This window comes from Micromesistius poutassou (genome assembly GCF_964030765.1).
Source record: "Micromesistius poutassou genome assembly, chromosome: 24".
NCBI classification, from domain to species: domain Eukaryota; kingdom Metazoa; phylum Chordata; class Actinopteri; order Gadiformes; family Gadidae; genus Micromesistius; species Micromesistius poutassou.
The window spans coordinates 2,995,380-3,058,662 of record NC_140294.1 but is presented as its reverse complement, the minus strand read 5'-3'; the positions used below and the strand labels follow the sequence as shown (position 1 = coordinate 3,058,662).

Below are 63,283 nucleotides of genomic sequence, written 5' to 3'. Positions count from 1 at the left end.
GTCACATGTTTGCATGATGGCTGATGTAACCTGGGTGCCCTGATTCTGCTGGGCTCCACCAGGGAGTGACGCTGCCAGGGAAAAGGGCTGGTGCTGGTTGGCGAATGTTCGTGGACACTGCTGGGCTCCAGTGTGTCTTTGGGCAGTCTTTCTGTGTCCCTTTCAGGATCAAAGAGGCCCCACATTGGGTGCCGGTGGCCTGTGGCAGTTTACCCTGCCCCACGCCACCCAGATGTCTGCCACACATAACCCAGGGGGCTTGACTGGGCTCCTCACTCGATTCACCAAGACACAGTCAAATGTTAAATTAAGCCATTTATTGGAGGGTTGGCAAGATGTTACAGCCAGAGACAATGGTAAAGGCTCACATGTCCGAGCCCTCTCGCAACCTGAATCTGAACCTGAAGTTTGACCTGAATTTGTGAGGTTGAAAAACAACATGATGAATATGACCTGCCGAATAATGATGATGGATGTGGGAGTGTGTGTGGATGATAGCTGGTTGAAGCAGCCTGGCCTCGCCACGTCTGATGGGACTCAGGGGCTGGGTAAGGCTGCACACCCTGTTGGACATTGAGCAATCAGTTTGCACCAGCCGTCTCCACTCACAATTGGGAGTCATCCTAGACGGCAACATGGAACAGCAGGCCATATATCATCTTCAACAAACCTTTGGATTAAACCGGTCTTTCAACACCACCACCCTGCATCCTTTTGTCTGGAGGAGCCCAATAGAAGTCATCAGGGTGCAGTGGCTGCCCCCTAGGTGATGTGGGACATTGGCTTTGTTACACTGGTGGACTTTGTCACACTGGCGCCCAATGTGGGCACCAGTCATCTCCAGACCGTAAAGGACATGGAAGGGTTGTCAGAGGACGTGACCCAGCCATCACCCAGCCGTCACCCAGCCATCACCCAGCCGTCACCCAGCCATCACCCACCCAGGAGGGGATGGGAAGCCCTGTTCGTATGGCCATTCGTCCAGCGGAGATGGCTTCAGCTGGGACCAACCCCCAGCCCCCCCCGCGGCCCCCTCTCCAGCGGACCCCGGAACCCGGTGGGGGGCCCCGATGGAGATGGTTCCCCCGACCACACCCGCCAGGCTCGGGCTAACCCTGGGCCTCGGCGGAGGCGGGCCTACGTCGCCCGCGGCCAGAGACGGGCGGAGGGACGGTACCTGCCGCCAACCACGCAGCCATCAGCAGCACGCCCAGCGGCCTGCTCGTCGGCGCCGTCCCGTGAACACTCGGGGGAGACCATGTGCTGGGTGTTGGGGTCGTCGGGGACGAGTGGGGGCTGTGCGGGCGATCACGATCGTGGTCGACCATGTCCGGGTGGTGCAAAGGATCCTGGGAGGGTCGGCGGCACCGCCACCGAGTGTGTGTGGGTGGTGGGTGTATGATGTGCGTTTCATGTGTGTGGTGTGTTTTAAATAAAGGCAACTGTTGTGGGTCGTGCGGTGTATTGGGCGCCAGAGTTGCAGCCTCTTTTGAACCTGGGCTCCAGTATGGTCATTCCCCTGCTGCTCGAAAAATGCATTTTATTCTTCGAAGTGATCCTGACTCTCAAGCCCCAAAGCTATAATGCTTAACTAACACTCACACTTATCCCTGTTGCTGCTTCTATTAGGCCTACTACAACAGCAAAAACGATATAGTATTAATATTACAACTGTTCCGACTTACTATGATAACTTACACGATTACTAGTAATCCCAAAAGATTAGAAGCAGCGCCAGGCAGTAAATTGGACAGTTGATCATAAAAACAGATTTACAGCCGACAAAACATAATGAAAAATTAACTAAACACGTCTGCAACAGTTGGGCAGATAAGGAACCCTGCTGAAATGAATGAATATTAAGGTGAGGTGACTCACACTCAACACACAATAAGGAGAGGAAGTAGAGGAAGGTAGAACAAGAGATAAGAAAGGAGGGGGTATTGGTTTCACACACACACACACACACACACACACACACACACACACACACACCACACATGCTTGGTGGTCTGAAGAGAAACTCATAATGTACGTGTATACACTTGATTCTTTCTCTGTAGATAACTTTCTTTCAATGTAATTAAATTATTTTACAACCACCTTTAGGTTGAATCCAATCCTTACATCACAACTAGTACTAACATATAATTTGCTTTCACAAAAAGAAAGTATATTTGTGACTTGTAGTTAACAGTAATTTGTTATTGCCGTCATTACCATGATATTGGTCAGTGTTTCCCACACATAGGCCAATGTGTGGCGCTGCGCCACAGATTGAACAACGAGCGCCACAAACTGATTCCGCCAGCCATTGACAGGTGACTGATTGGTCACCTGTCAATGGCTTCATATCCACTTTACCCCCCTAACCTTATTTATTTTATTATTTAAATATTCATAATGATCCCAAACAGCAATGGGCCTTGTTACAGTGTAACAAGGCCCATTGCTGCCCACCACCTAGCTGACTTTTACCTCCAGACATGGACGCAGGGTAGTGGGGTTGGAAATTTGGTTTATTAAGTTTAGTTTATCATATAATGATACATGGCCTGGCTCCATGTTGCCATGCAGGAGATCTCAGTGACCTGGGCATCAACACCTCCCTCTGCAACTGGATGCTGGACTTACCGACAGACTGCAGTCCATTAGGTTAGATAACCACAACTCCTCAACCCTCACCCTGAACACCAGGGCTTCCACAGGGCTGTGAGCTGAGCCCTGTCCTTAACTCCCTCTTCAGCTAGGACTGCACACTGGTACATGGTACCGGTACAACGGTACATGGTTCCAACACCATTGTTAAGTTTGCAGATGACACAACGGTGACTGGTCTCATCAAACAACAACGATGAGTGGGTTTACAGCGAGGAGGTCCAGCGCCTAGCACCATAGTACGCCGCCCACAGCCTGGAGCTCAACACCAAGAAGACCGCAGAGCTCATCGTGGACTACAGGAAGTCTAAGGCCCTGTCCCAATTCTCCCCCTTCCCCTAGATTTGAGCCCTAACCCTAGATTTTGCGTGTTCCCGCCAAGGAGTAGGGTGTCCCAATACTCAGGGGAGCAAGGGGGAGTGCTATTTTTCCCTTAAAATCAACCCTTGAATGCTAGCCAGCTCTGACTTGCAGCTAAGGGCACTCAAAGCATGTGTTCTTGTTAAGGGGAGAGAAATGGGACTGGGCCCATATGTGGCCCACACACCGTATCAACGGGACAGAGGTTGAGCGCGTCACCAGCTTTGAGTTTCTGGGTGTCCACATCTCTTGAGGACCTCTCGTGGACCCTCAACACCTCAAGAGGGTCTCTTATAGACTAAAGAGACTAAAGAAGGTCCGTCCGTCTCCTCCGATCCCAGTGAACTTCCACCGCTGCACCATCGAGAGCACCCTTACCAACTGTGTGACAGTAGAGTGTAGTGGCGATTTGTCCTCAATAAAACAATAACTGGAATATAAAGAAATCAAACTAAGCAACGTAATCAAAATAGCCACTGAGGCACCAGGGTGACGAATCTTACGCAGTGCGGGCAAAGAGTCAACTGTCCAGTCGGGATTATGGGTCTCTGAAGGTTTATTTTGCCGATGTTACAAGCAAACAAAACAAATGCGCAACCGTGGGAACTTGCCGCCTCATCTCCTTTGTCTCTCTAGTACAGCTGGTTAAAAAAAGCTTACCTATGCCCGCCTACCTCTATATATAGGTTAGGTTAGCTGCCCAATCATAATAATGTATAATACAAACAAAAAAAAAATATAAATAAATAAAATAATCATATTATATTAAGCAAACAAACTGAATAAATGTCTTATAATTAAATCTTACAACTGCATAGCTCCAACACTAGGGTATGGCAACTGCTCCGTCTCTGACCGGAGAGCAACTGCGGAGGGCGGTGAAAACTGCCCCGACGCATCACCGGTTCCTCACTCCCCTCCGTCGAGGCTGGCCAGAGCAAGCGTCGTCAAGGAACCTTCTCACCCCGACCACAGAGTGTTCACTACAGGTCTCTCCCTACCCGGACCAGCAGGTTCAGGGGAAGCTTTTTCCCTGTGGCTGTCACCCTACGGGGTTGAAAACCAACCGGCCAACAAATCAGCCCCACCCCAACACACACTCCCTCCCACAGTGAATGACACCCCCCCCCCCCACCCACCCCCACCCCCACCCCCCCTGGGTATTGCACTACTCTATACTATTTCAAATCTCACCTATAGCACTCTATATAAATATTAACTTGTTAACTGTACATATATACAGGTATATTCATTCCTTACAGCCCATTATGTACATTTCCACATGGATTACAAATGTGGCGCAGTGCAAGAACTTTCTGGTTTCAGCCTTCGTTTACTGCAGTTTCCTGCCAAAGATAAATTCCTCCGTGACAGTAAGAGCCCGTCAGACGGAGATTCATGGGCAGTTGAAGAGTGCCCGAGCAGGCCCAGACAGAGGCAGACATACATGTTGGCCTTCTGCTGAATTCAGAACATCCTCCACTGTATCCTGCACTGTATTGCGTGTTTACCCACTTTGGGTAGAATCATTTGACATATAAGGAAAACCAAATAATAATAATAATAATAATAATTATTATTATTATTATTGCTGAACATGATTGATAATCTTCACGATTCATATTCTTCATGATTCTTCCACTGTGAAGGATTTGAATCCCTAAGCAAGATACAGCCACACCTGTTAGCTGGAGGACGTGTCGAAACAATCTCTTCAAAGTTGTTCATCAAACAAATATGCACAAATAAATGTTGCAAAGAAGAACATATTTGATATTTATTTGCTGGTAATAACTAAATAAAATATAAAAGTGCTTCCAACTCAATGCTAACCAATTCATTGTAAAGTAAAAAAAAAAACATATTGTATTGTGACTTGTTCTTGTTCTTAAGTAGGTCAGCAAATGTTGTCAGATTCTCTTAGAACATACAGTATATAGCAAAGAAATAACACGAAAAGCCAAGGCGAGAACATGCCAACTATAGCAGAAGCCAGTCAAAATCATTCTTCAAGTTTTTCAGAAATGGATGGTGACCCCTAGTGTTCGAGAAGAGGTATTGCCACACATTACCAATAACTTGGAAAAGACCATATAATATAACCACACTTATTTAAACCCAGAAATCCCTCCCCCTTCCTCCTCCTCCCTTCTCCTCGCCCCTCCTCCCTTCTCCTTCTCCCCCCCCCCTCCTCTCCCTCCTCCTCCCCCCTCCTCCTCCTTCCTCCTCCTCCCCCTCCTCTCTCCTCCTCCTCCCTTCTCCTTCTCCTCCGCCCCTCCTCTCCCTCCTCCTCGCCCCTTCTCCTCCTCCTCCTCCTCCTCTCTCCTCTCTCCTCCTCCTCCTCCTCCTCTCTCCTCTGGACCCCATGTGGTCTCCATGAAGCCCAACCAGGCATGCTGGGCCGGGGTCCACTCTACCTCCACCCTCACCCTCACCGTCGTCTGGGCCATGGTGCTGGGGCCGGGTTGCCACAGTGTGTGTGTGTGTGTGTGTGTGTAACATATATAGAGAGATAAGGGGGAGATAATGTGTGTTGTTTAACCAAAGCTAGCTCCCTGAACGTGTAACTGAACAGTTTTTTTTATTTAGTTTGTTAGTCATGTTATTATGTCATGTTTGAGTTTTGTTTCTGTATGTTTTGTTTCTATCACGGGGAACAAGGCGCTGAACGGTGGTCCTCGTTCCTCTACAGTGATTCTATTGGCTCATCTTATCCTGGATCTTTCTGTTAGGCATTCTCCTGACTTGACCTGTTTGATTAAGTTGAATAAAGGCAAAAACATGTCAAATAATAAGGAATGTTGAGTGAATATGTGTCCCAACTTCTTGTGTTTGGATAAAGATGACGGTCATTATAGTGTTGCCAAGTTATGGTTTGACTCATGGGAGGGGGGGGGGGGCTATATTTTATGATCAATAATACACAATGATGATGTTGTGTGTGTGTGTGTGTGTGTGTGTGTGTGTGTGTGTGTGTGTGTGTGTGTGTGTGTGTGTGTGTGTGTGTGTGTAAGACCTACTGATACCAGCAGGGGGTGGACTAGTACTTCAAACCGGGCAAACTTTCAGAAAGAAAAAGGAAATCCCCCACTGACCAGACTGTATCGCTGTTTGCTGCTCTCAGCTCTGCTGCTCGTGTGTGCACATCGGGGAGAATTCCCACAGCGGTGAAGCGCCAATAAACAGCTCTTTGCTCTCTGTCTGCGTTCGTTTAAATCGGATCGGTATAGGGAAGCCGGATAGATCAACACCAATGAATCCCAGATACAGTCGCAAATCACCACTAAATCACCACAATGTCTCTCGTTTTCCACCGGCTCTCTTTTAATTCCAGAAAGAAGAAGAGAACACACATCAACGCATTTGAAGTCCAACACAGTGCATGGATGCAGACTCAGAGCAACTCATGTGCTGTGGGGGCGGAGCCAGGCGTTAGTGGAGGAGCCAGGCGTTAAGGGAGGAGGGGAGAGGACATGGTCATGTTGAGGAAACGAAACCTAAAGCACCCCGACGTGGCAGCAGTTCTCTTTCAGGAGAAAAACAACACGCATTAAATAGTCTGACAGACAGAAACAACAACAAGGTCAGTGAAGCAGCATAACTTTGATAGAAGTTAAAACCGCTTTTGCCCTTATGGAATAACAAAAATAATGGGATTGCTCAATACATAAACCTTGTCGTCTGTGTCTAGGAATGGCCTCTGCTAAGACTTCTTGGTCTGAGGAGAACTTTTCATGTTCCATCTGTCTGGATGTGTTCAGCAGCCCAGTTACCACACCATGTGGACACAACTTCTGCAGAACCTGTATTAGTAAGTACTGGGATGAACAAGTCCGATATAAATGTCCTGTTTGCAACGAGCTTTTCAACACAAGACCTGATTTACGGGTCAATACCCTCTTATCAGAGATGGCAGCTCAGTTTAGAACGTCCGTACGAGTAAAAGAGCAGCCTTGTGTTGAACCAGCAGATGTCCCCTGTGACATCTGTACTGGGACCCAGCTGATGGCCGTGAAGTCCTGCCTAGAGTGTTTCACCTCTTACTGCCAAACCCACCTGGAGCCACATCATAGAGCTGCAGGCCTGAAGAAACATCGGCTGGTCGAGCCTATGGACCGCCTGGAAGACCGGATGTGTAAGAAACACGACCGACTTCTGGAGCTCTTCTGCCAGACTGAACAGGTGTGTGTGTGTCAATTCTGCACAGAGGGTGACCACAGGTCCCATCTTGTTGTACCTCTGAAGGAGGAATATGAAGTGAAGACGGCCCAGCTGGGGACGATAGAGGCTGAAGTTCAGCAGATGATCCAAGAGAGAAAACAAAAGATTAAGAAGATAAAAGACACAGTAGAACGCAGCAAAGCAGATGCAGACAGAGAGATAGCCGATGGTGTGCAGGTCCTCACTGCTCTGAAGCTCTGCGTTGAAAAGTGCCAGGATGATCTCAACCAAATGGTTAAAGAGAGACTGAAAACCACAGAGAAACAAGCTGAAGACCTCATCAAAGAGCTGGAGCAGGAAATAGAAGATCTGACCAATAGAAGCTCAGAGGTGAAACCGCTCTCACACACTACAGACCACCTCCACTTCCTCCAGGCCTTCAGATCCCTGAAGGATCCTCCACCCACCAGGGACTGGACGACGGTGGAGGTCTGTCCTCCGTCATACGTAGGTACCTTGAGGAAATCCCTGGATCAGCTGGAGGAGACACTGAGCATGCAGATGAAGAAGCTGTGTGGTGCTGCTGAACTGAAGATGGTCCAGCAGTATGAAGTAGATGTGACTCTGGATCCTGATACAGCTCATCCCGAGCTCATCCTGTCTGAGGATGGGAAACAAGTACATGATGGAGGTGTGATGAAGAAACTCCCAAACAACCCTAAGAGATTTACACAGAAAATATTTGTTCTCACAAGGCAGAGCTTCTCCTCAGGGAGATTTTACTTTGAGGTCCAGGTTAAAGACAAGACCTCATGGCGTTTAGGAGTGGCCAGAGAGTCCATCAACAGAAAAGGTGCGATCATAGTGACCCCTAAGATGGGTTACCTGACTCTTAACTTCAACAAGGATGGGTTGGTATTTAATGATGACCCTGCTGTCCGTCTCCCTCTGAGAGCTGAGCTCCAGAAGGTGGGGGTGTTTGTTGATTATGATGAGGGTCTGGTCTCCTTCTATGATGTGGAAGCCAGGGTTCATATCTACTCTGCTGCTGGCTGCACCTTTACTGAGCCTCTCTATCCATTCCTCTGTCCAGGTCTCTATAATAACAATGGTATAAACTCTGCCCCCCTGATCATCTGACCTGTCAATCAAACAGACTAGGACTTTTGTTTGATAATAAATAATCAACAACCAAAATAACTAATATGTTTTCTGAATGGGAATTTTTATTTGAGATCTGATAAAACTACATTAATGTTGTACTGCTTTCTTTTAACATGGATGCATTCATTAAGAAAAGAACCCTTACTAAATATAACCCATTGTAAATGATTAGATTCCACTATATTCTTCAATGTGTGTTTTCTCTGTTTTTTTATTTTTGGTTTATTGCTAAACAATTGTAAATAGTAGCTTTTATTACATGTTTGGAGGATACGGTTGTTCATCATAATCTTTACATTACTATAAGTTAACATTTCAAATTCATGACAAGCAATCTATCTATCTGATTTAAATAAAATGTACAAAAAATGTAATCTTTTTTTTTCTTAGATGAATATATGTTTTCTGGAGAAAAGGTATATTAGGTTTGTACACATTACAAAGGTACTATTTTAATTTGTTGAGTCAACTATCATCGTTGAAAAAAGTTCAACTTTACAAAACAAAACCTAAACACTCTGAGGTCTTTGTAAGACCTCAGAGTCTTACAAAGCTGTAGGCTACTCTCTAGTAGTTCACACACACCCTGAATAATGCTCTGAATAATATCCTTCTCCCTCTCATTCTCCTTCTCTGCTCTCTCCTCCATCTCCCTCTCTCACACTCTCTCTTCCTCCCTTTCCATCTCTCTCCCTTTATCTTTCTCTCTCTTACTGTTTTATGAGTGCGTCCCATGCTCTCTCTCTTTACGCCCTCACTGGAGACCTGGAGGCCCATCAATGTGTGAAGACCTCCGTCATCAGAACGGTTTACCAGTGAGTCATATAGCAGACTTTAACAAAAAGTAATTTACAGTGAATTAAGATAAAAACTAATAAAAAGGGTTAAACTGACTCCTTTTCGCTTTTTTTTTGTGTGCTTTTTACATAAGGACTTTAATGTACACTTATGTCTCAAACATGACCTTTTGATAAATGTTGAATGCACATGTGGCTGTTTTATTGTTAACTTCCTTCTCTTTTTTATATTAAATGCACAGACACATCTTTTCAAGTTTTAATTAAAAACTGTTAAAACCCAGTTATAATGCGAGCACTGGTTGTAAACCAGTCATAAAGTATACTCCCCTTAGACAGAGGACTAACCATTAGGACTCCACCACCTGGAGGTGTCCTGCTCCTCCGCAGAGAGAGATGGGCGGATTCAGCCGTACGTTATACCAACATCGGGACACCGCGGAGTGCTTTATTACGCTTATGCCACAGTAAGTTACCAACAGTGTTTAGATAGTTATTTTAATCTATACTGTTATTGGTTTTTACTGACTTTAATCAGTGAGTACATCATTCAGCCATCATACCCCAAAAGTGTTTTCTTGTTTTTTGTTGTTTGTTTGGATGAGAGGTGATGCAGTGGGTTACATAGTAGTGATGTGGATTCATCCTGGTCCAAATGTCAACTTAAATGCATAACATAAAAAAAAACGTATGTAAATATGCACTCACATCACCCTCTATTAAACACATGCTACTGCACGTGTTAACAGTTACTGGCTGTTCTGGGTTATCAGGTTACGTCAATCAAATGTTCTGGCTCCACCCCAGAGACGGTGACTTCAGCCAGGATGCAATTAAAAAAAATATATATATATGTAACCCACCACCTCAATCAATGGAGGACATCTTTTCTTCTTTACCTTTTTTTTTTAAAATCTTTTCCATTCTTCTTTTCCTTCTGAAATCTCTTTTTTGAGACCGTATTTACTGTTTGATCTCAGTTCTGCATTCTGCAATGACAATCATGACCTAGATCAAAATTCACAAATCAATAACAACTTCTGAAAGGAGAAGAATGAAAACGAAATGATTTATACATTTAAAAGAAAAGGAAAATACACAAGTCTTCTCAATCAGTATGTCCTCCCAAACTACTACCCTATGCATTTTTTTTAATTCTGATAGTGGGTTGGGACCAGCTCCAACAGCGTGTTTGGTTTTCCTTTACAACTTGACTTCAAGTTACTTTATTACTGAAACTTTATTGTCTAAAATGTGATTCTTATTCTCTCCTCTTTTCTCCAAAGGCTACATTGGTTCAGAAAGGTATAAAAATGATTCTGCTTGATTAAGTGGTGGGTGGATCAGTTTGGGATGGGTTTCTTTAGACACTCATAATTTTGAACCAAACTAATGGCTGCAGTAAACGAGTAACAAAAGCTACTTTCAGACATGCGTGTAAGTCCTGATATTCTCCTGATGGGCTGTATGTCTAAACAACATATGCTCACATTTGTACCCTGAAATTCTCATGAAAAAATACTACCCCTGAGGTAGTATTTTCTCTGGAGGAAATGTAAATTACCTTATGTGTGAATGAGGCATAGAAAGTCGGTATTTCACGCACCATGTGAGTGGGCGTGTTGATGACACTTCGGTCTGCCTAATCAGCCTGTTGCCTTTTGTTTGCTGAATAGTTAAAAAATATATATCACAGCTGCACGCGTATATAGAAAATGTTTTTTTAATTATTATTATTATTATTTACAGTTAGCTGAACATTATATGGTCCCGGCCTTCCCAGATCCTTCCCTGCCGCGATGCAGGCAAACTCTCTCTTTCTCCGGTAACACAGTCGTTTGCGACGCCTTTTTCTTCGTCGTTTCTTCTATTTGTCTCTGCTCCAATCTTTCATCGATGCTTCAGATTTTGTGGATGCAATGGAATTTATGATGCATCGTTGCAGCAACGTTTAAGCAATGATCGCGATGAGTTCTGCCCGTTCTGCCTCTGCCATGCTGTCTGTGGTCAAACAAAAACAAACTACAGTGACAGCGGCCGCACTTATCCCGCCTCTTGCGAACTTAGACCCTACATATCCCACCCCTTGCCAGCCCACCCCCCTAAACCACCCAGAGATTCTACTGATGTCTGAATCACCCTCAGGTAAGGCTGCATGGGCTTACCTGGGCTGAAACCCCAGGGCCTACGACGATCACTGGCTCATGATAGGCCCCTTGATCTTTGTAGGCCAAAAACAATGTGATTTTTGGCCTATCATGAGCCAGGAAAATAAAAATAAAAATGACATTGATATGAATTTGTGTGGCACCATGACACAACAATCAGAATGTAGAGGAATGCTTATGTTTTGGCTTGTGACATATTCAAATCGATTCAAATGAGAGGCGTCAAAGTTGTGGCTAGCTAGAAGAATGTCTGAAAAAAAAAGTTTGAGAGTGGTGCGCAAAAAAACAAAGATTGCAAAGAGAGATTTCGGATAAGGAATTATTTTTAAAAATCCAGAAGCTGATTTTTTAAACCTGTAAATTAAGAAGGCAAATCAAACTCATCAACGAGTGGCAACGGTGCGGCGCTAACCAGCAGCGATGCCGGTGACGGAGCCCCACTGACCAGCGATGAGGGAGATGTTGGGATAGCTCACTACCGCGGGGCCTCTGAGCCAAGCGCATCTGGCTGTTCTTCAGTGAGCATGACATTCTTTGTGAGTTGGATTTTCAGGACAAAATCAAGGCTTTCTCTTCAAAGACGACCAGACGGAGTGTTTTATACTGTACTGTTCTACGGTGAATGTTAATCAGATCAGATCAGAGTCATCTTCTGATATCTGGCATTTAGGGCATATGTCGCTGTCCATGGTGCCGAATCATGTGTGTGTGTGTGTGTGTGTGTGTGATGGATTCCCATGGCCCGCCGAGGCCAAAGAGGAAGCTCTTACTTGTCAATATGCTGTTAGTAGGTGTGCCGACCAGACCTGGTTTTCTTTTGGTAATATGGAGTTAAATCAAACTTTCATGCATCCTTCATCCTTTTGCTGTAGCAAAAGGATACACACAAAAGGATAGACACACACAGTGTGTGTGTGTGTGTGTGTGTGTGTGTGTGTGTGTGTGTGTGTGTGTGTGTGTGGGCACGTACATGCCCCTGTGTGTGTGTGTGTGTGTGTGTGTGTGTGTGTGTGTGTGTGTGTGTGTGTGTGTGTGTGTGTGTGAGTGAGTTTCAAAGCAGTTCTCCGTGATCTACTCGGTTGCCTCTTGAACTGAACAAATGCTACATCAGACGCACGGACAGGTTTTGCATAGGAGGTAGAACATTTGCGATATATTTGCATGCATTACCAAAACAAATGTGTATTTTTATACGTTTTTGAACGTATCAAACCGAAAAGGTCTGACCCCAAACCAAACAGGTCTGCCTAGTTTTCTGGAAGACTCTGGTCATGTGCATTGAGTGCATGGGCAGAGTGCGTGCAGTTAGTATGTAGATAGACCAACAGGTACGCCATCCATCCTTGTATTTCAACTTAATTTAATTTACTGGCGGGATTTAAAGATACTGTCAACAAATGACAAAAATATGCTTCTAAAGTAAATGTCCAACCCTACCTTTAATATAGCAGGTCTTTTTAAATCTAAATGATGTCCAAGAAATAAAGAGCAAATGCCTCTTTAAAATATTATTAAAATAACTACACTGTACTCCTCTATGGAGAAGCTGGGTAGCAGGTAGACAAATCCTGCTCTCTCCTGCCACATCCATGATTTCAGTACTGAATGACATCTCCAGATTGCAATCATAGGGCAGACAACTAGCCATGTAGTCAGCTACGAGCTACCACAGACTGTAAAGCCTACTGAGTATACTATTGGTTACATTAAAAACAAAGTCCAGCACGTAGGGTTGATGTTTACAACCTTAAAAGGTCATCAGATGCATAAACAGAGCCAGACGTTCCACAACAAAAAAACTCCAAAATCCCAGTAGAGAAAAAGTCTGTGAATATACAAATACGAAGGACTCTGCTAGAGGCGACAGTGAAAGGAAGAGAGGAAAGGGGGATACATAAATGACCATAAGAATAAATAATATAATAATTATTATTGTGTTAATATATAATAACAATAATATAATAATTATTATTATGTTATTGATTAATTAATCATTGTGGTTATAATTAGGGTCCGGGCAGCTAAGCTGCCGGGAACCTATTGTATTCCTAGGAATTCTTTCTTCTTCTTCTTCTTCTTCTTCTTCCAAGGAAGTCATACTTCCCATGGGTGAAAACTCACCAAACTTTGCACAAAGGTCCAGTCCCATGCCAGATTCACTCAACTCCAAGGACATGTGCCCCCCCCTCCTAGGGGGGGCACAATAAGCGTTTAAATTTAAAAACTTAAAAAATTCCTACCAAACCAACGGTAGATGCTACAGTGTTGAAACTTCACCACAATGTAGCCTCAATACTGCTGAAACTTTTGTCCACTTAAACTCATTACAAATTATGAAGTCCATCACTCCGTTTTTTTCAATAACTGTAAAACTTTTAAAATGTATCTCCTCCCACAATTTTTGCTCAATTGTCACCAAACTTGGTACAGAGCATCTCCAGACCGTCCTCAACAAAACTTGTTTCTCGGATTTTTGATTAAGCAAAAATTGATCCTACAGTGCATGAAAACGTATGACTGTAAACAGTACTGTAAACGTATACCATCAAATTCTTGATAAATACATTTTCAATCTTCCTGAAAAAAAATGAGAATATTCTGGAGTCATGGTTGATGAAGTTTGGCAAATATCAGAATTTTATCTCAAAAACTGAATTTTTGAGAACATTTTGAATTCTGCTCTCATGGGAACAACTGCAGCCAATGTGAGAGTGGAATTTTTAAACATCATATTTTCTCTTATGAAGCAAAACACTTATCATTAAAAACAAATCACCAACATTTCCATGCTGTCAAGATGCAATTTATGTATTATCAGATTTTTGTTTAGATGACTGAATTTCTGAAATTTTGACCATTTTTTAAATTTGCCTTTACAACAGCTGTCACTCAATTTGTGAAGCCACTGTTGAAATGCCACTTGCCAATTAGCTCAGTGCGATAGACAATGGTCTTTGGTTCCAGAGGTTGTGGGTTCAATCCTCAACTGGTGCAAATTGAACATTATAAGGTCAACTGTCCTGTCTTCCTATTCTCCTGTTTGTTGCTCAGAATTTGCCAAAATTAGCCCGGACCCGACCCATTGCTGCGCAGCAGCTATAATTTAGTTTGTTCTGTCTGTTTGATACCAACCAAATATGTCATATGTCTCAAATGAGTCATTCAAAATTTATGATATTATGAGTGCGAATTATTGGGCATGACGTTTTAGATATCCAGAAATAGGCCTACGTAATTTCCCCTTGCCGCCATAATCAAAGAAGAAGTGGGTTAATTTCCTTATTTCTATGAATGGAATAAGAAAGGAGCAGTCATGGCTTTGGCTGTAATCGAAAAAACCACCAGAAAATGCCATGAAATTTAACGAGCCCTCACACAGGGGATTTGTGGAGAGAGAGAACGTCGTTCTACTGAAAGCTGTGAAAGAAATCTCGGAAGAATTGACGATTTGCTGCTCTGCTCCCGCCTAAAGTGGGAGGCGGTCCTATAATTTGTCATTACAGGTATCTGAAACGTAATTTCACCCAGTCAAAAATTTAAGATATCTGTAATTAAATTTTGACTAGGCGGAATGAAAGTTACAGATATCTACAATTTTAGATATCTCTAATCAAAATTATTATTAATTAAATTAAAAATGATAGGCCTACACATACATTTTTTGCCTTTTCCTTTTATTAAAATCAAAAGTGTAAGGACATTCGTTTGTTTTGTCATTCACTATTCAGAAGTTAAACCAATAGAAATGTTAATAAACTACAATTATTATTTATACAAATTAATCCTCTAAACATGTTCTACATAACTGCAACCATTTTAAAGCTTTAAATGTGTAAAAAAAAAAAAAAGGGAAATCAGGGGAAAACAGACACAAATGTAGTGTAATGTAACCCCTTGTAAAGGGTTACATTCAACAACTGGGGTTAGATTCTTAAATAACTTCTCCTGGTTAAATGACAGCAGTACGACATTAATGCAGATCTCTCAGATCTCACATAGTAGAGATTCTTATATTCTAATTCAGGAAACCACATTAGTTGTTTTGGTTGTTTGATTGTTTTATTTTCAAACAAAGGTCCTAGTCTGTTTGATTGACAGGTGAGATGATCAGGGGGGCAGAGTTTCTACCTTCTGCATGTGAAAATGGACAGAGGATTGGATAGAGAGGCTCACTAAAGGTGCAGCCAGTAGCAGAGTAGATATGAACCCTGGCTTCTACATCATAGAAGGAGACCAGACCCTCATCATAATCAACAAACACCCCCACCTTCTGGAGCTCAGCTCTCAGAGGGAGACAGACAGAAGGGTTATCACTAAATACCAACCCATTCTTGTTGAATTTAATATTCCAGGAACCCGTCTCAGGGGTCACTATGATCTTTCCTATTCTGTCTATGGACTCTCTGGCCACTCCTAAACGCCATTGAGTCTTGTCTTTAACCTGGACCTCAAAGTAAAATCTCCCAGATGAGAAGCTCTGCCTCGTGAGAACACATATATGCAGTGTAAATCTCTTAGGGTTGTCTGGGAGTTTCTTCACTTCATCTCCATCATGTACTTGTTTCCCATCCTCAGACAGGATGAGCCAGCGATGAGCTGTATCAGGATCCAGAGTCACATCTACTTCATACTGCTGGACCCACTTCAGTTCAGCATCACGCAGCTTCTTCATCTCCATGCTCAGTGTCTCCTCCAGCTGATCCAGGGATCTCCTCAAGGTCCCTACGTATGACGGAGGACGGACCTCCACCGTCGTCCAGTCCCTGGTGGGTGGAGGATCCTTCAGGGATCTGAAGGCCCGGAGGAAGTGGAGGTGGTCTTTAGTGTGTGAGAGCTGCTTCACCTCTGAGCTTCTATTGGTCAGATCTTCTATTTCCTGCTCCAGCTCTTTGATGAGGTCTTCAGCTTGTTTCTCTCTGGATTTCAGTTTTTCTTTAACAGTTTGGTTGAATTCATTCCGGCACTTTTCAACACAGCCTATCAGAGCAGTGAAGACCTGCCCACCATCAGCTATCTCTCTGTCTGCATCTTTGTTGCTAATTTCTACTGTGTCTTTGATCTCCTTAATCTTTAGTTTTCTCTCCCAGATCATCTGTGGAACTTCAGCCTCTATCTTCCCCAGCTGGGCCGTCTTCACTTCATATTCCTCCTTTAGAGGTACAACAGGATGGGACTTGTGGTCTGTCTCTGTGCAGAACTGACACACACACACCTGTTCAGTCTGGCAGAAGAGCTCCAGAAGTCTGACGTGTTTATTACACATCCTGTCTTCCAGACGGTCCATAGGCTCGACCAGCTGATGTTTCTTCAGGCCTGCGACTCTCTGATGTGGCTCCAGGTGGGTTTGGCAGTAAGAGGTAAAACACTCTAGGCAGGACTTCACAGCCTTCAGCTGGGTCCCAGTACAGACATCACAGGGAACTTCTGCTGGTTCAACACAAGGCTGCTCTTTTACTCGTACAGACGTTCTAAACTGATCGGCCATCTCTGATATAGGGTATTGACCTGTAGATCAGGTTTTGTGTCGAAAATCTTGTTGCAAACAGGACATTTGTACTTGACTTGTTCATCCCAGAACTTAGTAATACAGGTTCTGCAGAAGTTGTGTCCACACGCGGTGGTAACTGGACTGTTAAACACATCCAGACAGATGGAACATGAAAAGTTCTCTTCAGACCAGGAAGTGTTAGCAGAGGCCATTCCTAGACACAGATTACACGGTTTATGTATTGAGCAATTATATATTTCTAATTCCATAACGGGAAGAGAGGTTTTAACTTCTGTGGTGTTTTACTCACCTTGTTGTGGTTTCTGTCCGTCAGACTATTTGATTCCAAAATGGGTTTTATTCTCTCCAGAAAGAGAAAACTGCTTCCACGGTTGGCTTTGGTTTCTATGAACCTTAGGTTTCGTTTCCTGAACCAGACGTCCTCTCCTCTCCTACCCTGACAACTGGTTCCGCCCCCACAGACACAGTTCACTGACGTTTCAGCTTTTACACCCTGAATGTGGGCGCAGTCCTGGACTGTGTAGGCTACTTCAATGCGTTGGTGTTTTATCATCTTTGTTGCGTTCACATATGTGTTATTATATTATATTAACCATTAAAAGACGGGACACAGACAGCCCGGGAAAAAACAAGTGTTGATTTAGTAGTGTCTAACTGACAGAGAGCTGTACAAATACATGACTATTTTTTGGCCTGAGGCTAAATCAACCCTCACCATGTGTGCTCAGGTCATTTGTACTAATTGTTATTTCATATTAAGTTAACACTGGTAGTGATATAAGGCTTGTCTCCTAGATTCTAACCATATAAAACCGCCGAGTCATGTGACTCGGGGTTGGGCAGACGAACCAGACCGACGAGTTCACCCTCAGTCAGAGACAACAAGCACTTGCAGCCATGCGGCAGTTAATTCCACTGAATTAAAAATAGGTTCATCTAGAAAATTCTAAATGTGTTACCTGGCCCAGTCTGATTGGACTCTGGGGCTGGGTGAGGCTGCACACCTGTTGCACATTGAGTAATCAGTGTGCACAGTTTAAACCAGCCATTTAAAGAACCCTTTACACACAAGTAGGCCTATTACTGCAAGGCCATGGCCAGTGGCAAACAGTGGAAAGAACGTCAGCAGCGCTACTAATGTAACTCTTAAGCAAACACAACGTTAATTTAACTGTGTTCATTTAAGCACAAGATTCCCGACGAGACCCCCGATGTGAGCAAAAAATATTTATTGCAGTATCTTCATTGACGCAAATAAACTGTTCCTGTATTTTAACTGACTATCGCAATACTCTTCATTCCTTTCCGCATCACTTCACGTCTGTCTGCGATCTATTGCCCTCCTCCCGTAACGTCGCTCTCACGTCGTATCGCGAGAGTTGAGCGAGAGTTTCGGTTTCGACGGTGATGAATCAGGGTTGTTCATGAGCGGATCGGGTGGCGTGTGGCGGGCCGTTCTGCCATCTTTGTAGTCCACCCACTGACTAACGGAACACACTCATTAAGATGTGTCGTTACACGTCGTTAAGGGTCTGGGCGTTTCCCGATAACGATGGATCCATGCTCGTACGATCCATCGTACGATGGATCTCACGATGTTTCGTTAATTTTAGGGGAGCGTTTCCCGAAACTCATCTTAACATGAACGCCCGTGCACTGCTCTTACGACGTCGTAGGATTGTAGCTGTCTACTGACACGGTGCTGAAATGGGCTCCGTATGAGGGGGAGACGCAGGAATGTTGTTGGATTAAACTATATTTTGTGGCAGCAAAAATATATCTCCCCATCAAGGCCAACAGCAGAGTAGCCTACGAAACGAATAGACTAAGATGAATGCTACAAATATTAAAACACAATTGATTAGGTCTAGGCCGACATATGCTATATCAGTCCTAATCCCGAACGCACTGCGCGTACATTGTTTCACGGCATTTTCTCCCCTGAAATAATTCCATATTACAAAAATAAAAAATAGCATGTGTCTGTGTGACAACTATAGCATTTATTAAAATGTGCTGATTTCTGAAACATGCTTTGCGCCGCAGAGAATACCCCCGTCAGTTCGGCCGCGGCGCAATGAATGAATAAAGATCGTAGTTATTTTACAACCTCTTTGATGAGCAACATTTAGAAAAACATGGACTTTTAATTCAGCTTTGGGTTAAATCGAAGCGTAGTGTGTACTGAATGCACGTTGATGATGATACACTCCTTATAGGGGGTAACTACATTGGCACGACACCGGCTTCCTCCATCTTCTGCGCCAGCTTTTTAAATAAATCGCCGACCCAAAGTTAGTTGACAGCTGTCTGCTGAAAACATGTTTCTCCCACCGGAGCAGCCCCTCCGCCGCCCGTCCGTATACGGCATTCCCCGCCGCATCGCAAGGAATGAATAAAGATCGTAAACACGTCGGGAGAAAAAAATATTTATTTTGACATTTAGATGTGCCCGAAGTTACTACTTTACAACCTTGTTGATGACCCACATTTAGAAAACATGTACTTTTAATTCAGCCTTGGGTGAACTGGAAGCGTAGTGTCCGTGTGTTTCCACCTTTAATGAATGCATGCCATGCGCACTCCCGCGGCCGGGACACAATTCTTATAGGGGGTAACTACATTCACCGGCTTCCTCCATCTTCTGCGCCACCTTTTTAAATAAATCGCCGTTTCTCGTTATCCCTTATCCGACGGAGGCGAAAACAACAACAACAACAACAACAACAACAAGACTATCGTCTCCTTCTACTTCCGGCTCACGGCCCCGGGAAAAGGTCTCGAGCATGCGCAGAACGCAAATCAACGCATAAGCCAATTCGATTGGCTACATGCACGCTTAGCTTGACTATGAATCGCATTATCTAGGGGGTCTTAACTCGACTATGAGTAAGCCAATTCGATTCGAGTATAGCTCGACTATGGTGTATACATGCATCTTAGTAATCCAATCATAGTTGGACTAAGCCAATAAATCGACTTTCTTGAGTGGCATGTAAACGCACTGTGTGTTCGTGGGGGCGGAGCCTATTGGGTCAGAACAGTCTCATTAATAATGAATGCACAGAGAAGGATTCACAAATGTATTTTGTGATTTATATATAAATTACTCTCTTCTCACAAATACATTTCAATGCACACACAAATGGATATCGGCATGTATAAATGTAAAATAAATCCATAAACAAAAATAAGTTTCACAAACACATTTCTGATCCACACACAAATGTGTCTTGTTTTAAATAAATGTAATATAAATCCATAAATATATGAATTAAAAAAATATTTGCAATTTTCATCAAAAATGTATTTGAATGTTACATTTATATACAAACTGTTAAACTGCTAAACTTTACAATACGCTTTTCATTTGTGAACTTGTTTGCATTTGTGTGTGGGGTGTTCCAAGAACGGAGGTTTAACAAACACAGAGTTAACGCTGAACTCTTGTCCGATCCTGTGCCGACTAACCCAGAGCTGTCGGTTCCACAGCACCGGTTATGAATTAGTTCAATCAACACGGGGTTGGTTAACACAGGGTTGTGCGCGTTCACGGCAAACCTATAAAGACGTGATGTATGGATCATGGAAATCCTGATCAAAATGGCGAAACGGGCCGCATATTTTACCGATCAAGGTACTAATTATTCTTTTTTCCTCCCTCAGCAACTAAAGAATAAAAATGATGGAAGAAAAGTGTTTTTTTTATTTATTTTTATTTAAATGATTTCTGCAAATGTGGTCTCGCATCCTTTGTCAGCCCTTACAAACATTTGCGAATGTGTTCCTCCTCCCCAGGAACGGGTAAAGTGGGGAGGCATCTCTTTGCGCAGAGTGGCTATATTGTGGAGGACGGCGCATGCAACAATTACATCGCATGCCCGTTCCGGACAAACTCTTAGTCCACGTAGGCATTGGAATCTGGACTTCAATATCCAGAATGTATTTTCAATCTTAACGCGGGTTCTGCTGTGTGCCAGGTTAAATGTTGTCTGTGGTCCAGGAGCGGGATTAGGGTACGGGGTGATGAGTGTCGGGAGGCATTGATACCCTCGATCTCCTAGGAGATCCCCATCGAATTGCCCTGCGATCAAATACAAACTTTGAGCTATCTTGCACAAGCACAACAATTATATGAGGTCTATGATATGTTCATAATGCAACGCACCCTGTTGAAATGTATTGCTCACATTGGATGTGTGCCATCAATGCACCCAATTACATTAGGAAATCCTGAAATATAACACCCAGATGAAAAGTCAACAAGGATAATTTCGGAGCCATTTGGGAACACTTAAAGTAGATAATGCTGACCTGCAAGTTGGTGAAACTCCATGAAGTTACGCAACAACCGCTTCAGCGCAAGACAGACGCACGGAGCGGCAGACGGTAGCTTTGCCTATGTGCTCAGCATCTCCTACACTGTACAAAAAGCTACCCGTCGCAAAAAAACGGAAAGCTATGCAAATTGTTTGTAGTGAACTGAGGGCAGATCCACGATTGGTAACATTTGCAATGTAGGGTTGGAGAACGCTATTTAAATATATCAAAGAATCACGTGAAAAACTATATCTCTCCAGCAAAAAGTCATCCGGAAAGGACAATATGTCGAGCCGTGGTCTAATTAATCTCTCTGTGAATTGCACAAATTATTTGCGCTCCGATATCAATAGGCGAACACGTAAAAGCTGCGATAAACGTGGGTTTAAATAGCCTACTCTGAGCAAAACCGGGTTATCTTCCAAACTTAACCTGCGCAAAACCTGCTCCGACCAGGTTTGATTGAGAGCATATGTTTCCATAGCAACTTACATGCCGTGGTCATTTTGGAACGGAAAACCTAGGGTTGCCGCTAACCCTGGGTTAACTTAGCTGGGTAAGTGATAAAACCGGCTTTGTGGAACACCCCTCTGGTCTGTATTTATATGTGGATTCACCACATATAACGGCTGGATTCACAAATGCATTTTTTTCACCAAGGAACTCTCTGTAGCCAATCAGATGACAATCCCACTACGCGTACCTCGGTAACGCGTACCTCGGTAACGGACGGTAGTATTAAAACGCTACAATACATTCATGATTCATGCACGCCTAGACATTTTTCACTTACACTTGAATCGGGATTGACATTACCAGACGCCATGTTGAGGCTGAACTCTTACCAGTGAAGTTCGATAACTTTTTTTTATTTTACCGAAAAGCAACGCAAAATGCACAGAGAAAATGCTGTGCTCTGGCCATGGTGAGGTACCCCTCGTTGGACTGCAGGCATGCGATTGGCTGAAAACGAGGGAGGCATCTGATTGGCTACAGAAAGTTCCTTATTGAAAAAAATGCATTTGTGAATCCAGCCACGTCAGGAGAGTCTCAAAAATCCACATATAAATACAAACCAGTTCACACACAAATGCAAACAAGTTCACAAATGAAAAGCATCTTGTAAATTCAAGTTTAACAGTTTGTATATAAATGTAACAACATCCAAATACATTTTTGATTAAAATTGCAAATATTTTTTTAATTCATATATTTATGGATTTATATTACATTTATTTAAAACAAGACACATTTGCGTGTGGATCAGAAATGTGTTTGTGAAACTTATTTTTGTTTATGGATTTATTTTATATTTATACATGCCGATATCCATTTGTGTGTGCATTGAAATGTATTTGTGAGAAGAGAGTAATTTATATATGAATCACAAAATACATTTGTGAATCCTTCTCTGTGCATTCATTATTAATGAGACTCTTCTGACCCCATAGGAGCCAGGTGTTAGGGGAGATGAGGAGAGGACGTCATGTTGAGGAAACAAAACTTAAGGTTCATAAAACCCAAAGCCAGCCGACGTGGAAGCAGTTCTCTCTTTCAGGAGAAAACTAAAACACACATTCAGCAGCCCAGTTTCCACACCATGTGGACACAACTTCTGCAGAACCTGTATTACTAAGTTCTGGGATGAAAAAGTCCAGTACAAATGTCCTGTTTGCAATGAGCTTTTCCACGCAAGACCTGATCTACGTGTCAATATACTCTTATCAGAGCTGGCAGCTCTGTAATGTTTGGTTATTTTGTTATTTTAGTCATTCTGTTTATTCTACTTGTGACTATTCTTCAGTTGTATTTGTTGTTAAAGCATAATGGTAATAAACAACTCAGTTGAACCAACTGAATGTTCTCGTGTGTTCAGCCGATGATTCTTCCCGTTTCTTCAGTCTAAATCCTCCGAGCTGAGCAGATGTTTCTCCAGAGCTCTCTGTTGGTAATCCGAGCAGCACACCTGGAAGGTCCTTTCAGCCCCTTGGATCCCAGCAGGTCTCTATGGTGTCCTGCCCCCTGACGTTGGCCCAGTCTTTAGTCCCTCCCGCCGGCTCTTCCTCCACTCTCTGGTGGCTTAATGTGGACCAGCTCAGTCCTCTGGAGACAGACTTGGGAGTCAATTTTACTCCCAAGTCCCAACATATCAACAACAACAGAATATTTTAGAATTATGATTGATAAAGTTCCTATATAATCGAATGGTTATGCTGATAACAGCTCATGGAAAACATATGTGTGTGTGTGTGTGTGTGTGTGTGTGTGTGTGTGTGTGTGTGTGTGTGTGTGTCAAAATCAAGTCAAATGTAATTGTAGTAGCCTACAGCTCTTAATCAGTTAGTCACCACAAATCACCACTTAATAACAAACATTATTTTTTTTCCCGTGTTCTCTGTGTTCAGTCTTTTAATTATTGAACATATTTGATAAAGAAGAGAAAACATCAATGCACTGAAGCAGCCTACACAGTGCATGAATGTGCCCTGCCCACAGTGAGTGTGGAAGTTGAAACGTCAGTGAACTGTGTGTCCGTGGGGGCGGAGCCAGAAGTTAGCGGAGGAGAGCAGAGGATGTCGAGGAAACGAAACCTAACGTTCAAAACCAAAGCAACCGACGTGGAAGCAGTTCTCTCGTTCAGGAGAAATATAACACGCATTTTGGAGCAAATAGTCTGACAGACAGAAACCACAACAAGGTGAGCAAAAAAGCACAACTTCGGAAGAAGATAAAACCTCTCTTCCCGTTATGAAATTAGAAAAATAATGGTATTTTTCAATACATAAACCTTGTCGTCTGTGTCTAGGAATGGCCTCTGCCAACGCTTCCTGGTCTGAAGAGAACTTTTCATGTTCCATCTGTCTGGATGAGTTCAGCAGCCCAGTTACCACACCATGTGGACACAACTTCTGCAGAACCTGTATTACTAAGTTCTGGGATGAAAAAGTCCAGTACAAATGTCCTGTTTGCAATGAGCTTTTCCACGCAAGACCTGATCTACGTGTCAATATACTCTTATCAGAGCTGGCAGCTCAGATTAAAAAGTCTGTACGAGTAAAAGAGCAGCATTTTGTTGAATCAGCAGAAGTTCCCTGTGACGTCTGTACTGGGACCCAGCTGAAGGCCGTGAAGTTCTGCCTAGTGTGTCTTACTTCTTACTGCCAAACCCACCTGGAGCCACATCAGAGAGTCGCAGGCCTGAAGAAACATCAGCTGGTCGAGCCTATGGACCGTCTGGAAGACAGGATGTGTAATAAACACGACAGACTTCTGGAGCTCTTCTGCCAGACTGAACAGGTGTGTGTGTGTCAGTCCTGCACAGAGACAGACCACAAGTCCCATCCTGTTGTACCTCTAAAGGAGGAATATGAAGTGAAGACAGCCCAGCTGGGGAAGATGGAGGCTGAAGTTCCGCAGATGATCCAGGAGAGAAAACTAAAGATTAAGAAGATCAAAGACACAGTACAACTAAGCAACAAAGATGCAGACAGAGAGATAGCCGTTGGTGGACAGATCTTCACTGCTCTGATATGCTGCGTTGAAAAGTGCCGGGAAGATTTCAACCAAACGGTTAAAGAAAAACTGAAATCCACAGAGAAACAAGCTGAAGGCCTCATCAAAGAACTGGAGCAGGAAATAGAAGATCTAATCAATAGAAGCTCAGAGGTGAAGCAGCTCTCACACACTAAAGACCACCTCCACTTCCTCCAGGCCTTCAGATCCCTGAAGGATCCTCCACCCACCAGGGACTGGACGACGGTGGAAGTCCGTCCTCCGTCATACATAGGGACCTTGAGGAGATCCCTGGATCAGCTGGAGGAGACACTGAACATGGAGATGAAGAAGCTGCGTGATGCTGAACTGAAGAGGGTCCAGCAGTATGAAGTAGATGTGACTCTGGATCCTGATACAGCTTGTCCCCAGCTCATCCTGTCTGAGGATGGGAAACAAGTACATGATGGAGGTGTAGTGAAGAAACTCTCAGACAACCCTAAGAGATTTAAACAGTATATACATGTTCTCACAAGGCAGAGCTTCTCCTCAGGGAGATTTTACTTTGAGGTCCAGGTTAAAGTCAAGACTGAATGGTGTTTAGGAGTGGCCAGAGAGTCCATCAACAGAATAGGTAAGATTATAGAGACCCCTGAGACAGGTTACTGGAATATTTTCTGCAACAAGGATGGGTTGGTATTTAGAGACAACCCTCCTGTCTGTCTCCCTCTGAGAGCTGAGCTCCAGAAGGTGGGGGTGTTTGTTGATTGTGATGAGGGTCTGGTCTCCTTCTATGATGTGGAAGCCAGGGTTCATATCTACTCTGCTACTGGCTGCACCTTTAGTGAGCCTCTCTATCCAATCCTCTGCCCAGGTCTCTATAATAAGAAAGGTCTAAACTCTGCCCCCCTGATCATCTCACCTGTCAATCAAACATACTAGGCCCTTTGTTTGATAATAAAATAATCAAACAACCAAAACAACTAATGTTGTTTCCTGAATTAGAATCTCTGAGATCTGAGATAACTGATTTGATGTTGTACTGCTTCAACATCATTTAACAAGGAGAAATTCAGTAGGACGTGAACCCTGACTATTATAAAATATAACCCATTGTAAAATATTAGATAACATTATATTCTTTATTGTCTGTTTTCTCCAGTCTTTTAAAGGTTTACTGCTATACAATTGTTTATGGTTGCAGTTATGTATAACTAGTTTCAGGGATTGATGTGCATCATAATAATGGAATCATTGCTTTACTCCTGAATCATGAAACAAAACAATAAAATGTATGAATGTATGACTTTTCTGATTTAAATAAAAATTGAACAGCTGATGAGTCGACTTACTTTTAATGCCCACCATGCAACAACCCAACATGTGTAACACACTTACACAAAGGTCACAGTGACTACATGTAAAGACTCTCCTCATGTGTGTGAGTGACCGTGACTTTGTCTTGTCAGCTCTTCTCTCCTCTCCATCCTCTCATCTTAGTTTATCCTCTCTCCTTCCTCTCTCTTCTCTTCCTCCTCTCTCCTATCTCTGCTCTCCTTTCTAGCCCTTTGCTCTCCAGGATTGTGCTAAGTATTGTCTTGCATACACATTACACGTGTGTAAATACCCTTTTGACTTGTCTTTGCTATAGTCTACTACCTGTGCCCGGCGCATACAAGCAGCATTGGTGTCGCTCAGTGCTATGAGCGACACCCAGTGGCGTGAGCGGGTATCACCACAGAGGGGCGGAACGTACTTTGTGTCCCCTAATCCTACTCTTTTGAAGTACATCTAATTAGACAATTTATTTAATATTGTGAGACACGACTCTTTTTTTTCATTATATCGACTGATTTAGGTACAAAATTTATTAGAATTGCGTCGTTGAATAAAAAGAAGGTGTTAAATGAATGCAACGTGTATATGGCGTCGGCTTGGTGGCGGGTGTGTCGAGGACAGCCGCAGCGGACAGAGTGTGAGACGTCTCCCGCTGTCGCTCTCCAAGGTGCTGAACTCCGGCTGAGTGATGACGTCACACGCTTTGGACAAGCCACCGACCGCGTGGTTTAGGGAATCACCCCCGGTGTATAGTACTCCATTTAAAAAGGAGGAAGAATGTGAAACACTTTTCAGGAAGAACTACCTGCACCGAATGAGATGAGATAAGAGGAGGAAAGCGTTGAATTGTTGACAGCTCTTTTGTGCTATACAAAATCGTGGCCAGGTATTAAAAACAAGACTTGTTGTGTGTGGCTATTCTGTCTGGCTCCTAAACCTTCTCACCTACAACTATAGAAGATCATGTGAGCCAAACTATAACTCACAATATGACCATTAGCAGGTGTTTGTATCCAGAGCGTCCAGTGAGATGAAGGCCCAGGTCTGGGCTGCTCAGGGAGGACATTGGGGATCCTCTGGACGAGGAGTCTAAACAAACCAACCAACCGGGTCCCCTGAGCCCCTCAACAGTGCTGGTTCACTGTGGGGCTGCAGGGCTGCCGGCTCCCCTGTGAACGCCCCTTCAGTTCAGCTTCAATAAGAGGAGGACAGGTGTGTCGCATCAGTGCCTAACCAGCAGGGGACCGGGTCACCCTATCAGCCAATCAGAGGGGATGCCTGCAACAGCAGGGGACTGGGTCACCCTATCAGCCAATCAGAGGTGATGCCTGCAACAGCAGGTGTTTCACCTAGAGAGGGAGTCAGCGAATATAAATAATGCAAACTAATCTATAAATGCTGTAGAAAAGATGTCAAATGATTAATTAAGTCATTTTTTATTTTGATTTTTGAATTCATGAATTCAGTTCCTTCCTGAACTACGAGCCGTTCTGTGGTTCTCTGAGGGCGCGGCACCAACCACCATGCTCTACCGGTCGAGACACCAGGGACTAGAGATTCAAATCACAGAGAGGATTCCTGGAAATATATCTATAGAGAGAGAGAGAGAGAGAGAGAGAGAGAGAGAGAGAGAGAGAGAGAGAGAGAGAGAGAGAGAGAGAGAGAGAGAGAGAGAGAGAGAGAGAGAGAGAGAGAGAGAGAGAGAGAGAGACACTTGTTGGTTGGTGTGTGTGTCTGTGTGTGTGTGTGTGTGTGACAGGGTGTTATAACCCTCCAGTCTAGGTGATAGAGGGCCTAACATAAAGCCCACTCAAACATAGGAGGCTTGGGTTCAAAGCTTAACAAAGGGATTTATTGAGACATCAGGGTGAGCATGGGCCAAAATAACAAACATAAGTCTTAGCTTAAACAAAAACAGTCTAATTAAAACCAAAAAGACAAAGGGTAAGCCTAGCTTCCTCACTCACCCCTACCAGCACCTAAGCAAAGATCTGTCAGTCAATCAAAAACGGCCAACCAATGGCCACCAAGGCAACAAACAGCACAAAACCAACAGGCAGTGGCATTGTGAGTATTACACTAGTTCAACACCAATACAAGACACAAGCATAAGTGTCACTAAGACAAGGGACGTAAGACACACAAGCATCCAGCTTGCCGGTGTGTTTGGTCTTCTAGCATTCGGTTTCAAACAGCTAGCACTGACGACCCTTTAACTGATGGCTTGGCCCTCGTTGCCATGCCTCCTCCAATCAGTGCAGTGGAGTCCCCAATGGCCATTTTGTGTTCCTAAAAACATACCTAAAAAAAAACAGAAAGGGAAAATCCAGAACCCCACAAATACCTTGGAACGTAACACAGGGAAATAAAATACCTTAGATGATGACATCATACAGCCGTCCTAACAAATTCTTTTTTTTCTTGTTTTGTGTTTGGATGAAAGGTGATGCAGTGGGTTACATAGTAGTGATCTGGATTCATCCTGGATCAAATCTCAACTTAAATGCATAGCATTTTAAAAATGTATGTAAATATGCCCTCAAATGGCCCTCTATTAAACACATGCTACTGCACACGTTAGCTGATACTGGCAGTTCTGGCGGTTATCAGATTACATGAATCAAATGTTTTGGCTCCACATCAGAGACGGTGAAAACCTGATCTGCAATCAAGCCCCGCCCCTCAATGGAAAACTACTGTCTACCAGACGTCAGCCAGAATGCATGTTTTACATTCTGATAGTGGGTTAGGTTTAATGTTAGGGATAGGTCCCGCTCCAACAGCGTGTTTGGTTTTCCTTTACAACTTGACTGCTAGTTACTTTATTACAGCAACCCTATTGTCCAAAATATGATTCTTATTCTGCCCTTTTTGCTCTGCAGGCTTAATTTGTTCAGAATGGAATAAAAATGATTCTGCTTGATTAATTGGTGGGAGGATGGGTTTTGGATGGGTCTCTTTTGACACTCGAGCATTTCTCATCATTTTGAACCAAATTAATGACTGCAGTGAAAGATTAACAAAGAGAAGGTCCAGTTATTGTTGTTCTGAGTTTCATCTGTCTGTTCAGACAACACAGGTAGAAAGGTCTTTAATTGTCTAGTTCTGTAATAACTCTGTAGCTTGATTCAGCTGATCCGTACCATAAGGTGAGTGTACTGTGATTGGTCACCTGCTTTGCTACGGAGCCAGGAGGGAAAGCAGACTCAACCCATTCAGTTGGCTTGAAGGAATAGAAGGAAATCCATGGACTGAAATTATCCTTTTTATTATTACCCCTACTGTTATTATTATTATTATTATTATTATTATTATTATTAAACCACAATACCAGTTTTCCATCACTTTAGATTTACACACTGTTTGTCCCTGGCACTTAAAGGTTACCCAAAATGCACCACCAGTGATAATGCAACATTGTTAACTGCCACGGCACATTTGAGGTTTGTTTCACTGTCTCTGTGCTGGCATTGACTGTGTTGTCTCTGAATAGTGAACTTGTTGGTTTGGTTCGTCTGCCCTACCCTGAGTCACATGATGCAAATGTTTTATGTGGTTAGAGATGAGCCTTATATAACTACCAGAGTTAAATCAATATTACATCACAAACCAAACTAGCACAAATAACCTGGACATACAGGGAGAGTATTGTTTTTATGAAGATAGAAATAAAAACACCAGCCTCAGGAAAATTCAAGTCAACTTTTTTTCTCTTAATCGCAGTTACAGTGGAAAATCACCATTAAATCAGCACAATGTCTCTGGTTTTGCACCATCTCTTGGTCTGTGTTTTGTCCTATATTGTGCTTTCAAACATCTTTGAAATCACATCAATGTTTTTGAAGAACAGCGCATGAATGTCTGGGAACTGTGTGTCCGTTGGGGCAGGGCCAGGTGTTAGGGGAGGAGCCAGGTTTTAGGGGAGGAGAGCAGAGGACGTCTGGTTCAAGAAACTAAACGTAACATTCATAGAAACCAAAGCCAACCGACGTGGAAGCAGTTCTCTCATTCAGGAGGAAAATAAAAGGCATTTTGAAACAAATAGTCAGAGACAGAAACCACAACAAGGTGAGTAAAACAGCACAACCTTGAGAGAAGTTAAAACCGCTCTTCTGGTTATGGAATAACAAAAATAATGGATGATTGCTCAACACATACACCTTGTCGTCTGTGTCTAGGAATGGCCTCTGCTAACACTTCCTGGTCTGAAGAGAACTTTTCATGTTCCATCTGATGAATTCAGCAGCCCAGTTACCACACCATGTGGACACAACTTCTGCAGAAACTGTATTACAAAGTACTGGGATGAACAAATCTGGTTCAAATGTCCTGTTTGCAACAAGATTTTTCAAACTAGACCCTTTCTACGAGTCAACACCCTCTTATCAGAGCTGGCAGCTCAGTTTAGAATGTCTGTACGAGTAAAAGAGCAGCCTGGTTTTAACCCAGCAGAAGTTCCCTGTGACGTCTGTACTGGGACCCAGCTGAAGGCTGTGAAGTCCTGCCTAGAGTGTTTTACCTCTTACTGCCAAACCCACCTGGAGCCACATCAGAGAGTCGCAGTCCTGAAGAGACATCAGCTGGTCGAGCCTATGGACCCTCTGGAAGACAGGATGTGTAAGAAACACAATCAACTTCTGAAGCTCTTTTGCATGATTGAACAGGTGTGTGTGTGTCAGTTCTGCACAGAGACAGACCACAAGTTCCACCCTGTTGTACCTCTAAAGGAGGACTATGAAGTGAAGACGGCCCAGCTGGGGAAGATAGAGGCTGAAGTTCAGCAGATGATCCAGGAGAGAAAACTAAAGATTAAGGAGATCAAAGACACGGTAGACATTAGCAAGAAAGATGCAGACAGAGAGATAGCCGATGGTGTACAGATCCTCACTTCTCTGATGCACCACATTGAAAAGTGCCGGGATGAATTCTATCGAACGGTTAAAGAGAAACATAAATCCACAGAGAAACAAGCTGAAGGCCTCATCAAAGAGCTGGAGCAGGAAATAGAAGATCTGACCAATAGAAGCTCAGAGGTGAAGCAGCTCTCACACACTAAAGACCACCTCCACTTCCTCCAGGCCTTCAGGTCCCTGAAGAATCCTCCACCCACCAGGGACTGGACGACGGTGGAGGTCCGTCCTCTGTCATACATAGGGACCTTGAGGAGATCCCTGGATCAGCTGGAGGAGACACTGAACAAGGAGATGAAGAAGCTGCGTGACGCTGAACTGAAGAGTGTACAGCAGTATGAAGTAGATCTGACTCTGGATCCTGATACAGCTCATCCCCTGCTCATCCTGTCTGAGGATGGGAAACAAGTACATGATGGAGGTGTAAGGAAGAAACTCCCAGACAACCCTAAGAGATTTACAGCGTGTGTATGTGTTCTCACGAGGCAGAGCTTCTCCTCAGGGAGATTTTACTTTGAGGTCCAGGTTAAAGACAAGACTGCATGGTATTTGGGAGTGGCCAGAGAATCCATTAACAGAAAAGGTGGGACCACGCGGACCCCTGAGACGGGTTACTGGATTCTCTACTACTACAAGGATGGGTTTGTATTTAAAGATAACCCTTCTGTCCATCTCCCTCTGAGAGCTGAGCTCCAGAAGGTGGGGGTGTTTGTTGATTGTGATGAGGGTCTGGTCTCCTTCTATGATGTGGAAGCCAGGGTTCATATCTGCTCTGCTACTGGCTGTACCTTTAGAGAACCTCTCTATCCATTTCTCTGCCCAGGCCGCCATGATTATGAAAGTAACAACTCCGCCCCCCTGATCATCTCACCTGTCAATCAAACAGACTAGGAGCTTTGTTTGATAATGAAATAGTCAACAACCAAAACAACTAATGTTGTTTCTTGAATAAGAATCTCTTCCATGTGAGATCTGAGAGAACTGCATTACTGTCTTACTGCTGTCATTTAACAAGGAGAAATTCAGTAGGAAGTGAACCCTGACTATTATAAATGATAACCCATTGTAAATCATTAGATAACATTTTCTCCATTGTCTGTTTTCTCCAGTTTTTTAAAGGTTTACTGCTATACAATTGTTTATGGTTGCAGTTATGTATAACTACTTTCAGGGATTGATGTGCTTCATAATAATCAAATCATTACTTTACTTCTGAATCATGAATGACGACACAATAAAATGTATGAATGTATGACTTTTATGGTTTAAATAAAAATGGAAAAACAGCTGATGAGTCGATTTACTTTTAATGTCCACCATACAACAACCCAACATGTGTAACACACTAACACTAAGGACACTCATCCAGGATTGTGTTAAGTATTGTCTTGCTGCTGCATACACATTACATGTGTGTAAATATCCGTTTGACGTGTCTTTGCTATGGTCTACTACCTGTGCCCTAGCGCATACAAGCAGCAGTCCTATAATCAGTGTTCTGAGCGACACCCAGTGGCGGGAGCGGGTATCACCACAGAGGGGCGGGACGTTCTTTGTGTCCCCAAATCCTACTCTTTTGTAGTACATCTAATTAGACTATTCATTTAATAATGTGAGACATGATTCTTTTTTTTTTTTTTCATTATATCGCATGATTAAGGTACAAATTACTTTCTTTCTTTCCTCATTTATTTTGATCAGCCGTAAAATTCATCTGCGGTCTCGTTCTCACACACAGTATTATTAGAATTGCATCGTTGACTAACATGAAGGTGTTTAATGAATGCAGCGTGTATATGGTGTTGGCTCGGTGACGGGTGTGTCGAGGACAGCCACAGCAGACAGAGTGGGAGACGTCTCCCGCTGTCGCTCTCCAAGGTGCTGAACTCTGGCTGAGTGATGACGTCACACGCTTTGGACAAGCCACCGACCGCGTGTTTTAGGGAATCACCCCCGGTGAACGTACTCCATTTAAAAAGGAGTAATAATGTGAAACACTCTGCAGGAAGAACTAGGCCTACCTGTACCGAATGAGATGAGATAAGATGAAGGAAGCATATAATTGTTGACAGATGTTTTGTGCCATACAAAATCTCAATGGCATTAAAAACAAGACTCGATACATGTGGCTATTCTGTCTGGTTCTTAACTGACTATCGCAATACTGTTCATTCCTTACCGCATCACGTCTGTCTGCGCTCTGACGTCATCTATTGCCCTCCTCCCGTAACGTTGCTCTCTCACGTCGTATCGCGAGAGTTGAGCGAGAGTTTCGGTTTCGACGGTGATGAATCGGGGTTGTTCATGAGCGGATCAGGTGGCGTGTGGTGGGCCGTTCTGCCATCTTTGTAGTCCACACACTGACTAACGGAACACACTCGTGAAGATGTGTCGTTACATGTCGTTCAGGGTCTGGTCTCTCACGATGTCCAAATCGTAGTAGGCCTAGATATATTTTTTATAGTTTTGATTATTTTGATGTTGTATTCTTCCTGCCCCCAGCATAACATGTTGTAACAACTTGAATAAGCCAAGTTTAGATCGTCTCAACCCCCGCCAACCAATTCCTCCACACACACACACACACACACACACACACACACACACACACACACACACACACACACACACACACACACACACACACACACACACACACACACACACACACACACACACACACACACACGAAAAATGTTGCTGTGTTTTTCTTTCTATTATGGGAAACATGGGTCTTTATTCTTTGAGTGTGTGTGTGTGTGTGTGTGTGTGTGTGTGTGTGTGTGTGTGTGTGTGTGTGTGTGTGTATGGCAAGCCAATTTGACATAAATTCGCTAGATTGGATATGTGTTGCAGATATCTGCAATTCAGTTTCGCCTAGTCAAAAAGAACATTTTGGATATCCGCAACTACATTCCTCCTATCCACAATTGTCATTTCAGATATCCACAAAGACATTCCTCCTAGGAGAAATGACGTCTTTTTTGCCATTCATGTCTATGGGGTTTCTCATTACAGATATCTACAATTCAATTGCGGATATCCACTATGTGAATTACGGATATCTGCAACTGAATTGTAGATATCTGTAATTCCAGTTTGAGATATCTACAATTTGATTCTGACTAGTCATAATTCAAGTTCAAGATATCTTTAATTCACCTCAATTCAAGATATCTACATGTCCCTTTTCAGATATCTTAAATGAAGTTTTGACTAGGCAAAATTAAGTTGTAGATATCTCTAACTGGAGTTATGACTAGTCAAAACGACGTTGTAGATATCTCAAACTGGAGTTAGGGATAGTCAGAATCAAATTGTAGATATCTCAAACTGGAATTACAGATATCTACAATTCAGTTGCAGATATCCGTAATTCACATAGTGGATATCCTCAATTGAATTGTAGATATCTGTAATGAGAAACCCCATAGACATGAATGGCAAAAAAGACGTCATTTCTCCTAGGAGGAATGTCTTTGTGGATATCTGAAATGACAATTGTGGATAGGAGGAATGTAGTTGTGGATATCCAAAATGTTCTTTTTGACTAGGCGAAACTGAATTGCAGATATCTTTATCTGTCGTTTCGACTAGTCACAATTACATTACAGATATCTTGAATGAAAATTCCAACTATTCAAAATGTAATTACGACTAGTCAGAAAGAAGTTGTTGATATCTACAATGTTAATTCCGGATAGTCAAACTTAGTTGATAAATGACAATTCGGCTTGCCATAGTGTGTGTGTGTGTGTGTGTGGAAGTTGCAACGTCAATGAACTGCGTCCGTGGGGGCGGAGCCAGGGTGTTAGCGGAGGAGAGGAGATGACGTCATGTTGAGGAAACGAAACTTAAGTTTCATAAAACCCAAAGCCAGCCGACGTGGAAGCATTTCTCTCTTTCAGGAGAAAACTAAAACACACATTTCGGAACAAATTGTCTGACAGACAGAAACAACGACAAGGTGAGTAAAACTGCACAACTTTGATAGAAGTTAAAACCTCTCTTCCCGTTATTGAATTAGAAATATAGTGAAATTGCTCAATACATAAACCTTGTCGTCTGTGTCTAGGAATGGCCTCTGCTAACACTTCCTGGTCTGAGGAGAACTTTTCATGTTCCATCTGTCTGGATGTGTTCACCAGTCCAGTTTCCACACCATGTAGACACAACTTCTGCAGGACCTGTATTACAAAGTTCTGGGATGAACAACTCCAGTACAAATGTCCTGTTTGCAACGAGCTTTTCCACACTAGACCTGATCTACGGGTCAATACCCTCTTATCAGAGCTGGCAGCTCAGTTTAGAACGTCCGTACGAGTAGAAGAGCAGCCTTGTGTTGAACCAGCAGAAGTTCCCTGTGACGTCTGTACTGGGACCCAGCTGAAGGCTGTGAAGTCCTGCCTAGTGTGTCTTATCTCTTACTGCCAAACCCACCTGGAGCCACATCAGAGAGTCGCAGTCCTGAAGAGACATCAGCTGGTTGAGCCTATGGACCGTCTGGAAGACAGGATTTGTACGAAACACAATCAGCTGCTGGAGCTCTTCTGCCAGACTGAACAGGTGTCTGTATGTCAGTTCTGCACAGAGACAGACCACAAGTCCCATCCTGTTGTACCTCTAAAGGAGGAATATGAAGTGAAGACGGCCCAGCTGGGGAAGATAGAGGCTGAAGTTCCGCAGATGATCTGGGAGAGAAAACTAAAGATTAAGGAGATCAAAGACACAGTAGACATGAGCAAGAACGATGCAGACAGAGAGATATCTGATGGTGGGCAGGTCTTCACTGCTCTGATAGGCTGTGTTGAAAAGTGCCGGGATGATTTCAACCAAACGGTTCAAGAGAAACTGAAATCCACAGAGAAACAAGCTGAAGACCTTATCAAAGAGCTGGAGCAGGAAATAGAAGATCTGACCAATAGAAGCTCAGAGGTGAAGCAGCTTTCACACACTAAAGACCACCTCCACTTCCTCCAGGCCTTCATATCTTTTAAGAATCCTCTACCCACCAGGGACTGGACGACCGTGGAGGTCTGTCCTCCGTCATACGTAGGGACCTTGAGGAGATCCCTGGATCAGCTGGAGGAGACCCTGAACATGGAGACGAAGAAGCTGCCTGATGCTGAACTGAGAAAGGTCCAGCAGTATGAAGTAGATGTGACTCTGGATCCTGATACAGCTCATGCCACGCCCATCTGGTCTGAGTATGGGAAACAAGTACATGATGGAGATGTGGTGAAGAAACTCCCAGACAACCCTAAGAGATTTACACATGATATACATGTTCTGCCTGACCTGAAACTAGGTGTAAAGAAGTGTAAGTGTGAAATCCAATATTTATTATTTTTGTTTTATGAATTATTAACAATGATTATAAGTAGTATTTGCACACAATTGAACAATAATCATGGTACCATCATTATTAATTATAGTTAGTAATAAGGATTGTTACTTATATAATGTGTGTTTTCTTGTGTTAATCATTATTGTTATTATGTCTTTTATGTTATGCTTTAACATCTGCGAATAATGTTCGGTAATAATTATTATGAATGTGTCTGTATTCACAGTATGATTATAAAAGTTAATATTATTCATTGCTATCATTATATTAGACATAATCATGTAACTAAACAGGTTATTTATTTTTTATATAAAAATAAAAAATTACAATGGATATAAAATAACTTAATGGAATGCTGTTGATGATAATATTAATATACATTGCTTGAAATGATGTAAATGACTACTTCATCAGGGCATTTCTGTCTAGTTAAAGGGCCTGATCATGTCTTGTTTTCCCGTCAGATTCCTGTAACCTCACACTGGACCGGAACACAGCCCACAGACAACTCTCTCTGTCTGAGGACCACAGAGAGGTGACACGGCTTGGAAGGACAAAGAGATATCTTGATCACCCAGAGAGATTTAGCTACCATAGACAGGTGTTGTGTAGAGAGGGTCTGACTGGCCGCCGTTACTGGGAGGTAGAGTGGGAAGGAAGGGTAGATATAGGAGTGACATACAGAGGAATCCCAAGGAGAGGAAAGGGGGACGACGGTGAGCTTGGACGGCATATACATTCTTGGTGTCTTAGTTTTGATGATGGGGGTGAAGATACTTTCTCTACCTGGTACAACTACAAACAGAATGGTCTCCCCTCCCATTTGACAGAATAGGAGTGTATCTGCACCAATCTGCTGGCATTCTGTCCTTCTACAGTGTGTCCCCAGATGTAGGAGGGTCCTCAGGCAAACGGACACACCTCCACACCTTCCATTCCACATTCACTCAGGACCTCTACCCTGGGTTTATGTTACATGATATTGATTCCAAAGTGTTGTTGTGTCTGTTGTAGTCTCTCTCCCTCCCTCCTTTAGTGCAGGGCAGGGTTGTGGTCTCTACAGAGTGAGGGACTTTAAAGGTAGAGTTATGGTTGGACGTTGACGCAACGCAAGGGGGTTTACGGCCCCACTATGTCCTTGCGGACCCTCCTTGCATCCACCGCAAGGCCCTGACGTGCGCCTCCAAAAGAGTGTAACCTTGCCTTGTCTTCTCTGACCAAGATATGTACAGGTTGAACATCAGAGAACTGAATGATGATGATGAAGGTGAAAAGAAAATCTGCATTCTAGTGAATTCTTATGGACATGAATAACAACATAAGAAGCAGACAGAAAATAGGTTCGAAAAATAATGTGTATTCCTAAAACAAATATATAATAAATATACCCACAAAAATCAATTGTTTTCTATGTGTGCAGATATAGCATAGCAGCATTGTAACCTGATAGCAGGGCTGCTCTCTGCCTTTTCATGGAGATTATATGATTTTATTTCTTGTTCAAGATCCTGTAAATAATGTAATTTAAATAAGAGTCTCTCTCTCTCTCTCTCTCTCTCTCTCTCTCTCTCTCTCTCTCTCTCTCTCTCTCTCTCTCTCTCTCTCTCTAAAGTGGTTTCCTCTGTTGCCTCCCTTTGCTTCTTAATCACAATAACAATCTGATGTATTTAATTTTAAATATTGGGCTTTGTTTGACCTTCACTGTTTTTTTAATAAATAAAATAAATGTAAAACTAAAAGTGTGTTTGATTTCAGTTCCCCAATTGTTGCTAGTCCCATCTTTGTCCACTGGGTGGAGTAGGATTTACTTGTTGCTCAGGTGAGTGATGCGACATCCCCCCAGAGAGTGTATTCCCTGAAACTTGACTGTAATGTTTGGACATTAGGGTTGCACTGCAGTGCGATGCAGGTGTGGCAGGTTGAACACCTCTGGCCGTTCTCGGGGTGTGATTGGCCGAGCCATCCTGATTAAGGTGGGGGGGGCGGACTTTATTCTAATATAAGGTCGGTGGACGTCATCGGAAGCCATATGTCGTGCCCGGTTTTGGCTTCCGGGGCGTCCATGGCTCGGTGGCGTTGGGGGTGGTTACTTTGCATGGCGTTCAACTGAAACCTGCAAGTAGGTGCTGGCTTGGGATCATCTGGAGGTAGGCTGTTATTAATTCGCTACTCTTGTCAGTCAGCATGTGTAAACTAAGGACTAACTCTTCTCCGGTTGTGCCGTTAGCCGTGGAGGAGCTGTAACTCCGCTCACCAGACCAACTGTTGGAGAGGCATTCATCGGTCCACGGGCTGAAGTGGATCGTGGCCAATTGCCCTCATGTCACTGAAGGGCTGCTGTTCTGTTCCATCATAAGGATTCGGTCTCGAACGCATAACAACCTGCATATGCAAATTATTATTTCTTTTGTGTGCAATCTGTATGCAATAGTGTGCTGCCCAGCTTCCTCGCCTGCCCTGCATGCTGTTCATGCTTATTTGTTTGTGTTGGTGTGGTGGTGCAGTGTCGTGCTGCTGCTGGCTCCGTCTAACTTGCATGCGCAAATGATTGTTTTCTTTATTTGTTTTATTTTGTTTTATAGGCGGCTACGCATCCTCCCTGCATGCTGCTTCACTATTTTGTTTGTTTTGTTTGTCGTTTCTTGCCAATCGACTGTGTGGGTGGTCCAGTCCGCCGGATTATTGTATATTGATGTATCCGGTATTGGTAATAAATTGTATATGTTTTGAACTCCAGTCTCTGGTCTGGATTGTACGAACTTGTATTGCCTGTTTTCTGTAGTGTCTCAGGGGGGCTGTAGCACATGTAAGTGAGCACAGTTCTGTTCCTAGGGCATCCCCCTCCCCTAGGTGGCGTTGTCGACACCAACAAATTCTTGCCACGGTCACACAGGCATTCGTAGCTATTTTTTCTTTAGAACAACATAATCAGGGGAGAGCGCGAACGCAGTCCCCCACTACCAGAAATTATGCAATCGAGATTCCCACATTTGGAATTTGCACGGGTCAGCAACAGCCTCAGTGCAATGGCTGAGCCTCGCTATGGGTGAACCACCTTCTTGATCATGGTATCTCCCTTACCAGGTAAGTATGAGTTGTGAGCGTTCAGTGTGGCTACACGTTGCCCACGCGTGCTCCCGTGGGGGACGGTTGCAAAGCATTCAGCAAAGGGACGAGATACACTGGAACACAAAGTGTTGGCAACATTCCTACACGTCTAGACTGTATAGACACTGTAGACCACCGATCACACGTTTTTAACTTGAATCTGAAATCAGCGTGGGTGGAAGCAAAACGACAGCAAACCTGGAGATCAGAGTTATTTGAACACTACAATGTATTGTTTATATAAATATATATGTAGCCAATAACAGAATCCCGTTGGAATAAATGTTCATGGTGCGTTTTCATACGCACGTTTAAACTGTAAATGATCATGGTCACTTTGTTGTCAAAACGCGGACGGGTGTAGCATCAGCAGGAGATGCATTTTGATTTGAACAGTCATAGGAGGGTGCACCGGTCCTGGAGGCACTGCAATACCAGGTCGATGCGTGGAGTGGACGGAGCAAGCCCCTTTTCCATCTCCAAGTTCCAAAAATCAATTTAATATATGGTCCCCGGGTAGGGGACGTATCAGATATTAAACTGATAAGAACAGATTTTTTTTATTTTATTTTTTTTCAAAAGTTTGACACAAGTTACTGCATCATAGCGGTCACATCACATATTATGCAGTTTGTTTCAGTGTTTCAAGGGCATACACAATAAAATATTATATATATATTTTTTAAACTAAACAAGGAATTGAACAGTCAGTTTCTAAAAAAATAAAACTGTTTTAAATGAATAAATACAATATACATGAATTTGTTGTTTTGTAAAAAAAACAAAACATTATTGCTTAAAAACACCACTAAAATATTGCTGTGCAGGAACGGGAGGAACCTGTTAAAAACATTAAAAACAGAGTACCATATCCTGCTCTCCCCAACAGCGTTGGTCTCTCGGAACCTGTCGCTCAGCGGATCTCCTCCCCCTTCTGCTCCTTTCCACCTGGCTCTCCGGGAGAGCCAGGCCGCCGCTGCCTCGACCTTTCTGCGCGTGGCTCCGGCTCCCTCCTCCGAATGGGCACAGAGGCGATTTCTTCTGCTGGCTGTGTCCTAGGCCTGCCGCCTGCAGCGACGGCCACTTTGACCGTTGCTGCGGCCATCCGGAGCACAGCCAAGGGGGGGATCTGCTTGTGCTTGCTTACCAGCAGGTTTCTGGAGGTCCATATGGCGTCTTTTATGGCGGCTAGGGTAAGCCACTGCCTGGGGAATTCCACTGCAGTATTTGGGCTTACCCCATACAGCACCAACTGGGCTGTCAGGACCTCCCCTGCTGGTAAGTACGGGAATTGTAGGGAGCCGGCCGTTGCCCACTGGTCTCTAGCAGCGCTGCACTCCCAGAGCAGGTGCCTCACCGACTCAGGCGCGCCACAACCTGGTCGGGGGCAAGTTGCGGATACGGCCATGCCCCGGGAGTGCATGACGGCTCTGACCGGGAGGATCTCATGAGCTATCATCCATGACAGGTCCCGGAGTCTGTTGGGGAGGGCAGTATGGTTCACATTTTTCCAAACAGTTGCGGGCTCACCGAGTGCCAGCCCACGCACTGGACTAACTGGTTCGCGCTCCTGCACTACCGCAATCATTAAGTGATGGCTCTCCAAGACTTTTTGCTCCTCATTTTCGAGGTTACATTTTTTTAAAAAGGTCTTAATAAAAACATAGGACTGGGGCAGGTGAAAAGATACTGGCGTCCTATGGTCTGATATATAAAATGGGAACTTTTTTAAATAGGACCCCATCCAGAAGCGTGTCATTGCCACAGTTTTGCTTTGGCTGGATGGGGCCATTGCATTTTTTATGTGTAGGGCTACGTATCGGCTTCCTAGAAACAGGTGGAGGTCTGGGACTCCTTTCCCCCCTCTTTCTTTTGTTTTCTTCATTTCATTTCTTTTTAGTCGTTCCCACTTGGACCCCCACAGGAAGTAAAAGACTGCCCGTTCCAGATCTAAAAGCACTCTGCGGGGTGGAATAAAAACAGAGCAGACCAATAAGAGCAAAGGTAAAATCACTGATTTAATGATTAAAACCTTTCCTTCCATTGTTAGTCCTCTAAGTCCCCAGTATCCCAGTCTCTGCCTCACTTTCCCTACCATGTCCGGCCAATTTTCAGTACCCTCCCCCTCCCTGTCAAATTTGACCCCGAGTATCTTTAAGTCGGTCTGTTTAATGGTCAGGGGGAGTCCAGTCGTCTCGGTCACCGTCCATGGTCCATAAAAAAGGGCTTGGGTCTTCCCTCGGTTGAGTTTGGACCCAGAGGCCAGTCCGTATGAGTCGGTCAAGTCCAGTGCCCTCTGTAGAGAAGAAAGGTCCGTACATAAAATGTTAACGTCGTCCATATATAAAACACACTTGCTAAAAAGTCCCCCACTTCCCGGTATGCCCACCCCTTTAATCCATGGGTCCCTTCTCAATACCTGGGCTAGTGGTTCTATGCACGCCACGTAGAGGAGAGCAGATAACGGACAACCCTGACGGACACCGCAGCGCAAGTCTACTGCTTTTGTAAGTTGCCTGTTAACAAGAAATTTGCTGGTGATGTCCCGATACAGCAATCCCACCCACTCTACATACCTTTGTGGTGCGAGACCCGATCAAAAGCTTTCTCAAAATCTAAATTTAGGACTACTAGTCTAATATTTCTGTTTCTCGCATAACAGATGGTGTCTCTAATCAGTACTAGGCTGTCGGTGATCTTTCTCCCCGGTATGCCACAGGTTTGATCCGGGTGGATTACATCCCCTAAAACAACAGACATTCTGTTGGCTAAAAGTTTGCTAAAAAGTTTACAGTCGACGTTTAAAAGGGTAATTGGTCTCCAGTTCTTTAGGTCAGTCTTGTCGTCTTTTTTGTGTAATAGTTTTACTATCCCTGATCTAAAGCTGTCTGGTAGTCGGCCTAGTCCTTGGAATTCCTTAAAAACAGTCAACAAGTCGGTTGCTAAAATGTCCCAGAACGTCCGATAAAATTCGATTGGAAGCCCATCTTCCCCCGGCGATTTACCCCTCTTAAAACAAGACAAACAATTGAAAAGTTCTAAAAGGTTAAAATCCCGGGTTAAAAACGTACTTTCACCGATTTTCTTTTGTATTTTATTCAGGATCTCCTCTTTTGTTTTTTCTTCTATACGTTTTTCATTATACAGCTCTCTGTAGTAAGACTCTATTTCATCCATAATTTCATCTTGCGTTTCAGTGTGTTCCCCATTTTTCTTTTTTAATTTAAAGATACCCTCCCCGCTGTTTATAATTTTTTTAAAGAAATATCGGGTACATTTTTCCCCTTCTTCTATGTCTCTTTCTTATCTTCTGATTATAATACCCTTGCTTTTCATTTCTGCTAAAACCGACATTTGTGCTTTTACCTCTCTTATTTCATGATTGTAGTCGAAACCTTGTTGTCTTAATTTAAAATACCGTTGTAGTCTTTTCTGCAGCCCCACCATGCATCTATTTTTCTGTTTTTTTAAGTTTTATCCCTGCCTTTCTAAAAAAAGTCTTTGTCTTTCCCTTCACCATTTCCCACCAGTGTGCGTGTGTTTTGTACAAGTCTTGGAGGGTCTGCCATTGACTGAATTGCTCCCTGTACTGAATGGATAAATCTATATCTTCTATCAGGGAGCAATTCAGTTTCCACAGACCACTACCTTTTGTCTCACCTGAAGGGAGTGAAAGGGTGCAGGAGAGCATAGCGTGATCGGAAAAGAAAACAGGGGTTAATCTAGCATCGGTTGGCGGGCAGTCTCTGGTAAAAATATAGTCTATTCGAGAGGCTCTGGAACCATCACTACTGAACCAGGTGAAGCCCTCCTCTCTTGGATGCAAGGTTTTAAAACAGTCTTTCAGTTTAAAATCCCTGCACTGAGCCTTCAATAAAACCGACGTCTTGTCTACTCTAAAATCTTCCCCCGCTCCTCTCCGATCGCTCCTTGTTAAAATACAATTAAAGTCTCCCCCTAAAACTAATGGCACTCTGCCTAGCATGTGGGGCTGCAGGTCTTGTAAAAGGTCATGCCTGTCATTTTTGTTGTTAAAACCGTAAATGTTTAAGAGATTAAAATCCCTTCCCATAAAAGTCAAGTGTGCTAAAAGTGCCCTTCCGTCTCTCACCACAGTGCTGCCCTTCACCAGGATGGAGGGGTTCTTAATTAAAATGGCCACCCCGTCGTTTTTGTTTTCATTCGACCCGCTCCATAAGGATCTTTGTGGCCATTTCTCCTCCCATCTCCTGTAGTGGTTTAAAAACGGTAGCGCACATTCTTGGAGTAAAAACACATCTGACTTAAAATTGTTAAGAAAGGATAACATCGTTTTTATTATTAACCTTTATTTAACCAGGCAAGCAAATTAAGAACAAAATTCTTATTTTCAAGTGCAGCCTGAAGGGGAAGGGGGAGGGGAGTGCTAAAAGTGAAACAAGGTTAATAAATTACACAGAACAATTCTATATAATACAGTACATACGATATAATCAATAAAATACAATACAATACAGAGCAATTAATCAATGGAGCATGACAAGAAGCCTGTTAGCAAGTGCAGGAGTCAACTGTAATTTGTAGTAAATTTTGTTTGAAAACGGAGAGAGAGGTGAAGACAGAAAGTTTAAGTGTGTTTTGTAAGGTGTTCCAGTCAAAGGCTGCAGCGAACCGGAAGGCACTGCGTCCGAAGACGGTGCGGACTTTGGGGATGGAGAGGTTGATGAATGCACTGGACCTTAGATTGCGGGCAGGGTGAGAGAGGTGCAGAAGAGAAGAGAGGTAGAAAGGTGTGATGCCAAGAATGGTTTTGTAGATGAGCAGAAACCAGTGAAGGAGCCGTCTGGTGTGAAGGGAAGTCCAGTCTACCAGGTTATAGAGGTCGCAGTGGTGAGTGGTGAATGGAGCCCCAGTGGCAAAACGGATTGCGGAGTGGGTCCAGTTTGCTGAGAGTGGAGTGAGGTGCAATTCTGTATATGGAGTCACCGTAATCGAAGATGGGCAGGATGGTCATTTTGACGAGTGTATGTTTGGCTGCACGGGTGAAGGAGGCCTTGTTCCGGTAAAGGAAGCTCAGACGAGCTTTGACTTTAGACTGAATGTGTTTGATGTGGGTGGTGAAGGAGAGTGATGAATCCAACCAGAGGCCAAGGTATTTGTAACTGGAGACAAACTCTAGTTCAGAGCCGTCGGCACAGAGGATTTTTGAGACATGGGTGGGAGTGTGTTTCCGGATAAAGATGATGCATTTGGTTTTTTTGGTGTTGAGGAGAAGATGAAGGCTATGAAAATGCTGTTCAACAGAAGTGAGACTGTGTTGTAGAGTGGCCGCAGCAGAGTGGAGAGAAGGGCCCTCTGAGTACAGGATGGTGTCATCAGCGTAGAGATGGATCTTGGAGTTGCCGGCATTCCTGGTTATGTCATTAATGTAGATGGAGAATAGTGTTGGGCCTAGAATAGAACCCTGTGGCACCCCTTTGGAGATGGTGAGAGGGGCTGATTTGATGTTTTCAGATTTGACTTGCTGGACTCTGTTGTTTAAGTAGCTGGCGAACCAGTTGCAGGAGTGTGGTGATAGACCGATGCTGGAGAGCCTCTGTAGGAGGATGGGGTGGATGACGGAGTCAAAGGCCTTAGAGAGGTCAATGAAGGCAGCAATGCAGGTTTGCTTGGAGTCCAGGGAGGAAATAATATCATCCAGGACCTTCAGTGTAGCTGTTATGCACCCATGGCCTGGCCGGAACCCAGACTGTAAGTTGGACAGGATGTTGTTGGAGGTTAAAAACTGACTGAGTTGTTTATGAACCAGTTTCTCTAAGACCTTAGCCAGGCACGGCAGGATGGAAATAGGCCTATAACAATTGGGATCAGAGCTGGAACCCCCTTTGAAGAGGGGGAAGACAAGTGCGGATTTCCAGTCTAAAGGAAAGGTGGACAATTCCAGAGACATATTGAAAAGCCGTGTGATGGGAACGGCAATGACAGGAGCAGCAGCTTTTAAAAACATGGGGTCGAGCCCATCAGAGCCAGCTGACTTGTTGGAGTCTAGCTTGGTGAGATTCTCTAAGACTTCTGAGGTTGTGATGGGTCTGAAAGAGAAAGTGCCAGAACTGGGGGTTGTAGGTGAAAGTGAAAGTGAAGGAGCAGCAGTGGAGGGCCTGGCAGAGAAGACATGAGCTGAGTTAACAAAGTGCTGATTGAAAAGCGAGGCCATATGAGACTTATCAGTAACAACAATGTTATCAAAGGTCATAGCATTGGGGAGGTGGGGTGAATGAAGCTTGTTTTCCATGGACTTAACCGTTTTCCAAAACTTTTTGGCGTCTGAGCCGCAGGATGCAAATTTGTCCAGAAAATGAGTGACTTTGGCTTTTCTGACGGCCTGAGTGCATTTATTTCTGCATTGCCGAAAGGCAAGCCAATCAGCAGGAGACTGGGAGGAACGGGCTTTTCGCCATAAGGCGTTCTTCTGGCGGATTAAAGCAGCCAAATCACGGGAAAACCAGGGGCTGAAACGATCCTTAATCCGTAATTTTATGAGTGGAGCGTGTTTATTGATGATCTGGCCGAAGGTCGATTTGAAAAAGGACCAGGCCATCTCCAAAGTAGGGAAGGTATTAATTTTGCCCCAGCTTACTGCAGCAGTGTCGTGAAGAAAGGCTTCCAGGTCAAAGTTCTTCAGGGAACGTTTGGAGACGCACACGGGTGGGCGCTTAACTGAGGAGCTGGAGCGCATGCAGGCAATAGCGCAATGATCACTCAGATCTTGACTGAAGACACCAGATTTATAATTAGAGGGGGCGTTTGTGAGGATGACGTCTATCAGCGTAGCAGATGAAGGAGATTTTAGATTAAGTCTGGTGGGCTCTGAAATAATTTGGTAGAGGTTTAGGGCGTCAAATTGTTGAACAACCAGATCTGGGGGGTTAGACATGTCCCAGTTCAGGTCCCCCAATAAGATGAACTCGGAGGAGATGTGTGGTGCCAGAAGTTCACTGAGAACAGTTAAAGAACAGAGTGGGGCAGAGGGTGGTCTGTAGCAGACAGCAACAGAGAGAGAGAAATTATTGCACAGTTTGATCTTTAACACTAGCAGTTCAAGTAGCTTAGGGACAGATTTTGACAGAGAAACAGTGCATTGCAGATGATTTTTAACATACAGAGCGACACCACCTCCTTTAGTTGCTCTGTCCTGACGAAATATATTATAACCTGGTATGAAAATGTCAGGGTTGGCAATGCTTTTCTTAAGCCACGATTCAGAAATAGCAAGAACATCAGGTGTAACAGTGTGAACCCAAGTTTTTAACAGGTCGAGTTTGGGTAACAGGCTGCGAATGTTAACATGCAAGAAACCCATACACGTGCGATCACAGAAATCGTTAAATGCCAGGTTAGGGACAGCATGCATAGCACTAGCTGGGCCTGGGTTGGGGTGTATGTTCCCTGAGATAAATAGCATGAGAATGATTACAATGCGCCTAAAAGCAAGGCCAAAGCATGCTTTTTGCATAGTGCTGTTTTGTTTTATAGAGAGTTTGGCAGGTAGTGGGAGGCAAGAGACAGTAAATTGTTGCAGTAATATAAAAGAATACAGTGGAGAGTATGACACAGACGAACTAGGAAGTCCTGTATTTAAGGTGATCCAGAGAGTGGAAGCGTCTCTAGGCAACAGTCTAAAGTCCCGTGTGCCACCACCATTGAAGGCTGTTGCTGGCCTACACAAATGTCTACTTGCGTCTCCAGGGGACTGGGCCACAGCAAGAAAACAGATGATGGAAAGTGTGAGCCAGGGGGCCATGGGAGATCTTGTATAAAGATACATGTTGATACGAACCAGGGGGCACGGCGAAGCTGAGGAAAAAGGTGTCCACCTTTTTGAGCCGGCGCCGCGGCCACCTCGGCCGTAGCGAGCAGTCGGGGTCCTGACCGTTGTTGTGGGTCCTCAATCAGCTGGGCTGTAGCCGAGCGTTCCCGGTGTGGAAGGAGGTATGCTGATGATGAGCTGTAGGACGCCGCCAGACACCAGGCCAGGTCGCGGTGAAATCCAGGCTACGACGTGATCCGTGCCGAGACAGGTGGAGTGGTTTAGTCCGGGTGGAAGAAGATCAGGGGCGAAAGGAGGTCCGTCCAGGGCTAGCCCAGTAGCTGGAATGCTACCGAGCTAACTAGCTAGCCTAGCTTGCTTGCTAGCCAGCGTCACCAGCGCTCAACGTACCGGCATACACTGTGCAGGAGATCCCTTCTTGTATTTGGTTGAATACAAATAAATTAAGACTCTCTTTTCTTGGACCGAGGAAAGAACAGTAAACCCTGCGGCCGCATACTGTGTATATGATGTGATGAAGTGATGATTCAAGTTGCTGGCTCAAGTTGATGCTTCAAGTTGCTGGCTCATGACTGTGCTGATGTATCTGTGTAAATAAATAAATGTCCGATATTTCCACGTACACACACAAATCGATCTGGTCAATTTGTTGAAATTCAGTTTGACGTGCTTGTCAAACATATGCTGCATGCACTGCACTCCGCTTGCAGGCATATGTGTGTGTATGTGTGAGAGTGTTCCTCACTCTAATCCCCGGGACGCTCTTGTTTTGTTAGACGATCGTTTGTGCTCTGACTGTTGATTTCACACTTCTCACGTTTAGTGTGGATACAGTGAGCACCATGATTATTGTAAAAAAATTACAGCCTAGCATTAAAAGACTAAATAAAACGGTCTGGGTTTAAAAACATTTAAAAAGGTCATCCAATGCTTTGTGAATGAAGCTCTCCCTTTATCTCAATAGGGGATGAGTAAAGGTTTTCTGCTTCATTTCCCTCCCAGACTCTAGTTCGGTCAAAAACTCCTTTGTCCTTTGGGGTTGATTGCAGTGCAATATTTAAAAAAGAGAGAGTGTTGGGAGGGTTGTTGGGGAAGACTCTGGCCTCCTCCACAGACCGACTGTCTGAGGAGCCAGCTCTTCCCCTCTTCTCCGAGGCTCCTTCGGTCTCAGAGGACAACTCTGACACTGTTCTCTTACCAGGCTGGGCTCCAGAGAGGGAGGCTTCATTGGATTCCACTTCAGACTCTTCCCCCTGGCTGACTGTTACCAGACTCCCGGTTTCGTCAGAGTCTGAAGTGGAACCCGACTCAGATCCGCCTGCTGCCTGGTCTCCACCACCTTCTATCACCCCACCACTTGGTGGGGCAATCTCAGGCCCCTCCCCCTCTGCCGCCTCTCCCCCAATCACTGCATTTGGCGGGAGAGTTGATTTTTCCAGCCTGGTGTCTCGAATTGTTTGTGCACTCTCGTCAGCCATTTTCTTTGCATTTTGTTTTACTTTGTTAGCAAAGGATTTCGGGCAATCTCTGAAGAGATGGTTTGAGTCTCCACAGAGGTTGCATTTCCTGCCATTGGTACACTCTTCGAAAGAGTGTCCAACTTCTCTACATTTGCCGCAAACAACCTTGGCACACGCTTCTGCCAGGTGCCCTTGCTCACCACACTTGCGGCAGAGCTTGGGCTGTCCCTGGTAGTGAATGTAGCCCCTGTTCTCTCCAAGAACCATCATGGATGGGAGATGTTTCAGGCCCTGGAAACCGTTTGGGTCCCGCCATTGTTGTATGGGGACCCTCCATGCACAGTTCCAGATGCCATCCTCATCTCTCACCTTGGTGGCCTGGGCCCTCACAGTGCAGTATCTTGCCAGCCATATACAGATATCATCAGCATTTACAGTTTCATTGAACATCCTGACGATTACCGTTTTAATGGAGTCGTCATTTAGTCTCTCCACTTCAAATGCTGAAAACTGGTCTTTTACCGTGTCGTAGCGTGTCCAAAACTCTTTCAGGGTTGTTGCGGAAAGGAAGCTCACATCGAATCCTTTGTTAAAGGGCAGAGTAAGAATACAGTTGAGGTCATTTGCTTTAAACTTCAGGATTCCTTGGATGTGCTTTCTTGAGAAATCTAGCCGTGAGATCTGTATCAATGATCCATTCAATGATTTGAACTTAAAACGTACACTATGGTGCCTCCTCATACCGGTATGGTTAACCGACATGGCGGAGACACCACGTGCTTAACAACAGTAAAAACTAAAATCAAAGATATATAAAAACAAAAAAAACAGTGAGTACCAACACAACAAAACAATAAAATCCACTTACCTTATCGCAAACGACCTGGACAATGGATTTCTTGATGATGGGTTTAAACAGATAGGTTGTCCACCCTAGTTCATCTAGAAAATGAAACACTTTCCTCCACAACTGCTATATAATTGCCACAAAGAAGACAATATATAGACAGCCAATTGAGGTGATCACTGTCTTAGCCAAAAGGCCGAGAAGCGATACCCACACATGGTCAGGCCTAGAGGCCACCTTCCCAGACACGACGCTCTGCTTGGCGGTTTAACAGCGACAACAGCCTCAGCCTATACAAATTCAAAAGGACCACTAGGCGTCCACCACACATAGCGTGTTGTCAGACTATATTTATCCTGAAAAACTAAACAAGTTTATTTATCATTTGTGCTAACGCAGCTTCTCTTGGGATTATCTGGTTCATTCAGAAGAATACAGCATCGTTTTTATTTGCCATCAAAACGTATCCCATAATTCTGAGATACTTAACTCGTCGATTCAGAAAAGCATGCAGTGAATGCATTACGCTTCCCCAATAAACTCACACTGGCGCGTCTGAATAAACCGGTGACCAAGAACGCTCTCCTCATTATGCCGTCACAAACCCAGGCAGCCTTACCAACAGAACTCACAGGCAATATAAGCAGGACAGAGCCAGATTCTGCTCAGTTCTTCTTGGACCTCATGAGCGACGGGTAGGCAAATATCCTCAAATAGTGCAATTATTATCCGATTGAATAGTTTTTTGATATTTCACTATCCTCTAAGTTACAATATCAGGTATCATGTTCTGTTGTGTGTATGTGTGTGTGTGCGCGCCTGAAGGTTGTAGAAATGTAGAACTCTCGTCGCAGAGTTTTTTTTACTATTACATTGATGGGTTGATATTTAATGATGATGACTCTGCTGTACGTCTCCCTCTGAGAGCTGAGCTCCAGAAGGTGGGGGTGTTTGTTGATTATGATGAGGGTCTGGTCTCCTTCTATGATGTGGAAGCCAGGGTTCATATCTACTCTGCTACTGGCTGTACCTTTAGTGAGCCTCTCTATCCACTCCTCAGCCCATCATCAGGTGGTGATAGAAACTCTGCCCCCCTGATCATCTCACCTGTCAATCAAACAGACTAAGACAATGTTTGATATTAAATTAAACAAACAACCACAACTACTAATGATATTTCCTGAATAATCTGCTATGTTAGATCTGAGATAACTTCATTAATGATGTACTGTTGTAATTTACCAAGGACAAAAATAACCCTGACTATTATAAATATACATTATACATTATACATTATATACATTATATTGTATATACATACATTTTTATATTCCACTATATATTCTTTAATATGTGTTCTCCATATATATATATACTTTTATTTTTTTTAATTATATTGTAAATGGTTTTAGTTATGTAGAACAACTTTGGAGGATACAGTTTTTTTATCATAATAATCTTTACAATACTAGTTGTATAGTTGATTTATTCTGAATCATGAATGAATGAATTAAATCTTTGCTGACTTTTCTGATTTCAATAAAAAATGGCGAGAAATGGAATTGTTACATTTTCCGTCGAATGTACATTATGTTTGTTTACATTACATAGATCATATTTAGATTTGTTTAGTCAAATATTTGAAGAACTTTTACTCTGGAGGTAGCCCAGATTTGAATGAAACACACACACACACACACACACACACACACACACACACACACACACACACACACACACACAGCCTTATTAAGAGAGAGATGGGTGATCCCATCCTTTGTGGCGACTGATGATGTAAGAACAGTCTTTGCAAAAAGAGTTCACTGAAACATTAAGAATGAAAACATTAATTCTCCGAGGTCTTTGAATGACTGAATTGTCTTCTTAGCTCTCCTGAATCCTGATTTTGTCCCCATCATCATTTGTCATCATATATTCAAAAACATCTTTATGGAATGTCTTTATTCTTTCAGTTGTTTCTATTTTATCATATTTTAGGTCAGCGATATTAGATAGTGTTATCGCTGGGCTTATGTGTAATGCCTATTTCGACCGTCAGGGGGAGCACTAGTCCTTCAAACGGTGGACCTTCACTCCGTCGACTGGTTCCTGACACACACTGTAGCCTATAACATATTTACATAGAATATCTTAAGCCCTATTGTGTAGTATATCTAATTAGACTATTTATTTGATATTTTGAGACATGATTATCTTTTTATTTTGCATGTCATTGCATGATAAAGATAAACTACAGGCACCTGCTACAAATTAATTAATGACTTCCTTATTTTCCTCCATTACCCACCACCATGCACCGCACCGCACCGAGGGAGGAGGGAGAAGGAGAAGGTTTCTGTCTTCTTTTCACAGGACTGCAAGCTTTGACTCACATGAGGGAGACGGGACTATATATTTTTCTAATCGCTAACACACAATGATGCACAATGATGATCCGCTGTGGGCCTGCAGTCTACGACGCTACCGCAGTACAGATCTGTGTGTGCACACACCAGTGACACGTGGTGAGGTTTGTGGCCGGTGAGGCACTGACTTTTTCAGAGTCAGATTTACAAATATATCAACACAATAGAGTAGCTTAAACTCACCAATCAGTTGGCAGCTTGCACATTGACTACTGGTTGTGTTTCATATCAACATTCTTTACACACACATAGTTAGGGTACATATTTGGCAAGGAAGAACGTTCATTTTATAGCAGCTCAGAGAAAAAGCGCATTATGCTCCGTGTGTTCTTGATCGCAATTCCACAATTACTATTAGTATTTAATTACACTCATTCAATACAAATATAAGCATATACTGCAGTGTATATGCATCAGTGTATGCACCTTTACTTGTAAATGAAATCCATTCTCCAATCCTTCTGGACAAAAATCTCTGAGTTTGTTATAAAAGTCCTCCTTATTTCCTTTAGTTTTACAAGTCCCTCCGTCTCAATGCGTCTCAAAGCATACTTGTAAAGTCATACGCCCCCTTCAGTGCGACAGAGGTACTGGCTGCCTCACCTCATGCTTTTACAGTGCGGTTTTATGTCAGATAAGCAAGACTAAATATGTTATAAACATACACAAAATACATTTACTATTTTATGGAAAGTGTCGCCACAATAAAAGTGTCATTGCATTAGACAAACATTGGTGACAAACCGTGAGAAAGCAAAAGGCGCATGGGCTTAACCCAGTTTGTGAGGGATTGCGCAATCTTTGGTGAGGCAGCCAGTACCTCTGACGCACATCGCGCGTCGCCGCTCTAATTGAACAGGTATTGAACACGTATTTTCAAATGCATTTTATCATCAGTAGTTTTTTCTTTTCACAATGACAGGTGGGGCTCTGCCCCCCTGACCGCACGTCCCTGGCACACACACCTTCAACCAGGAGCTGACCTAACAGCCATTACTCTATTCAGCCTGAATGCTGTCTGCTGCTCTCATAGCTCTGCTGCTCGAGTGTGCACTGTGAGCGTGCCCGCCGGCCGGGATGAGTTCCAATAGCAGCGTAGCGCCAATAAACAGCTCTTTGCTCTTTGCTCTCTTTGTTAAAAATCGAATCGGTGGTGGATAAAGTGTTAGGGGCGGAGCCAGATGTTAGTGGAGGAGAGGAGAGGACGTCATATGAGGAAACGAAACCTAAGGTTCATAGAAACCAAAGCCACGTATCCCCACGGGCCCCGACGTGGAAGCAGTTCTCTGGTTCAGAAGAAAAATAACACGCATTTTGAAACAAATAGTCTGACAGACAGAAACCACAACAAGGTGAGTAAAAAAGCACAACTTTGGAAGAATATAAAACCTCTCTTTCCGTTATTTTCATTGAATTAGAAAAATAATGGTATTGCTCCTTACATAAACCTTGTTGTCTGTGTCTAGGAATGGCCTCTGCTAACACTTCCTGGTCTGCAGAGAACTTTTCATGTTCCATCTGTCTGGATGTGTTCAGCAGTCCAATTTCCACACCATGTGGACACAACTTCTGCAGAACCTGTATTACAAAGTTCTGGGATGAACAAGTACGGTACAAATGTCCTGTTTGCAACGAGCTTTTCCACACAAGACCTGATCTACGGGTCAATACCCTCTTATCAGAGCTGGCTGCTCAGTTTAGAACGAATGTAAAAGTAAAAGAGCAGCCTTTTGTTGAATCAACAGAAGTTCTCTGTGACGTCTGTACTGGGACCCAGCTGAAGTCTGTGAAGTCCTGCCTAGAGTGTTTCATGTGTTTCTGCCAAACCCACCTGGAGCCACATCAGAGAGTCGCAGTCCTGAAGAGACATCGGTTGGTCGAGCCGATGGACCGTCTGGAAGACAGGATGTGTAAGAAACACAATCAACTACTGGAGCTCTTCTGCAAAACTGAACATGTGTGTGTGTGTCAGTTCTGCACAGAGACAGACCACAAGTCCCATCCTGTTGTACCTCTAAAGGAGGAATATGACGTGAAGACGGCCCAGCTGGGGAAGATAGAGGCTGAAGTTCAGCAGATGATCCAAGTGAGAAAACTAAAGATTAAGGAGATCAACGACGCAGTAGAATTGAGCAAGAGAGATGCAGACAGAGACATTGCTGATGGTTTGCAGGTCATCACTGCTCTGATGCGTTGCATTGAAAAGTGGCAGGATGATTTCAACCAAACAGTTAAAGAGAGACTGAAATCCACAGAGAGACAAGCTGAAGACCTCATCAAAGAGCTGGAGAAGGAAATAGAAGATCTGACCAATAGAAGCTCAGAGGTGAAGCAGCTCTCACACACTAAAGACCACCTCCACTTCCTCCAGGCCTTCAGATCCCTGAAGAATCCTCCACCTACCAGGGACTGGACGACGGTGGAGGTCCGTCCTCCGTCATACATAGGGACCTTGAAGAGATCCCTGGATCAGCTGGAGGAGACACTGAGCATGCAGATGAAGAAGCTGTGTGATGCTGCTGAACTGAAGAGGGTCCAGCAGTATGAAGTAAACGTGACTCTGGATCCTGATACAGCTCAACCCCGTCTCATCCTGTCTGAGGATGGGAAACAAGTACATGATGGAGGTGTAGTGAAGAAACTCTCAGACAACCCTAAGAGATTTAAACAGTATATACATGTTCTCACAAGGCAGAGCTATTCCTCAGGGAGATTTTACTTTGAGGTCCAGGTTAAAGACAAGACTGCATGGTGTTTAGGAGTGGCCAGAGAGTCCATCGACAGAAAAGGCAAGATCATAGTGACTCCTGAGATGGGTTACTGGACTCTTTACTACGACAAGGATGGGTTTGTATTTAGAAATAAACCTGCTGTCCGTCTCCCTCTGAGAGCTGAGCTCCAGAAGGTGGGGGTGTTTGTTGATTATGATGAGGGTCTGGTCTCCTTCTATGATGTGGAAGCCAGGGTTCATATCTACTCTGCTACTGACTGCACCTTTAGTGAGCCTCTCTATCCAATCCTCTGTCCAGGTTACTGTTATTATGGAGGCATAAACTCTGCCCCCCTGATCATCTCACTTGTCAATCAAACAGACTAGGACCTTTGTTTGATAATAAAATAATCAAACAACCAAAACAACTAATGTTGTTTCCTGAATTAGAATCTCTAGTGAGATCTGAGAACTGCATTAATGTTGTACTGCTGTCATTTAACAAGGAAACATTCAGTAGGAAGTGAACCCTGACTATTATAAATTATAATAAGTAACATGGCAATGACATGCTTTAATGTCATAGACTCTAAAACTCTTGTGGAAACTGTGACACAACTGAAGCCATCCACCTGTTGCCTTGATACTTTACCTACCAACCACTTTAAGAATGTTTTTGACTGCCTAGCAATAGACATATTGCAAATAGTTAACAACTCTCTCCAATCAGGCACTTTCCCAAAAGCCTTAAAAACTGCAGTTATCAAACCCCTTTTAAAAAAGCGGAGCCTAGATGCCTCTATTATTAACAACTACAGACCAATATCAAATCTACCCTTCATAAGTAAAATCATTGAGAAAGTTGTTCTCCAGCAACTTAGTGACTTCCTGGCATCAACTGGTTGCTATGACACCTTCCAATCTGGATTTCGACCCCTTCACAGCACCGAGACTGCCCTTATTAAAGTTGTAAACGACATCCGTCTTAACACAGACTCTGGCAAAATCTCAATACTAATGCTACTAGACCTCAGTGCTGCATTCGACACTGTAGACCATACAATACTTTTGGACAGATTAGAAAACTGGGTGGGGCTTTCAGGCACAGTCTTAAATTGGTTTAGGTCCTACCTACAAAATAGGAACTACTTTGTTTCCATTGGCGACTTTGTTTCAGAATCAACAAACGTGACATGTGGAGTCCCACAAGGTTCGATCTTAGGACCCTCTCTATTCAACATCTACATGCTCCCACTAGGGCAGATCATGCAAAATAACAATATTGACCATCACTGCTATGCTGATGACACGCAAATCTATGTATCTCTATCACCAAATGACTATCAGCCCATTGATCTGTTGTGCCAGTGCATTGAGCAAGTCAAAGACTGGATGTGCCAAAATTTCCTTCAACTAAATGAGGACAAAACCGAGATAATTGTATTTGGTGCTAAAACCGAAAGGCTAAAAGTTACCCAACACCTTCAATCTCTGTCCCTGAAAACCTCAATGAAAGCCAGAAATCTAGGGGTTATCATGGATTCAGATTTACATTTCGACAGTCACATCAAATCAGTTACAAAATCTGCATATTATCACCTTAAAAACGTAGCAAGACTTAGAGGGCTCATGTCTACCGAAGACTTACAAACACTTGTACATGCCTTTATCACTAGCAAGCTTGATTACTAGAATGGTCTCCTTACAGGTCTCCCAAAAAAAACTCTAAGGCAACTACAGCTTGTTCAGAATGCCGCTGCTAGAGTTCTAACAAAGACCAAAAAATGTGAACATATTACACCAATTCTTAAATCATTACATTGGCTCCCTGTATGTCAGAGAATTGATTTTAAAATCATGTTGCTAACCTATAAATCCCTACATGGTTTAGGGCCAAAATATTTAACTGATATGCTTCCACTACATAAGCCTTCTAGGCCACTAAGATCCTCTGAGACCAATCTGTTAATTATCCCCAGAGTCAACACGAAGCATGGGGAAGCAGGATTTAGTTACTATGCAACAAATAGCTGGAATAAACTCCCTGAGGATTTAAGACTTGCCCCAACTCTGACAGCTTTTAAAACAAGACTGAAGACTTTTATGTTTGCTTTAGCTTTCTGCTAAATCTTAAATATTTATTATTTTAACTTTGCCTTTATTTTCTCACTTTCTAAAATGCATTTCTTTTAACTCTGCCTTTCTAAAATGTTTTTTAAACTTTGCCTTTATTTTCTATCTATTTTACTTTTTACTTAACTATTGTTTTCTTTTATTGTATGACAATGTTTATATGTGAAGCACTCTGAGTCTGCCTTGTGTATGAAAAGTGCTATATAAATAAAGTTGCCTTGCCTTGCCTTGCCTTGCCTATAACCCATTGTAAATCATCAGATAACATTACATTCTTCATTGTCTCCTTTTCATGTTTTTAACGGTTTACTGCTATACAATTGTTTATGGTTGCAGTTTCAGTTTGTAACCAGTTTCAGGGATTAATGTCCATAATAATAATCAAATTGTTACTTTCTTCTGAATCATGAATGAAGACACAATAAAATGTATGAATGTATGACAACTTTTCCGATTTAAATAAAAATAGAAAAACAGCTGATGAGTCGACTTACTTTTAATGCCCACCATGCAACAACCCAACATGTGTAACACACTAACACAAAGGTCACAGTGACTGTAAAGATAATCCTCATGTGTGTGAGTGACCGTGACTTTGTCTTGTCCGTGACTAGCTCTTCTCTCCTCTCCATCCTCCCCTCTTTCTCCTCTCTCCTTCCTCTCTCTTCTCTTCCTCCTCTCTCCTATCTCTGCTCTCCTTTGTAGCCCTTTGCTCTCATCCAGGAGTGTGTTAAGTATTGTCTTGCATACACATTAAACGTGTGTAAATACCCTTTTGACCTGTCTTTGCTATAGCCTACTACCTGTGCCCTGACGCATACAAGCAGCATTCCTATAATCAGTGTTATGAGCAACACCCTGTGGCGGGAGCGGGTATCACCACAGAGGGGCGGAACGTTTTTTGTATCCCCTAATCCTACTATTTTGAAGTAAATCAAATTTGACTATTTATTTAATATGGTGAGACATTTTTTGCATTAAGGTACAAACTTCTTTCTTTCTTTCTTTCTTAATTTACTTTGATCAGTCGTTCGGGTAAGACTCGTCTGCGGGCTCACATTCACACACAGTATTATTAGAATTGCATCGTTGAATAACAAGAAGGTGTTAAATGAATGCAACATCTATATGGCGTTGGCTTGGTGGCGGGTGTGTCGAGGACAGCCGCAGCAGACAGAGTGGGAGACGTCTTCCGCTGTCGCTCTCCAAGGTGCTGAACTCAGGCCGAGTGATGACGTCACACCCTTTGGACAAGCCACCGACCGCGTGGTTTAGGGAATCACCCCCGGTGTACGTTGGCCTACTCCATTTAAAAAGAAGTAAGAATGTGGAACACTCTGCAGGAAGAACTACCTGTACCGAATGAGATGAGATAAGAAAAAGAAAACATAGAATTGTTGACAGCTTTTTTTGTGCTATACTAAATCTTGAGCATCCAGTGAGATGAAGGCCCAGGTCTGGGCTGCTCAGGGAGGACATTGGGGATCCTCTGGACGAGGAGTCTAAACAAACCAACCAACCGGGTCCCCTGAGCCCCTCAACAGTGCTGGTTCACTGTGGGGCTGCAGGGCTGCCGGCTCCCGTGTGAACGCCCCTTCAGTTCAGCTTCAATAAGAGGAGGACAGGTGTGTCGCATCAGCGCCTAATCAGCAGGGGACCAGGTCACCCTATCAGCCAATCAGAGGGGATGCCTGCAACAGCAGGTGACCGGGTCACCCCATCAGCCAATCAGAGGGGATGCCTGCAACAGCAGGTGTTTCACCTAGAGAGGGAGTCAGCGAATAGAAATAATGCAACCTAATCTACAAATACTGTAGAAAAGATGTCAAATTATTAATTAAGTAGTTTTTAATTTGTTCATGAATTCAGTTCCTTCCTGAACTACGGGCTGTTCTGTGGTTCTCTGAGGGCGCGGCACCAACTGCCAAGCTCTACCGGTCGAGCCACCAGGGACTAGAGATGCAAACCACGGAGAGAATTCCTGGAATCGTTGAGTCACCATTTATTAAAACCATTCATGAGAGAGAGCTTGGTTTCATGCCCACTTGTTGGTGTGGTGACTCCTGAGGGGTGTTCCACAAAGCCGGTTTTATCACTTACCCAGCTAAGTTAACCCAGGGTTAGCGGCAACCCTAGGTTTTCCGTTCCAAAATGACCACGGCATGTAAGTTGCTATGGAAACATATGCTCTCAATCAAACCTGGTCGGAGCAGGTTTTGCGCAGGTTAAGTTTGGAAGATAACCCGGTTTTGCTCAGAGTAGGCTATTTAAACCCACGTTTATCGCAGCTTTTACGTGTTCGCCTATTGATATCGGAGCGCAAATAATTTGTGCAATTCACAGAGAGATTAATTAGACCACGGCTCGACATATTGTCCTTTCCGGATGACTTTTTGCTGGAGAGATATAGTTTTTCACGTGATTCTTTGATATATTTAAATAGCCTTCTCCAACCCTACATTGCAAATGTTACCAATCGTGGATCTGCCCTCAGTTCACTACAAACAATTTGCATAGCTTTCCGTTTTTTTGCGACGGGTAGCTTTTTGTACAGTGTAGGAGATGCTGAGCACATAGGCAAAGCTACCGTCTGCCGCTCCGTGCGTCTGTCTTGCGCTGAAGCGGTTGTTGCGTAACTTCATGGAGTTTCACCAACTTGCAGGTCAGCATTATCTACTTTAAGTGTTCCCAAATGGCTCCGAAATTATCCTTGTTGACTTTTCATCTGGGTGTTATATTTCAGGATTTCCTAATGTAATTGGGTGCATTGATGGCACACATCCAATGTGAGCAATACATTTCAACAGGGTGCGTTGCATTATGAACATATCATAGACCTCATATAATTGATGTGCTTGTGCAAGATAGCTTAAAGTTTGTATTTGATCGCAGAGCAATTCGATGGGAATCTCCTAGGAGATTGAGGGTATCCATGCCTCCCGACGCTCATCACCCCGTACCCTAATCCCGCTCCTGGACCACAGACAACATTTAACCTGGCACACAGCAGAACCCGCGTTAAGATTGAAAATACATTTGGGATATTGAAGTCCAGATTCCAATGCCTACGTGGACAAGAGTTTGTCCGGAACGGGCATGTGATGTAATTGTTGCATGCGCCGTCCTCCACAATATAGCCACTCTGCGCAAAGCGATGCCTCCCCCCTTTGACATGTTCCTTGAGGAGGAACACATTCTGCAAATGTTTGTAAGGGCTGACAAAGGATGCGAGACCACATTTGCAGAAATCATTTCCATAAAAAATAAAAAAAAACACCAAACACTGTGCTTCAAGTGTCACATAAATGACGTTGAATTTCACAGTGCCATGTCCAAGTGTCATTGTAAGTTGTGGGTCAATGCTGAACAACATCTTACTGAGGCAAGCTGTTCTGTGGAGGTTGATGGACCTTCTTCCTCATTGTAAATGGCAGCGTTGCTCTGTTAGAGAGAAAGAAGTTGCAAGTTGTATTGTGGAACAACACTATTATCTGAAACCAAAGTTATTAAAAAAAAAAAAAGTGTAAACCTCAACAGGCCTCTCTGAATCCCTCTCTGTGGCAGCTGATAAGGTGTCTTCATCATCCTCCTGTAATGAAACAGAATGTTTGTGTTATAGTCTACCCATTATGACAAATCTGAGTACTTACAACAGCATGGAGGTCGGTTATGGCAGAAGGCTCCACAAGACAGATTATGCCATCAGTAACTGATAGAAGATGAAGAATAGACATTTGATGATTACCCAGAAAAGTGCCCCACCTAATTTTTTATTTTTATTTTTATTTTTACAATAGTGTGCAGGTCCCATCCCATAGACTAGAAAAAGGATTAATGTGCCATTCATTTGAATAACTTACCTCTTATGTAGGCCCCTGTGTCCTGGGGGGTGGCTGGGTCCGATGAGCCTCAGCCCTTTTTCTGTTGGCTATAAATTTAAACATATCCAGAAAACACAAATTTGGAGACTTGTATCTTAGAAAAGGCATTTAGGTGTTGCTTTCATATAGACAATATTAAATACTGCCAGTGTTGGGATTTGTCTTTGTTAAGCAGATTTCCCTAATTACTTAAATATATCTATCACATGTTGAATATAGCCACTAAATGCTGTTTAATGAAGGCAGGCTAAACAACATCACAATTGGTTGTACTTAAATTATACCTTACCTGTTTGAACTACATTTTTATATTTCATCTTTAGTTGCTGCCAAGTCCGTTTGGTGCCTGTTGGGTTGCACCTGTGCGCACAAACACACATATGGAATATAATTGTTGAATAAGTGGAACATTCAAGACAAAACATTTATTTTGTTTCTCCAATTAATACTCACGCATTGACACAGTCAGCAATTTTCTGCCACGCAAGCTCCCGCTTTTTCGCTGCTGCCATAGTATTGCTTTTTGTTAAAAATATATGCTCAGTTTCTGCATATGCAGTCATTAATATTTCTAACTCCATAGGGGAGAAGTAGGAGGATCGAGACTTTCAATCCATGGTGAATCATGTTATCTGTGTTCCATTGATGAGGGCTTTTTATATCCTCATGCACGGGCTTCACTCAGGGTTACCTTTACTCAGAGTTGATTGAACTAAGTGTTATCACCTCTTCTGAAACCGAAAACTCAGAGTTTGACAGCTCAGAGTTGGTCAACCTAGAGTGAAGGTTTTAACACAGAGTTTGTTTAACCTGCTTTCTGAAACAGGCCCCTGTTGGTCTGGTTCATCTGACCTACCCTGAGCCACATGATGAAGCTGTTTTATGAGGTTATAGTCTGGGAGATAAGCTTTATATAAGTACCAGTGTTAACTCATAACTAATATTAAATCACAAACCATACTAGCACATATAACCTGGGTATACAGGGAGAGGATTGTGTTTATAAAGACTGTAGAGAAAATACCAGCCTCAGGGAAAGTCATTGTTTTTGTATAGCTCTGAATCAAAGTTACAGTAGCAAATCACCAATAAATCACCACAATTCCTCTGGTTTTGCACCAGCTCTGGGTCTGTGTTTTTTCTTTTAAAAATGTAACATATTTGAACACACATCAATGCATTTGATGAAGCCTACAATGTTAATGAATGTGCCCAAACGTTGAAACATCAGTGTATGTGTCTGCTTGGGCGGAGCCAGGTGTTAGGGGAGGAGCCAGGTGTTAGGGGAGGAGAGCAGATCAGACGTCTTGATCAGGAAACTAAACTAAAACTTCCCAGAGACCAAATCCATCCGACGTGGAAGATGTTCTCTCTTTCAGGAGCAAAATAAAACTAATTTTGGACCAAATAGTCTGACAGACAGAAATCACAACAAGGTGAGTAAAACAGCACAACTTTGAGAGAAGTTAAAACCTCTCTTCCTGTTATGGAATTATGGAAAAATAATGGAAAAATAATGAAATAATTGATAATGGCTCAATACATTAACCTTGTCATCTGTATCTAGGAATGGTCTGTGCTAACACTTCTGGGTCTGAAGAAAACTTTTCATGTCCCATCTGTCTGGATGTGTTCAGCAGTCCAGTTACCACACCATGTGGACACAACTTCTGCAGAAACTGTATAACAAAGTTCTGGGATGGACAAGTCAAGTACAAATGTCCTTTTTGCAACAAGATTTTCGACATAAGACCTGATTTACAGGTCAATACCCTCTTATCAGAGCTGGCTGCTCAGTTTAGAACGAATGTCAAAGTAAAAGAGCAGCCTTGTGTTGAACCAGGAGAAGTTCCCTGTGACGTCTGTACTGGGACCAAGCTGAAGGCTGTGAAGTCCTGCCTAGTGTGTTTTATGTCGTTCTGCCAAACCCACCTCACGACCGACTTCTGGAGCTCTTCTGCCAGACAGAACAGGTGTGTGTGTGTGTGTATCAGTTCTGCCCAGTGACAGACCCAAGTCCCATCCTGTTGTACCGCTGAAGGAGGAATATGAAGTGAAGTTCAGCAGATGATCCAGGAGAGAAAGAAATTATATTCAGGAGATTAAAGACACAGTTAAACGCAGCAAAGCAGACGCAGACAGAGAGATAGCTGATGGTGTGCAGGTCCTCACTGCTCTGCTGCGCTGCATTGAAAAGTGCTGGGATGATCTCAACCAAATGGTTACAGAGAGACTGAAATCCACAGAGGAACAAGCTGAAGACCTCATCAAATAGATGGAGCAGGAAATAGAAGAACTGACCAATAGAAGCTCAGAGGTGAAGCAGCTCTCACACACTAAAGACCACTTCCACTTCCTCCAGGCCTTCAGATCTCTGAAGGATCCTCCACCAACCAGGGACTGGACGACAGTGGAGGTCCGTCCTCCGTCATACGTAGCGACCTTGAGGAGATCCCTGGATCAGCTGGAGGAGACACTGAACATGGAGATGAAGAAGCTGCCTGATGGTGAACTGAAGAGTGACTCTGGATTCTGATACAGCTCATCCCTCGCTCATCCTGTCTGGGGATGGGAAACAAGTAGTGAAGAAACTCCCAGACAACCCTAAGAGATTTATACAGTATTCATGTGTTCTCACGAGGCAGAGCTTCTCCTCAGGGAGATTTTTTTTTTCTACTCTGCTACCG

General features: G+C 43.5%; 5 protein-coding genes, 2 non-coding genes and 1 pseudogene across 8 annotated transcripts; 4 read left to right on the top strand and 4 right to left on the bottom strand.

Annotated features, from left to right (window-relative positions):
* Nucleotides 1–6,517: 6,517 nt before the first annotated feature.
* LOC311369853 (E3 ubiquitin-protein ligase TRIM39-like) lies at nucleotides 6,518–9,208 on the top strand. The gene is made up of 2 exons (XM_084488071.1): nucleotides 6,518–6,601; nucleotides 6,710–9,208. Exon 2 carries the CDS (start codon nucleotides 6,712–6,714, stop codon nucleotides 8,317–8,319), a length of 1,608 nt encoding a protein of 535 aa, XP_084344197.1. The 5' UTR covers nucleotides 6,518–6,601; nucleotides 6,710–6,711; the 3' UTR covers nucleotides 8,320–9,208.
* Nucleotides 9,209–15,386: 6,178 nt separating this feature from the next.
* LOC311369849 (E3 ubiquitin-protein ligase TRIM39-like) lies at nucleotides 15,387–17,008 on the bottom strand (the record flags this gene model as incomplete). Its single annotated transcript, XM_084488067.1, is given in 2 exon segments — nucleotides 15,387–16,801; nucleotides 16,804–17,008. Coding segments are annotated over 2 exon segments (1,620 nt in total).
* A 6,937-nt stretch (nucleotides 17,009–23,945) lies between these two features.
* Nucleotides 23,946–31,768, top strand: LOC311369854 (E3 ubiquitin-protein ligase TRIM39-like; the record flags this gene model as incomplete). Its single annotated transcript, XM_084488072.1, has 2 exons — nucleotides 23,946–24,138; nucleotides 30,336–31,768. 2 exons carry the CDS (start codon nucleotides 23,946–23,948, stop codon nucleotides 31,766–31,768), a joined length of 1,626 nt encoding a protein of 541 aa, XP_084344198.1.
* A 2,977-nt stretch (nucleotides 31,769–34,745) lies between these two features.
* LOC311369845 (E3 ubiquitin/ISG15 ligase TRIM25-like) lies at nucleotides 34,746–37,927 on the top strand. The gene is given in 4 exon segments (XM_084488064.1): nucleotides 34,746–34,844; nucleotides 34,953–36,197; nucleotides 36,689–37,045; nucleotides 37,048–37,927. Coding segments are annotated over 3 exon segments (1,791 nt in total). The 5' UTR covers nucleotides 34,746–34,844; nucleotides 34,953–34,954; the 3' UTR covers nucleotides 37,239–37,927.
* Nucleotides 37,928–39,010: 1,083 nt separating this feature from the next.
* Nucleotides 39,011–41,217, bottom strand: LOC311369775 (annotated as a pseudogene). The gene is made up of 3 exons: nucleotides 41,149–41,217; nucleotides 40,220–40,902; nucleotides 39,011–39,019 (listed from the first exon to the last, which is right to left on the bottom strand). The product of its transcript is annotated as an uncharacterized misc_RNA (transcript).
* LOC311370417 (U1 spliceosomal RNA) lies at nucleotides 39,154–39,316 on the bottom strand. The gene has a single exon (XR_014640741.1). It is a non-coding gene; the product is annotated as a U1 spliceosomal RNA (small nuclear RNA).
* LOC311369985 (U2 spliceosomal RNA) lies at nucleotides 39,734–39,918 on the bottom strand. Its single transcript, XR_014640317.1, has one exon. It is a non-coding gene; the product is annotated as a U2 spliceosomal RNA (small nuclear RNA).
* Nucleotides 41,218–53,121: 11,904 nt separating the features above from the next.
* LOC311369846 (E3 ubiquitin-protein ligase TRIM39-like) lies at nucleotides 53,122–55,109 on the top strand. Its single transcript, XM_084488065.1, has 2 exons — nucleotides 53,122–53,224; nucleotides 53,339–55,109. Exon 2 carries the CDS (start codon nucleotides 53,341–53,343, stop codon nucleotides 54,967–54,969), a length of 1,629 nt encoding a protein of 542 aa, XP_084344191.1. The 5' UTR covers nucleotides 53,122–53,224; nucleotides 53,339–53,340; the 3' UTR covers nucleotides 54,970–55,109.
* The last annotated feature ends 8,174 nt before the right edge of the window (nucleotides 55,110–63,283 follow it).

What these genes read in the sequence shown, in the direction of transcription:
- LOC311369853 (XM_084488071.1), top strand. Translation starts at nt 6,712, where the DNA reads ATGGCCTCTGCTAAGACTTCTTGGTCTGAGGAGAACTTTTCATGTTCC.
- LOC311369846 (XM_084488065.1), top strand. Translation starts at nt 53,341, where the DNA reads ATGGCCTCTGCTAACACTTCCTGGTCTGCAGAGAACTTTTCATGTTCC.